At 42.3% G+C, this 72089-nt stretch overlaps 1 protein-coding gene across 1 annotated transcript; it reads left to right on the forward strand.

Moving 5' to 3' along the window:
* The first annotated feature begins 29046 nt into the window (after window positions 1-29046).
* LOC147429588 (PI-PLC X domain-containing protein At5g67130-like) lies at window positions 29047-43011 on the forward strand. Its single transcript, XM_086495840.1, has 8 exons — window positions 29047-29459; window positions 29854-29976; window positions 38978-39115; window positions 39199-39297; window positions 39764-40067; window positions 41557-41780; window positions 42543-42629; window positions 42765-43011. The coding sequence occupies exons 1-8, from the start codon at window positions 29376-29378 to the stop codon at window positions 42816-42818; spliced, it is 1113 nt and encodes a 370-aa protein (XP_086351966.1). The 5' UTR covers window positions 29047-29375; the 3' UTR covers window positions 42819-43011.
* Window positions 43012-72089: the final 29078 nt, after the last annotated feature.

The raw sequence follows: 72089 nt of genomic DNA on the forward strand, positions 1-72089 counted from the left end.
CTTGCAAAGTGATATGCATCCTTGAGCAACAATAGCCACCACAAGCCAACTTGCATGATCTTTTTCCCTGTTATTTCTCCAGAAAAACGTCCTCCTACTATTCCATAATGGGCTTCCTGTAAAACCGCTTTATGCTCCTCATTAGGCACACATCATATGATGATATGATCTAATTCCTTTCTATACAATGCTCCAACAATCATCAGAAATGGTCTACTCCTCAATGCAAACTTCTTCCTTTGATCTGATGACATATTAGAAGGCAACACTCCATTTGTCAGAAACTGCAACATTTGGTCATACCAATTGTCAAAATGCTGCCCCTGTACAGAAAACAAATCCGCATCTGGCAACTGATCTAACAATCCCGGTGTCTCCTCAAAATGCTCCAATCTGCTAAGATAATCTGCCACTGCATGCTGATTCCCTGGTGTACGCAACACTGTATAATCAAACTCCTGCAAAACAAAAGCATCCATCTGGCAAGTCTACCCTCCAGCTTCGGCTTCTTAACTAAGAAGATAAGTGCTTGATGGTCCACATGGAAAACCACTTTATTCCCCAACCAGTAATGTCAAAATGTCTCCAAGGCAAATTGAATCCCTAAAGCCTCACGCTCCGTAACAATATAGTTCTTCTCAGCCGGTTTCAACATCCGACTTGCATAATATACTGGCCTGAACCATCTGCGGATCTTCTCTTGCATCAGCACCACTCCGACCGCAATATCTGATGCATCCACAAACACATGGAAACGAAATTGCCAATCTGGAGGTTGAATAATAGGTGACACCACTAACATCTTTTTCAAACACTGAAAAGCCTTTTCCTGAGCATCTCCCCAGATAAAATCAACATCCTTCTTTGTCAAATGAGTCAAAGGTGCACTAACATCTGCCAAATACCTCAAATTCCAATTATGCCACTTAATCTGTCCCATGAACCTGGAAATCTCCTTCACATTAACAGGTGCTGTTGCCTTCTGAATTGCACTGATCTTGTCTGAATCGATGGAAATCCCTTCTTTAGATATGATATTCCCTAACAATTTCCTTCTTTGGACTGCAATTGCACACTTATATGGATTCAAAGACATCCGAAACAATCGGCATCTTTCCAGACATTTCCTCAAATATTCCAAATGGTTAATCTTCTCACCAAATACCAAAAAATCATCCATAAAAATCCTCATGAACTTTATCAAATAAGGTTCAAATGTTTTAAATGCTTCTTTGGAGTAAGAAGGGGATCCATTCTTCAATCCAAAACTCATCACTGTGTATGCAAAAGCTCCCCACTCAGTAATAAATGTTGTCTTAGCTACATCCTCATCTGCCATCCGAATCTGATTATACTCTGAAAATCCATCAAGAAAACTGTAGATCTCATGTCCTGATGCATCATCCAAGATTGAATCCACAAATGGCAATGGGAATGGATCTGCAATGGTTGCTGCATTCAACTTCTTGTAATCCACACAAACACGGATCTTCCCTGACTTCTTGGGAAACACCACTATAGGTGACAACCATTGAGCTTGATCAATTGGAACTATATCCCACTTGGAGAAGCTTGTCCAACTCCTCTTTAACCTGCTTAGCATAATTGGGGTTCATTCTATATCTCTGTTGAATCATTGGAACTGCATCCTCCCTCAAATTGATTTTGTGCTTATACACAGCTGGATCCATGCCCTTCAAATCAGAAAAATCCAAAGCAAAAACATCAATAAACTCTGTCAACAACTGCTTCCTTAAATGCATAATCCAAATGAACACTTATTTTGACAACTTTAGGGCTCCCTTGAGATCCCAAATCAAGATCCTGCAATTCATCCTCTTTGACTCTGGAAACCTTCTCCATCAATTTATCATAAAGAAACTCTGCTCTGAGGATTGCCTCCTTTGGTGCAATATCCCCTTCTTAATTATCTTGATCCTTTTCTACACTACTGTGACCAATTTGTGACTTCTTCTCCGAGTTCTTGCCTGACTTCAGATCGGCATCTGTTGCTTCTAACTTATTAGTTGACTTCTACAACTCTCCTTGATTCACATACTTCTCAACAATCTTGACAACATCCACTTCAAACACTGGAACCACTGTAGGATTAGCCACTATAAAACACGATTCCTCATCATCTTCAACTTCCTCAGCTAAATTTATAGTCTGAGCCAACATTGGTTTCATCGATGTCAACAATTGCTTCTTGGAACTCATCGAAATCCTCATTGACTTTTTACCCTTCTTCAAAATGACCTCATTCTTTTCCCAATCCTGTTTAAGCTTTGCTGACTTAAACCATGGTCTACCCAACAACATAGAATAAGCATTACCAGCATCTTGCATCTTCAGCACCACAAAATTTGCAGTAAAAGACAATCCATGCACTTTAAGAGTTTGACATCTCAACATTCCAATAGGTTGTACTTTCCGTTAGTCCGCCATCCACACTTGAAATGGTGCAGGCTCCAGCTTCACATTTGTCATCTTCTGAAATTCAGTTTCCGACAGAATATTCACCCCGGATCCACCATCCAACATAACTTCTAGAAACACACGGCCATCAAACTCGAGCCGCACAATTGGTATAGTGAAATCCACATCATCTGGATTAATTTGATAACTTCCAATTGATTTCTCCAATGCATTGGAAGTCATGGGGACTTTTGTCATCCTGGTTGCAGAATAAAATATATCTCGGAAAATTGGTACCAACGAAAGCAACTGATCCAATGTAAAGTTCATAGGAGTATTTAGTATTTCTTCAAACAATGTTGCGGATGGTAATTCAGAATTGACCACTTTCTGCATCTTCTTTTGCATCTTTTTAGAAATTGTCTCATTAGGACCCAACTTCTGAAATTCCTCAACTGCTTCATCTCTTTGCTCCTCCCAATCCAAAGGTGGTTTAAGACTGCTTTTGAACGTGTTACTGCCAAACTATCCAAATCTTCCCACATATCATTTGAAGGACTACATTTGAAAGGACAATCTACCGAAACCGTATTCACTTCGTGATCAGGAAAAACCTCAACACCAACTAAATTTCTCTAAGCCTCTTCCTTTGTTGCTGCCTATTGTGCGGGTGGTGCAGGCATTTGTGGTACCTGCGCATTCTCTATTTGCGGATTCCACCCTTGTGGATTCAAATTTTGTAGTTGTTGCCACCCCTGTGGCTACTGCCACTTTTGCTGTTGATTCCAATTTCCTCCCCATGGCCTAAAATTCTGATATCCTCCAAACCTTGGTCAAAATCCTTGATTGAAATTTCCCCGAAATGTTTGATTCTGATTAAAAGGTGGTCTCGACCCCGAGAATGGCTGCTGATTTCTCTGCCATCCCATATTATTAAATACCTTCTGTTGTCCACCTGTATCCAGACAGACTCCACTTGCTTGTGCCAAATTTTGCTGAATCTTTTGTTGAATCCTCTCTGGGATTGGTCCTCTAAAATTCGGATTATACCAACAATTAGGTGTAACATGACCATATTTTCCACATATGTCACAATGGAGCTTCCTGGTAGATGACTTCGGCTTGACACCCAACTCTTTCAATTTCTTCTCAACCGTCATTTCCACTGTACTACTCTTAGACTTTCCGTTGGCCTTCTTCTTACCCTTCTTCTTATGCTTCCTCTTCTTGTCCTCCTTCTCTGAATCAAAATCTGAGTCTGAACTCTCATCGGAGTCTGAATTGCTGCCAGAATCTAAATCTGAATCTGTGTCTGTATCCGTTATCCAAATCTGAATCGGAATCTGACTCATCCTCACTACTGTCATATGTTGATCTCTTCTTCCTTTTACCCTTTTTCTCCTTCTTTTTGGACTTCTTTTTAGAGGAACCTGGGTTAACAACTCCAAACCTCTTTTCGGCCCTTGTGGCAGTTGCTTCCAAATTATCCAATCCTGCTCCAACATCAACACCTGCAAAACTGCATTCCACAATTCTTTCCGCAACCCATTCATTTAATATCCGGCTAACATTTCATCCGTAGGCCTCTCTGCATAGGTAAGCCTATTCAGGTACTGATTAAACCTCTGAGTATAATCCTCAACAAACATTTTCTTCTGCTTAATGCCATTCACTTTATTAAGCACATTATTTGGTGTCTTGTCCTTTCGAAATCTATTCAGAAATGAATTTCTCAATGCATCATAATCCACAAAATGCCCCACATTGAACTTACTCAACCACTGCATGGCTTTCCCCTCCAATGTCGCTTGGAATTGTCGCATTTTGGCTGCTGCATCATATACTCCGTCAAATCCTCTGGCCTGACATCTTGTCTCAAATTGAGCTACGTTGCAATCAGGGTCCTATTTGGATTTCCCTGAGAAGGTCCCAAACTTGACGCGTAAATTTGCTCTAGCCGCTGCCGCCATATTCCTTTGCCGATTTGGAGATGACTAACTTGCTAAGGATGATGATGATGATCCCGGTATTAATGGTTTCCGTGGAATATTTCCGCCAATGCCCAGAGGATCATATTCTAATCTTGTCCAAGTTAGAAACAATTGCTGCAACACTTCACCTCCAACATATCCTGGGTCTAATAGCCTATTCTCCTCAGCCTCATTGAAAATTCCCCCATATTGCTCATTGTCCTCTAAATCCTTCATACTTGGCTCTGATGCTTCCTCCCAAATGTCAACTTGGATACCTTTGTCTTCATGATTCTCTTGTCCCGCTTCACGCTCTTCCTCCTGTTGTTGCAACTCCCGCTGCCTCACAGCCAACCTTGTCAAATAAGAATGTGATGGCTGTGGTAAATTATCCAGAACTGATTACCCAATGGCACTTGACCTCTTCAAAACCAAACTTTCATAATAACTGCCGATGCCTTTTCGATTCCACCTCATCCTGGCACTCCACCTTCTCACAGAAGAGAGTAACTTCATCCATGAACACACGTCACCAACACCATGATCGCCAGTGTATTATTGCCCTTAACTCTCCCATTTAAACATCATTCTACTCTCACAAACAATCTGACAAACACTATGACATTCATAGAATTCCGCCATGGCTACAAACTTCAGTACAGACTTGCAGACATACTCTGAAAAGACTTGATGCTTCCATTACACATTCGGAATACTACATTGATGAGAATACAGAAAGAGAAAGAAGACCACAGTGTTGACAAAACATTCTGCACTTTCTTGATACCGCAGGAATCCACCATCACATCTTCTTCATCATTGTAACTGAAAAACTGCCTATTGCCGAACACACCTTGACATAAATAAACATCCCTACACTTAAGATCCCAAAAGACACACCCCATATTAAGGTTCATTACATAGTCACCTTTAAATTCAAAATCCTACTCCACCGAGGTGTAGCATTAACAGTTGGTTTGCATGGTTTAGAGCTTCCTATTGGGGGAGATGCGAGCTGCTAGACACTGAGTTTACTGATGATTCAAGCATGCACAAAGAGAGCTAGGAGGCCAATTTTCATAGGTGTGAGAAGGATCTTGAGGTGTTTTATTGTGCATCAAGAGCACTGGTCAATTGGAGGAAGACAATGGCTTTCTAGGTTGGCAGTGCTCCTACACCCAATCGGTCACTTGAAGAGGGATTCAAGTGGATCCCACCAGGGACTCTTGTACGTTACTTGGGCGATCAGGCTATTTTAGATCTTCCTCAAGAGCATCATATTTCTTCTCTACTCCTTTCCATTAGGAGGAAACTACTACATTGGAGCTCGACACGACTCTCTTTGCGTGGCAGGGTTGTAGTGGCCAACCAAGTACTTTGGGCTACTATGTGGTACATCACATCTTGTTGGATCTTCCTGAGCTCTTGAATTAGCCAACTGAAGAGGATGATTAGAGGCTTTTTGTGGTTAGGGTGCAACACCTAATTGGCCACGGCCAAAGTGTCTTGGCCGGTCATCACTTTACTATGCTCTCAGGGGGGCTGGGGATTATTGACCCAGCATGGCAAATCAGATCCCTCCTTGGGAGGCTTGTGGTCATAGGGTTTCTTTCAAGGGAGGATCATTGGAAAGAGTTGTTGCTACACCAGATTTGTGCCCAAGTCCCTCATACAGAGATGCGTAGAGTTAGCTTGAGTAGGAGTTTGAGGACCGCTTTACTATTGCAAGCCTGCGTAGGTCCTAAGAGTAGCTACAAAGTGTCCTTGAGTAGCACCAGTCCACATGCATAGAGGAGCATTTGAGGTAGCCTCTTGTTTGGAACTGTAAGTGTGAGCTTTTTCCTAAAGTGTGGGTCAAGGAGAGAAGAGTGGAGTTATCCCACATGCTGTGGTGCAAGGCTGTAGAGCTAATTAAAGCTCATTTCATGAATGAATATATAAAACTCTATTTTGCATTACATCTCCCTTGTTTATGATGAGCTTGTGATGGCTTAGCAAATACTTAAGGCCGTGTTATGAGTCCAAGTTAATTGATCTTAGAACCTAATTTGCTTGAATGATAATCTAGCCAACACACACTCACTTGTGTGCACGATGTTTATCTTTCATCCACCCTAGCTAGCCGATCCCATTCCTATCAAGTGGTATCAGAGCACGTGTATGCTAGCTTGGTTTGCTATTAGGAATTTGCATGTTTGTACAATTAGCATTCATTAATCATCATTAGCTAGATCCATTAGGTTTGCTCTTTTATTGCATAATGCATGCCTAATTAGTATTCCATTGGCTAGCATGAGCATGTTCTTGAGCTAAAGACTCTTGGGCCACTACTCACTGGCTAATTGGAAGCTTATTTAGCATTGAAATTCATTAATTTTCCATTATAAACTTGCATTTGCATTCAATAGTTTCTCCTTTATTTAGCAAAATTGGAAATTTCAATTGGTGTGTGTGCGTAACCCGTCTCAAGAGCTTCCCATCAAGCCTATCCCCATACTCAAATTGCCCTTCATTTGCACAATATAGAGCTTGATTGGTTTTGCTCTCTTGCACACCCTCCCTCTTTGGAAATGTTGTAGGAGAGGCTTCTGTGTGTGTGTGTGTGTGTGTGTGTGTGTGTGTGTGTGTGTGTGTGTGTGTGTGTGTGTGTGTGTGTGTGTGTGTGTGTGTGTGTGTGCATGCATGTGCATGTGCGCCTAAAGGTGCATTCAATGTTCACCAAGATTTTCCCTACAAGTCTTCAAAAGACAACCTCACCGTGGTGGGACTACCCTCTTAAAGGGAGTCAAACCTCAAAAGGGAAGGTGTTCTCACACTTGAAGGCATTCTCACACTCGCTGCCCTGCACCCTGCCCGCTGCCCAGCCATGTGCCCACTATCCTAGAAAGAAATTTTGGGGCTAGGGCCAAAAGAAGTAAAGTTAGTCTCAAAAGACAACTTTACAAGATCATTATGACTGAAGGGGAGGACATTGCTAGCCTAGTAAATAGGCTTAAGAGCATTGTCACGCAGCTCACTTACATCCAAGTCAAAGTACCAGAAGACGACAAAGTGGCGGTACTATTAAGTGCATTCCACCTTCATATGACCACTTAGTCACAATTCTTGAAGAAAAAGAACTGGCTCCAACTTTCCAAGATGTCATCAACTCAATCCCAGTAGAAGAAAGAAAGTAGAAAGATTCATTAACTTCATCATGAGGGGCTTTGGTCACGACATCCTCATGGGGAAGATATTCACCATCATTATCTACTTTTAAGACTAGATACAATTTTTTAGGCCTTCCCTGAGGAGATTCAAAGCATTCATCTCCTACAAGGCATGAGGGGTGTAACATCTAATCGCCTAGTAACTTGTGTGTAGCGGAAAATATCATGAACATAGTGAGCATTTCATTAGAATAGATTTCTAATGAGATTAACAAGAGTGCTTGGGTGGAGAGAGCAACAAAAAGCATAACACCTAGTTACATAGCATGAACAATACTGCAAAAGAGAGAGAAATTAAGCAATTGACAACAGTTGAGGACCGGATTTGCATGGAGCCGGTCCCCCCTCCAAAAGGCTTTGTATTATGGTTTCTCCCATCAAGAGAGACATTTTACAATACAATTTCTTGTGTTCCTTCAATACTAGCTAGTGCAATGAAAATGGAAACTTCATGCACTACGCAAGACACTTATCAAACACAACATCAATTCCCTCACGGTCTCAGCCCCAAGACCTCACCACCTTCGAAGATGGTGAGAGCTAGCGGGGTATGAGAGTAGATTGAGAGGAAGGAGTATTCTTACGAGAAAGATGTACATCTCCTCACATAATCACTCATATTAGCATAGATTAGCTTAGTAATTAGCATGGTAGAGGAGATGAGCATGCATTGAAGTTTGGATCTTGGTTGGAAAATCAGCCCCCTCTCTCTCTTGGTTGACCCCCCTTGCTAATTACTCATGCTAGCATCCTATTGGACCTCCCTAGGCTTAGCCAATGACAATTAAGCAGCATAAGTGATAGCCTTATGACATGTGTCCCCCTTCCCCTTTTGTGAGAGCTTTAGGTAATTTAATAATTCAACTAAACTCTCATTGGACCCCTTTGCCTCCTAGCCAATAGGAATCAGGCAAGCCATTGGGCTACTGAATGCTCATTGGTCCCCTTGGGAGACTGTCCAATAGTCTTCTAGAGAGCTTAATTCTTATTGTTTCTTTTATTAGGTGTTTTTAAATTAATAAAACTAGATTTACTCTAGCCTAATTCTCATTGGTCCACCTCCAAGGCCATCCAATAGGATTTGAGTACACCTTGTGGGCATCTGGGCTAGGGAGCTGACATGTGTCCCTCTTTCCCAAAGGGAGCTTGTGTGTGTGTGTGTGTGTGTGTGTGATTTTCTCTCTCATCCCCTACTTCTTGGGCTCGCCCCCTCCTATGTAGGGCTTGAAAAAGACTTTTGGGACACACACAAAGCATCCAATTTTCCCTAAAGTTGACCTTTGGACACAACCTTTGAATTTTGGAACCTTAGCATTTTGGAAGTCTTAATGGGCTGAACCTTAAGGTCTTTTAAGCCCATTGTTGCACATAGCTCTTTTGTAGATGGACCCCCCTTTGGATCCCTATTTTCCCTCCTTTGGATCCCTACTGTGGCCGGTCTGCTAACTTAACCAATATTCTAGCTTTTTCTCCCTTGGCACTTCCCCATATTAAATGATCAATTTAACATGAGAAAATCATTTAGGAGAATTAGATATTGATTATTATGACATTACCTCTCTCTTGAAATCATAGTCGTCCTCGACTATGGTGTAGAGAAGATAAAGCATATTCATGAGTCCTTTTTCTTAGCGGGTAGAGGATCCCTATGTTACTCTACGACATCGTTCCAGAATGGATGACTAGTCCATTTGGTGCTTGAGAGCCTAAGGCTGCCACAACCATGTCTACACATTAGTCCTATCAATCTTCCATAGTAGAGTGACAAGCTCTACTTGGTGTTCGAGAGACGTCGTCTCCGCAAACTTGATCTAAGCATGCATACTACTTCATTTTTGTGCACAATAAAGAAAAAGAGAGTCTTATAAGACAAAAACTTTGTTTATTTTTAACATTTGTACATTTGCTTACTCTTGGGAAGCAATGTAAGCATTGACAAGTTTTAGGTTATCCTTTAATTGTATGCCTTGCATCCATCTAGCATCTTCAAAAGGATAATTCTTAAACTTAATAAGATATCGTCGGATAGACTTACCGCCTCTTAGTACCTTGTCTTCATGTCAGAGAATGGACTCGGGGCTGCAGCACCTCTTCTTGGTCCTCGATCTTCGGTGGGTCTTCAATAGTTGGTTCTTGAGGTGGCTCTCCTTTGTAAGGCTTTAGTAGGCTCACATGGAAAGCATTGTGTATGAGCCAATGGTTGGGCAACTTGAGTTGACAGGCCATCTCATTGATTGGCCTAAGAATCTGGAAGGGACCATGGTACCTTTTCGCTAACTTAGCATAGTAACTTTTGATGTCCCGTAGGATTCTTGCCCGTCGTGTGCCTTAATCAAGCCTTGGGAAATTTGAGTAAGACCCAATCATTTTCTTTAAAGGCTTGGGCTCTTCTGTGCTTGTCAGCAGCAGCCTTTTGCCTTTGCTATGAGATAGAGATAGCAAACTTAATCTTTTGGAAAGATTCTTGTAGGTCTCGGCTATACTCATCAGCAGCGAAGATCTTTCCGTGTACCTTAAGTAGCAAGGGACTTTTTGATCTTCCCTCAATTACCTCAAAAGGTGCTTTTCCCGTGGAAGTATGTACAGTGTTATTGTAGGCATACTCCACTAAGGGTACATACTTCTCCCATTGGGATCTTTGATCTACTTCCATTACATAGGCTTTTAGTAGATCGAGAATTGTTAGGTTAGCTATTTCACTTTGGCCATCCGTTTGCGGGTGATAGGCCGAAGGGAAGTTTAGCCTTGTTCCTAGTTCTCAAAGAGACCCTTCCAGAAATTACTGGTCATTCTAGGATCTCTATCCGACACTATGGACATTGGCAAGCCATGGTACTTGAAAATTTGTGAAATGAAGAGGGTTGCCATTTGATGGGCTTTGATAGTCTTTTTGACAGGAATAAAATGAGGTTGTTTACTGAACTTGTCTACTATCGTCCATATTCTCGTATTCCCATGGATAGACTTAGGCAATCCAAAGATAAAATCCATGGATATGCTCTCCCATGGTGAAATAGGGATTGGCAAGGGTTGAAGCAATCCAGCCTGCTTCCCTTTATCAAATTTTTTCTTTTGGCATACCACACATTTAGAAACATACTCTTGTATGTTTGCTTTCATGGTAGGCCAATAGAAATATGTTTCAATTCCCTTTATGGTAGACTGAATCCCTCTATGCCCCACATAAGGAGGAGCATGAGATTCATACATTACTTTCTCACATAGTGAGCTAGTAACACATAGTCTATTGCCGTAGAGAAGATAACCATCTTGTAAAGTAAATGGTTCCTCTTTCTTCCCTAGTGCAAGGGCTGAAATCACATCTCTAAAATCGGGATCAATGACATACTCATCTATCATAGGAGATGTACATTCTTACGAGAAAGATGTACATCTCCGCACATAATCACTCATATTAGCATAGCTTAGATTAGTAATTAGCATGGTAGAGGAGATGAGCATGCATTGAAGCTTGGCTCTTGGTTGGATTTGCATCACAAAGCCAAGGGTTGTTGGTGTAGGCCTTCCTTCTCACAAGCTTGGAGTAGGTGATAAGCTTTCCATTAAAGCTTGAGAAGGAGAGAGAGTCTTCTTTACTTCACACATGAGATAGTGTGAGTGTGTGTGTCAATAATGCCTTGCAAAAATCATCCCCCTCTCTCTCTTGGTCGATCCCCCTTGCTAATTACTCATGGTAGCGTCCTATTGGACCTCCCCAAGCTTAGCCAATGACAATTAAGCATCATAAGTGATAGCCTTCTGACATGTGTACCGCTTTCTCCTTTTGTGAGAGCTTTAGGTAATTTAATAATTCAACTAAACTCTCATTGGAACCCTTTGCCTCCTATCCAATAGGAATCAGTCAAGCCATTGGGCTACTGAATGCTCATTGGTCCCCTTTTGAGACTGTCCAATAGTCTTCTAGAGAGCTTAATTCTTATTGGTTCTTTTATTATGTGTTTTTAAATTAATTAAACTAGATTTACTCTAGTCTAATTCTCATTGGCAAGGCAATCCAATAGGATTTGAGTACACCTTGTGGGCATCTGGGCTAGGGAGTTGATATGTGTCCCTCTTTTCCCTTGTGTACAAAGGGAGCTTGTGTGTGTGTGTATGAGTTTCTCTCTCATCCCCTACTTCTTGGGATCGCCCCCTCCTATGTAGGGCTTGACAAAGACTTTTGGGACACACACAAAGCATCCAATTTTCCCTAAAGTTGACCTTTGGACACAACCTTTGAATTTTGGATCCTTAGCATTTTGGAAGTCTTAATGGGCTTAACCTTAAGGTCTTTTAATCTAATTCTTGCACATAGCTCTTTTGCAGATGGCCCCCCCTTTGGATCCCTACTGTGGCCGGTCTGCTAACTTAACCAATATTCTAGCTTTTTCTCCCTTGGCACTTCCCCATATTAAATGATCAATTTAACATGAGAAAATCATTTAGGAGAATTAGATATTTGTTATTATGACAAGGGGCGTGCAGAGCATGTGTCAGGATATTATAGACGCTATACTTGCTGAGTGGCATACCTCTCTTGAGACAGTAGCTCGTAGTTGGATGGGGGCTTTCACGCTATTTGAGGTCCTCATTGCACTTAGGGTTTGGTCAAAGTCAGGGCCCTACATGTTTTTTGAAGTTCAAGGAGAGGATCATCTTCATAGAGTCTCAATAGAGACACTACATTTTGCAGAGTGTTGTTTTTAGAGGATCGGAGTTGTGGGCATGTGCGGGAGTACTTGTGTCTTAGATCTCAACCCGACATATCTTGAGTAAGGACATTGGTGGCTTTGAGCTTAGGAGAGCCGCCCTTTGACGCGATTGCAATGGGACCCGGGAGAGTGGTTTTGGTGAGATCCTTTCTCTTCAACTGATCACTCGAGGATCCTTTCTTCCAGTACATAGCTTGTTTGGGACTCCACTACTGGTGGTAGCACGGGGAAAGGCTTGCGTTGCTATATCACTTCACTAGCAAGAGGAGGGTCTCACAGTCGAGTTCTTGTTAGGATCCTCGGAGCGTTTATGGGACAACACCCAATCGAGGAGAGCTACCATGTTTCAGTGGTTAGTTACAAATTGAGCTACTACAGTTGGGAGCTGGTTGGCACAACGGCTTCTTGGCAGCATGTGTAGCTTGTGGCCACTCATTGGAGACTTAGCATCACTATCTGTGGGACTGACCCATGGCACAGTAGATTTGGCTTTCGATTATTTGGATGATGCCAACACTTTCCATAGCCCACCAATACACTTGGGTGATCAGCCTGGTCCACACTTACGTGCCCAACCCTCCCATTTGAGATGGCTTCCATCAGCAAGATAATAGTGATTCAGGGGGGTCAGACTTCACTCTTGCTTGCCATAGAGCTTATCCCCCAAGAGTGATGTCGTGATAGAGAGTGGTTTTGGGAGCTCATATGTGGCATGACACTCTGGTTCATTTGGTGAGCCCGCTACTTTTGCATCTTTGAGGCTCTTCCTATTCCATCGGTAAAGACTATTTGTGACATTTGGCTCGAGCTAATTCATACACTTAGAGGCCATTTTGAAAGACTTCACGGCAGCTCCAACCGCATGCGGGTGTTAGGAGTTTATATTCCCAACAGATATTCAATGCAAACTACATATAGAATATAGGGAATTGACTACTGGTGATTGCACATTACACCATGAAAATTGCAAACTGTATGAACACAAGAGACCATGGCTAAGCAAGAGAAAGTATTGCACTACCCTGTATTCATCATCAACGTCCAACTATAGGCCCAAAACAGTAGTACAGCTGCAGGAAGACTTCAGTCTGCAAATTTCAAATTGCTGGGTGGTTACATCCAAAAATTGCTCCATGCCATATGACCATTCGGGTATTCAAAAATACCTAGGCATTAGGCACTTGTGTAAACATGCCTCTAAGGCTTAAATCTAAGACCTTAGTTAAAGTCTAGAAAGATAAGTACCCTGACACATCAGACACTAACACCTGGCACACTCATTGGGCAATGTTTCTTAAACATTGTGAGGACCCACAATTCCTTGATCAGAAACTTCAACATCAAGATGATCTTTATCTTTATGCTACTTTGAGCTTGCCCCTTCTATTGTTGTTTCCTTACCATCTTTACCAAATCTTGCATCCACTTCAACTTCAATTTCTTTCACGCAACCTCAACGTCTTCTCCAGTGAGTATCTCATCCACAATAGACAATACTGGATCTTTAAAATGTTTTTGTCCACCTGCAACACCTGCTTCTTCATCTGCAACTGCAATTGGAACTCTGACAGCACCTGGTGTTAACTATTCTTGAACTTCAATTTCAGCTTTATCTAACATTATAGTATCACTTTGAGTATGCAACTTTTCAAGTTGATGATGTTTCTGCTGCTCCAACTACTTTTGCAACTCTTCATGCTGATGCTTCAGTTCATCATACTGCTTTTGCAATAACAAATTCTCTTCCTTTTCTTCTTCCTCTACGTCAATACTTACTTCCATCTCAATTGCAACCTCATCCATTGTATCTTGTTCAATGTTCTTACCCAACACTTCCCCAACATGAAAATGCTCTGCCTCATTCTCATGTCCTATGACTGTATATTCAATTAAATACTCTTGAACTTCCTGCTCTGCATTATCCATCAATTTCCCTTGACATTCAATACCCTCTGGTTCAAGATCGTCTTGAACCTGTTGTTCCCCCTTATACTTCAAGTGTATAAAATGATCTTTCATTTCAGTGAACTTATTCTACAACAATAGATTTTCTTCCTTAGCCTCTTCTTCAGCAAAGGCTTGGTAGGTGTCCTACAACAGTTGTGCAGTCTATTACTCCATATAAAGCATCGCATGATAGAAAGCCTTCTATTGAGCACATGCGTGTTTTTGGCTGTTTGGCATATGATTTGGTGCCACAAACACAACACAAAAAATTGGATGATAAGACTATCAAATGTATTTTTGTTGGTTACAGTGCTGAAATCAAAGGTTATAGGTTGTATCATCCACAAACAAAGTGCACTCTAGTTTCACAGGATGTTGTGTTTGTGGAAGATTCTGTCCATTCCTTGCTATCATGTACTAGAGACAGTAATGTAAGCTCACGGGACATTTATGACACTTTGTTGCCCCTTTTTAGTGGTGGAAGTACGAATGTAAATTCCAATGAGGAAAATGTACAAGCTATGGGGGTTTTTGAAAATGTTATAGATCAACCTATCATTGATGTCGATGTACATGATGTACTTGATAAGGAAATGGATGAGAATGAGAAACCTAGAGGTATGCCTAAATGGTTGGTGCATACTTTGCGTGACAGTAAATTGGATGCACCTTTGTCTAGTCGTACTCGTTTGGGGTCTCACCATGTATCTTATGCATCACATTGTTATGCTTTGGCTGTGTCTAGCTTACATGATGTTGAGGAACCTCTGTCTTTTGATGAAGCACAAAATTCAAAAAAATGGATTGCTACCATGCAATTAGAATATGATGCACTTATAGAAAATGACACATGGACTTTATGTGATTCACCTCTTGCCAAAAAGTCCATTGGTACAAAATGGATTTACAAGTTGAAACGCAAGCTAGATGGTGAGATTGATTGCTATTAGGATTGACTTGTTGCAAAGGGTTATGCACAACAAAAAGGCTTAGATTTTGAAAAGACTTTTGCTCCCACTTGTCGTATGACTATTGTCTGTTTTCTATGTGCATTGGCAACTCATTATGGTTGGGATGTACATCAGTCAGACATTGTTACTGCTTCCTTGAATGGTGACATATTTGAGGAAGTTTATGTAATGCAGTCTCACGGCTTTGTCAAGAAAGGACAAGAGGATACGGTGTGCAAATTTAACAAAGCTTTGTATGGGTTGAAGCAATCTCCTCGTGCTTGGTATGAGAAGGCTGACACTCATTTGGTCAAACAAGGCTTTTGTAACAAACCAACAGAAAGCACATTGTATGTAAAGCATGAGGGTGATGTACTTCTCATTGTGGTTATTTATGTAGATGACTTGCTGATCACTAGACCAAATGAGAGACATAATGCTGAATTTAAGGCTGATTTGAATGCTACTTTCAAGATGAAATATTTGGGGTCGTTGCATCATTACTTGGGTATACAGTTTAAGCAGTGTGATGGTGGTATTGCCTCGTGTCAAAAAAATTACATAGAGACATTGCTATGTAAGTTTGGACTTGAGGATTGCAAACCAATTGCCACTCCCATGGAAACAGATTTTAAATTGAGTCTTCATGATGCCGGTGATCATATAGATGTCACTCTTTACCAAGGATGCCTCATTTATGTATGCAGCACGAGGCCAAATATTCAGTTTTCACTCTCACAGGTCAGTAAATTTATGCATAGCCCAGGGTCTAAGCATTGGCACTCTATCAAGAGTATTTTTTGCTACTTGAGTGGCACTTTACATCTTGGATTGTTTTATCCCAAGGGGAGATCATTGCCTTCAGACTTACATGCTTTTTCGGACTCAGATTGGGCTGGTTGTTTTGAGACACGAGTCTCCACAAGTGGTTTTTGTTTCATTCTTGGCAGCTCATGTATATCATGGTTGAGCAAGAAGCAACCTACTATGGCCACTTCTTGTTGTGAGGCTGAGTACAGGCCAATCTTCACAGCTATGGTTGAGTGTGTATGGCTCAGACTCCTTATGGCTGATTTGGGTGTTGGATAGGACACTGCCAACACTATCTACACTGACAGTTAGAGCGCATTGGTAGTTGCAAGGAACCCATTTTTTTCTCGCACAAAGCACATTGAGGTGCATTACCACTATGTCAGGGAGATGCTCTCAGTAGGAGAGATCATCTTGGCTTATGTGTCAACACATGACAACCTTGCATATCTTTTCACAAAGGCATTGTCTCGTGAGAAGTTCGAAGCTTTCCACAAAGCTTTAGGCTTACTCCCCTTTGTGGACTGATCATGTCCTCAGGGCATGGCACTTCCCTTTACGCATGTGCCAGCTCTTGTTCACCGCATCACTCCAGGGGGGATTTTCTACCATATACGTGCGGTAGTGATGTGTGTGGACACACTTAGGACCACCAAGGCATTTTTTCCCTCACTAGGAGGTTTTTTCCCCGTGCATTATATATACGCCAATCATTCTAGGGCTCTCCATCTTTCCATTGTACACTAAGTAATATACTCTATGTTTTGTGCCTTGAGCTTCCTTCATCTTCTCCAAGACGTGTGTGTTTTCTTGCAACCCTAATTCCAACAATTGTAATCAAGAGAGTAGAAGATCCAGCCAATTAAGCTTCCCACAATTGGCTCAGCATCCAAGGCTACCAGCTACATAGAGCAAGCTATGTAGGAGAATAGCATGGTATTACCAAGACATTTTAATACCTTAGAGAAGCCAACTGTCTACAACATGCAGACCTCCAGGTATAGGCGAGAGTATTCGCAGGACTACCCCTAGACGAGCCACCAGAATCAAAGAAAGGTATTAGACATAGAGGGAGCGAGGAGATTGCAATGTCAAGACTTCTCATAGAGTGCACGGGTATGAGGCGTGAAGGAGTGGGCACGCAGTATAGTAAGAGAGTAATACTCTAGATTGGGAGTAGGGAATGACTTTAAAATCCATAGTACCCTTTAAGGTTTATGTAGAAAATTACTACCCAGTTTTACCAAGGCTTTAGGGCATGTGCCCATAGGGTGGTACAATTACATAGCACAAGTGCATATTTCAAGTGAGAGGGGATTGGGGTGAGGGGGGTGGGTGTATGTAGTCTAGGGTGGGGTGGGTTAGGTAGGGGGGATTTTTTATAAACCATTTTTGGATTGTTGGAGAAGGGTTTTATTTCAATCTAGACCAGAGATTTTTTGAGTTGCATATTGTAGCTAAAATAGTGCAAGTTTTTAGTTGGTCAAAATTGCAATATGTAGTAAAAAATGTGAAATTTAAGGTATTCACCCCTAAGATTTAGTAACTATCAACAACATTTGTAAGTGCCAGCTAGTGTAATCTTGATGCATCACTTCCAGGCAGTATAGCAAAGTATAGATTTCAAGGCTCCCATCCATAAGACAGGATACATACTTGCTACAACAGTAACCTAAGTGTTTGTTGTGTAGCAGGATAAAGCATTTATAGTTAGATGACGTGACCATGTGTGTGTGTGTGTGTGTGTGTGGTTAACCTTGTGAGGGTGAGCATAACAACTTCATATTCAGAGGCTTCCTCACAAACCACTCACATGGTGACCTGGTTTGGGGCATACTAAATAGGACCTTGTGGCCTCAAGGGGTTGTGGGTTCAACGAGTCTCTTATTTTGGTGTGGAGCCCATGGAAAATCGCACCAAGGTGCCAACACAAAATTGATTCCAAATTTTGGGTGCACTGGGTAGAAGTCATGCGCTAAAAAAGTATTTTGAAAAGGCTTCATCTAGATACCATTGCGCCCTTAAGATTGGCATATTTGCCTCATTGAAGTCTGCAGTTCCCACACCAAGGCCAAGGAAGCAATCAACAAAAAGCAAGTAATATGTCAACCAGACTGGGATGTGATTTGTCATTTACATGTGGATGTGTCTGGGATGGCAATGGGGGCTATATTGGCCCAGTCTGATAGGAAGGTAGACTATCCAGTCTATTTTTCAGTCGTAGGTTTAGTTCAGTTGAACAAGGGTATTCCACTACAAAACGAGAAGCACTGGGAATGGTTTTCAACACCACAAAGTTCATACACTACTTGTTGGGCAAACTATTTCACTTCTATGTGGATAATCATGCACTTATCATTTTTATCAATAAAGTGATCATTTAGGGTAGATTAATCAGATGGATGATATTTCTAATGGAATTTAAATTTAAGATCTTCCATAAGCCAGAAAGACACATTGTGGTAAAGATTTTTGTCAAGAAGTACAGAGGGCATCTCCACACATCACTGAGGGATAAACCAGTTGATGCTGGGCTATTTTAAGATGTAGCATTAAAAGGACCAGATCCAAAATGGCAAGACGTGTATGACTTCCTTTAGTTTGGAAGCTTTCTAGAGAGTTGGTCCTAGGCAAATAAAAAGGCAATGATCATAAAGAGTTTGAAGTTCACCATCATTGGCGGAGCTCTATACAGACTGGGTAATGATGGAGTACTTAGGAGATGCATGCCTATGCAAGGGAGAATGCAGGTTATCACAGAGACTCATAGTGGAGATGCAGGTGGGCACTTCTCCACTGATATTACTTACAAGAAAATCCTACAAGCCAGCGTTTGGTGTCAAAGCATGATGGCCGATTATTTGTCAGCAGATGGGAAGACCAATAGTAGATGACATGACACACTTGACTCCAATATAGCCACTGGGAGAAGTGGGGACTAGACTTCATCGATCCATTCAAGAAGATCGCTCCTAGGAAGAATAGGTACATCATAATGGCTACTTGCTATGTGAGTAAATGAGTCGACGCAAAGGCATTGCCATATATTTGTCAGCAGATGGGAAGACCGATAGTAGATGACATGACACATTTGACTCTAGTATAGCCACTGGGAGTGTTCATGCAGTGGGGATTGGACTTCATGGGTCCATTCAAGAAGACCACTCCTAGGAAGAACATGTATCATAATGGCTACTTGCTATGTGAGTAAATGGGTCGAAGCCAAGGAATTGCCAGATAACATTGCAAAATTCATAGCAATATTCTTGTATATGAGAACATCATTTGCAGATATGGATGTCCTATCAAGAAAATATCAAATCACACTTCATAAAGGAAACAATTTAGATACTGAATGAGATGTGTTTAGTTAAGCACCAAAAATCCACGCCATACCTTCCTAGGTGCAATTTCTAGGCAGAGAGCAGTACAAAAATGATCAAGACAATCCTGACAAAGATAGTCCAGAAAGAGCCACATTAGTGGTATGCAAAGCTTCAGACAACATTATTGGCTTGTAGAACTGCCTACAAGGTCACTAATAGCATAACACCTTTCAGAATGGTCTATGGTACAGGGCATCGGTTCCGATGGAGTTTGCAATCCCAAGTCTCAGGCTAGCAGTAAAACATGGCATGGACTTCAACACAAATCTCAAGAAACACTTAGATGGAATGAGATTTGACAACGTGCCATGCTGGAACAAGAAGTATTTCAACAACAAGGAAATTACTGGCATGACAACAAGATCAAGGTTAGGGAGCTCAGACAAGGGGACTTAGTGTTGTTGTACCAATCTAAGCTAGGCCCGAAGAAACCCAATCTAAAAATAGCTTGGTCACGACCTTATGAGGTTATTGGGTCTTCTTGAATGGCCAATATGATTGAAGGATCTATCAGGGTTACTGTTGCCAGGGGTCTACAATGGCGTTAAGATCAAATTGTATCATCCTAGGACAAAGGCAGCCCCAACAACACCACTTTCAAAGATCACTGCAAAATATGAAGAAGAACCTTTGAATTTGTTTCAAATTGTCAAATATCAGCCATTCAAAATTTTAAAAATATTCCAAAATCCAAAGAAAGGGGGGGAGACCCGAAGGATTCACTCTATATACAAAACAGGATGCCACCTGCGAGGAGCGGATCACTTTGATAAAACCCCTATATATGGCTCATATTAGGGAATATGACCCCCCTTTCTACGCTTATACAACAATCAATGTAGAAAACTATCATGCCCCTATCTTACATATAAAATTTAGGTCTCACATGATCTAACTGAGTAAAGCTAGTCAAACACAGCGTGTAGCATAGTGGCCGGCAACGTTCTAAGGAACCACAAATGTTGATAACTAGATGTACCCTCAATGTGTTTTAGTTTGACTTTCAAACTATATGCCCGTTCAGCTTGCACTCTAGCTACTCGTCCAGTTCTGACCCATCTAAATTACAAAAAAAACATGGTTTTAAAGTTGTGCTCAGTTCTCCTTGTAAATTTCCATATGTACAAACTCTTTATAGCTTTCATCCTTCAACAAATAAACTATAATCACAAAACAAGCAATTAATACAAAGCAGTGTTAGTTCTTGCATGTATCTTTGTAGCTATTGACTCAAGTTCGAGGACAGACTCTTTTTGGAAGCCGTAATTTTGAAACACAAAGACTTCCTCTCATTTTCCCCTTTTCTCAATTCTCTCTCTCTCTCTCTCTCTCTCTCTCTCTCTCTCTCTCTCTCTCTCTCTCTCTCTCCAATAAATATGATACCCCTCCCTTATTTTTAAGCTTGGGAGATAATTATTGGGGGCCTTCCCCTAACTTATATGCTTATGTAACTTGTAAAAAACCCCCCTCCCTTGCACTTACGTGGTGCGGTAAGTTTCCATGGTGAATCCCCCGGGGGGGAAAACAATGTACATGGTGGGAGCATTCCCTAGGTTGGATTTTGACCGACAATTGAACTGGTAATTATTGAGCCAATTATTGTAACAACTGCATAGTGGACAATCAGTTAGAGACCCAGTCTATTACCTGTAAATATGATCCATTACTTCATTTGACGAAGGATGTCTTGGGATTCCTTGGAGAGGATTTGGGGAGTGACACACTATTGTATTGTGCTATTGCACTCTTTTTCCTATAAGCTTAGAGCAATCCTTTGTCTCATACTGTACTTTGTTTCAATTGTACTAATCTGAATATAGTCCAGTTCCAGTTCCAGTTCTAGTCTATGTGTCATTTCCATTTCAGTTACTATTTCCATTTCCATTTTAATATCAATGTCTTTGTTTCATCTATTGTCTAAAGTCTGCATGTCTAAACTGACTTAACTAAGTCTCAACCCAAATGGAATAGTTATCTAAAGAGACCATCTCATTCTAGAGTTTAGAGAGAGAATGTCAAAATTTTTCTTTTATGGCAAGTAGAGGGTGAAAAGTGCTTCCTTTAATAACATCCAAGTGTGAAGGAGAGTGGTGTCAACTTAAGAGAGAGAGAGGCCTGAGGGGTGGGAAAAAGATAATTTAAAATTCTAAAACGTATATTTTAAAGTTAACTTATCCACCTCTCTTTTTGGTAAAAATTGCCTATTTTAAAAGCCAAAATATAGAAAAACCTTTTTTTTTAATAAGCCCAACATAGACCTTTGTCCGAGTCTTCTAGGTGACTTGGTCAAATCTAGCTCAAGCCTTAAGAATTTCCTTAAAATGCCAAATAAAGAGGCCCTTCTATATCCCATTCAATTCCTAATGGTTATGTGTTTGAGAAGCAAGCGAGACCTTTAAGGTATTTGACCAAGTCTGAGTAAAACAAGACAAGTTTTCTTATTTCCTTCAGATCCAGTTCTTCTCTCTCAAGCCAAGGGCTTTTTAAATGCTTGAATTGACAAAAACTGTTTGTTTTGACATCTTTTATAAAGATAATTGCACTAATTTTCTTGCGAATCATAATTTTGCAGCACGACCTTTTTGTTATGTTTATGGAACACGATATGCCACAATATCATCGGCTTGATTTTGAAGATCCTCCACCACCGAGACCAGATGTATCTACATTGGATGTGCGAGCATTAAAGAATGATGTTTTGCAAACTAAGCACGGTTTAGTTATCATGCAAAACTTCAACACACTCTTACAAAAAACTCAACACTTTGAGACTAGTTTGGTCGTCATAAATACAAACTTAATTTCACTAGTTAACCATTTTATGGTACAGATGGCCAAGGAGCGGGAACATATTCTAGTGGTGGTCACTCTAGGAGCCCACAAGGGACCACCACCATCATAATCTCTCATTGTAGGGTACAATAACCCAAGAGCTTCATCATGGATGAAGGATCTAAAGCCATCAATCTACAAAGGTGAACGTCAAGAACAAAATAGAGATACATACAATACATTTTTGAATGAATTGTTATAAGTTCACCATTTGTGTTCAACACTAGATGTTGTATGTCCTCAAGAGACTAGTCTAGCTTTCTAAGGCAAGGCATACAAGTGGTGGATGGCTATTCCACCATCACAAAAACCCAAGGCGTGGGTGCAATTTTGACATATCTTTAAAAAACAATTTTTGCCCAGCAATGAAGTAGAGAAGGATTGGAAGGCATGGGACAACTGCTACATGCACAATTCTTCTATAACCAATTATATCGCCCACTATTGAGAGATTATCCGTAGGCAAGATGGGTTAGAAAATTTCCGTAAGGTTCAAGGGTTTCTTCATGGTAACCATCCTAATATCAAGGCTTTACTTACTCATCTGCATCCAAACACATTAGAAGATGAAATCGCAAAAGCGTTGGTATAAAATATAGATGAGAAAGGATTGCAATAGACACAACCAATCTCAGACATTGAATCTCCCAAGAGAGGCATGCACTCTACATATTTTCTATATGTTGTTGATTTTACACCAACAAAGAGAAAATTTGTGCTTTTGTTGTTTGTCGGACTCACATACCCAAAGAGAATGATATGTACTCTGGCAACAAAACAAAGCTATATGAAGCTTAGAGCTGTGATCATGGGTAGATCACTAACTAGAATCTCCATAGCCATGAGATATTTCACAAGTTGGATAGTTGACCTGGATCAATTTTGGCTATCAGATGCAAATAAGATATATACAATTTATTTGTAGAGTTTGGCTAGATAACCTTTTGTCAGATGTATCTCTTTAGAAAAATATACAATCATCCTTTTACATTGAGAGTGTGTAGTAGATGTGTTTCCAATTTATTTTTTACATCAATATTTCTTTTGCAGAATATTATATTGCATAAATGGCTACAAGAAATTGCAAATTGTGTTGCTAAGTTTGAGTGTTTAGCATTTATCTATGTCACATCTAAGGTCACCTTTGGCTATTCAAACTAGATGTATTGTGCAATAGTATGAGTATGATTCCTTGGAGATGTGACAACCAAGATCCATCTTCCCTATATTAGAACACTACAAATGTGCAGTTTGAAGTCATCCTTGATCTACAATCATGTTTGGCTAATCAAGTTACAAGCAATGTGTAGATGTAAGGACACCCACTTTTAAGCATAAGGATGTAGGTTCAATTCTTGTGCATCCATGATTGGGCACATTGCAACATCCAGCAGATTGTGGAGTTAACAAGTATTAGGGATCCTGTTATGTTAAGTAGAGATACTTCATAGAAGGCTCTTCTTCCTTTAATAAGAACGACACTAGTTTTGGTATTACTCCATGTGGACATCACCACAAGGTGCCAACCTTTTGTTATGTGTTTCAGGCAAGTCCAAACGCTAATCAATCAAGTGAGTGATTTGCATTAGTAGAAAGAATTCTAGTTTTGGAAGGAATTGCTTGAGGAGAGAGAGAAATAGATTTTGCTCAATTAGAGCGTCTTGTTTCCCTTGTTCTCTTTCTTGCCATCTTTATCCTTTTGCTTTTGCTTTTGCTTTTGCTTATTCTTCTCTTCTTTCCACTTAAGTCTCTTCTTCTTTGTATGACCCTTCTTATCCTAGTGAAATCATTCAAAGTCGTTATCTAGAGGCTTACTGCCACGTCCACAAGATTTACAGCATTCAAGGGGACTTTCCCCTAAATTTTTTTCTCACTCTATCAACATTGAGCATGGCACTTTGATCCACACACTTTCATGATATCTCCTCAAAATTCAAGCTACTAATTACATCATCACTTGATATATTGTCTACTCATTGTTTATGGGTGTCATGATTTGAGATTTATGCAAAAATGCTTTAGAAATTTGATCAGCTTTTTGACCACTTTTCTACTTGGTTTATGTGTCTCTCTATTGCGGTCCAAAATATTGCTAAAGTTTGCTAGATTTTCTTGCCATAGTTTTGACTATTGATTTATGCATTTTCTCTAACAATTTTGGTTGAGATATTGCTCATTTACTGCCAAAACTCTTTCAAATTTTCTTCATGAGTTTTCCATAATCTTGCAATTTATTTTGGCAGCTTTTGCATCAAGAAAAGAACTTTATAATATACATAAATTTGATGGTAGCCATTTATGTTTATACAAAGAGTAAATCCAAGATGTTCCAAAAGAAGCAACTAAGGTTGTTGTTTGCCATGCCATATAAGCCTACTACCATGTTTGACAAGCATTGACTAGAGTTAGATGCATTGGTGAAGTCTGCGATGATGAGACTTCATGTGGAAATTTATGTTTATTTCATTGTGATTAATGAGAAAACCAGTACGTCCTTATGGACAAAGCTTTGTAGAACTTATGAGAAGGAAACTACTACAAATAAGGTCTATTGTATGAAGACCCTCTTCAACTTGAGGATGGTAGAAGGCAACATTAGTTGCATCAAAGAGATGCTCTTCCCTCCCTCTTTGAACTTCTTGAGCTTGGATGACCTTTTCCACGCGGCATAGGATTTCCTATGGCCTCTTCTTTTTGATGGTTCAAATGTTGCACCATCACTTTCTTCAGAAGATGAAGAATTTGAGGAAGATGGAGAAGAGGGTGACCTCTTTCTTGCCTTTCTCTTGCCTTGATCTTTGTTGTCTTGACCATCACTTTCATAAGAGGAAGAGGATGAAGAAGATGGAGAAGAGGGTGTCCTCTTTCTCGCCTTTTTCTTCTCTTGCTTTTTGTCATCACTCTTTGAAGTATGGTGTCGAGAAGTATGCGACGGTCTCCTCCGTTTTGGAGGTGATGGAGAGTGTTTAGCCCGCCGTCTTCGTGGAGCCATCTTCGTCGAGGTGGTGGGAGACTCACTTCTTTCTCGTTCCTTCAGTGGAAGCTCTTGAGTTCTCCTTTGAGAAGGAGATGCATCATCAAGGAGCAAATCTCTGAGCCCTTCATAGGGATCCTCTTCTTCTTTCCAAATTGGAGAGAGACCTCTTCTAGAAGTCTCGCAAGGAGGCTTCCTAGGTGCTCTCTCATCATGGTGGGGAGCTTGGAGAATCCCATGAGCACGGAGCTGCCATTGCACTTCACTTTGGAGGGATGGATTTCCCATGGCTTGTTGAAGCCTAGAAACAAGATAGTTAACAAGCATCGGGGCATCATTAGTAGCTTGCTCATTAGCAGAATCAAAGCTATCAACATTAATTTCATTCTCTTGACTATTATTGTCAGCCATTCTAACAACTTTTAGGTGTAAACTTCTTTAGGTGTAGTTTGGCACTTCAAGCCCTAGTTGCTACTCCTCTTTACCCCTTTAGAAAAAGCACCCAAGCTACTGTACCCGTGGCTCGAATACCATTAATTGCAAGGAATAGAAGAGAGGGTTGTTCAACACCAAAACAACACTGGCTCCTGTCAAGCTTCTAATAGCTCAATAGTGGTTAAGCCGTAGGCGCTTGAAGCCCCTTAGGACTCCACTATTAAGACCATAGCTCTCGACGGTGATGCCCCGTTAACTGCACAAAGGCAGGCACACTGCAAGGCTGAAAATTCCCTATTGTACTTACTCATATGCAATTAATAGTACCAACCATTTATAGCTAGCTTGAGGACCTCCCTTCTTGAGCAAGAAAAGAGAAACCTTGTGCTCTGATACCAATGTAACATTTAATGGCCTAGTAACTTGTGTATAGCGGAAAATATCATGAACATAGTGAGCATTTCATTAGAATAGATTCCTAATGAGATTAACAAGAGTGCTTGGGTGGAGAGAGCAACAAAAAGCATAACACCTAGTTAGATAGCATGAACAATACTTCAAAAGAGAGAGAAATTAAGCAATTGACAACAGTTGAGGATCAGATTTGCATGGAGCCGGTCCCCCCTCCAAAAGGCTTTGTATTATGGTTTCTCCCATCAAGAGAGACATTTTACAATACAATTTCTTGTGTTTCTTCAATAATAGCTAGTGCAATGAAGATGGAAACTTCATGCACTATACAAAACACTTATCAAACACAACATCAATTCCCTTACGGTCTCAGACCCAAGACCTCACACACCTTTGAAGATGGTGAGAGCTAGCGGGGTATGAGAGTAGATTGAGAGGAAGAAGGAGTATTCTTACGAGAGAGATGTACATCTCCTCACATAATCACTCATATTAGCATAGCTTAGCTTAGTAATTAGCATGGTAGAGGAGATGAGCATGCATTGAAGCTTGGCTCTTGGTTGGATTTGCATCACAAAGACAAGAGTTGTTGGTGTAGGCCTCCCTTCTCACAAGCTTGGAGTAGGTGATAAGCTTTTCATTCAAGCTTGAGAAGGAGAGAGAATCTTCTTTTCTTCACACATGAGATTGTGTGAGTGTGTGTGTGATAATGCCTTGCAAAAATCAGCCCCCTCTCTCTCTTGGTCGACCCCCCTTTCAAATTGCTCTTGCTACAATCCTATTATACCTCCCCAAGCTTAGCCAATGGGAATTAAGCAGTATAAGTGATAGCCTTGTGACATGTGTCCCCCTTTCCCCTTTTGTGAGAAATTTAGGTAATTATTTAATTCAACTAAAATCTCATTGGACCCCTTTGCCTCCTGGCCAATAGGAATCACGCAAGCCATTGGGCTGCTGAATGCTCATTGGTCTCCTTGGGAGATTGTCCAATAGTCTTCTAGAGAGCTTAATTCTTATTGGTTCTTTTATTAAGTGTTTTTAAATTAATTAAACTAGATTTATTCTAGCCTAATTCTCATTGGTCCACCTCCAAGGCCATCCAATAGGAATTGGGTACACCTTGTGGGCATCTGGGCTAGGGAGCTGACATGTGTCCCTCATTCCCTTTGTGTAAAGGGAGCTTGTGTGTGTGTGTGTGTGTGTGTGTGTGAGTTTCTCTCTCATCCCCTACTTGCAAGGCTCGCCCCCTCCTATGTAGGGATTGCTAAAGACTTTTGGGACACACACAAAGTATCCAATTCCCCCAATGTTTGACCTTTGGACACAACCTTTGAATTTTGGAACCTTAGCATTTTGAAAGTCTTAATGGGCGGAACCTTAGGGTCTTTTAAGCCCATTGTTGCACATGGCGCTTTTACAGATGCCCCCCCCTTTGGATCCCTATTTTCCCTCCTTTGGATCCCTACTGTGGCCGGTCTGCCAGCTTAACCAATATTCTAGCTTTTTCTCCCCTAGCACTTCCCCATATTAAATGATCAGTTTAACATGAGAAAATCATTTAGGAGAATTAGATATTGATTATTATGACACATTGTACCCCGGGTTTTTCCTAACAATAGATTGAACAAATAACACATTTTCCCAACAACGAGAAACTTTGACCGACTAAAATTGGTGTATTTGTGTTGATTGACTAAAATTGGTGAATGGGTGCACACAAAAATTGATTAGGGCCTTTCTTATATTAGAGTGGGATCATCTTCATAGAGGTGATTTTATCATCTCTATGTGCATGTGCTCTTATCCTTGAAATCAATACATATACATCGCTTTAGAATCTAGATATAAGCCCATTGCCATCATGCAATGTGTAGTATTGAGTGAAACTCTTTGCATATATTCAATATATTCTTCTTTTGTAGTGCTCTATTCTTTTTTTTTTCCTGCAAAACTCACAATTGTGAGTGGATAGTATTAAGAACACCAGAAATATTCACCAACATCAAGCTCAGACCGAGCCTTGAGGGTCATAAGATTACAAGTTTTCTGCTTGACAGAGAGACCACAACTACTCCTAGGCTTTACTTATTACCACTGCAAAGTGCTCTATTCTTAAAACTTGGAAAACCTTCACTAATGGTGATGTCTGACTATTGCCTAAATTTGTAATTTTGCTTTCATTTTCTCCCCCCTATGTTCCTTTTTCTTGGGATGCCTCTCTCCCTACCTGTGAGGAAAAGTTGTAAGCTTTTCTTCGTTTATTAATACAATTCTTGTTTTGTCAAAAATTTAAAAAATGAATTTTTTTAAGAGATAAATTTAGGTGCTCAGTAGGCCAAAAATTGATGGTTGCTTTTCTTGTCAAGGGGCCATTTTATCTGTCAAAACAAGTGTTGGGAAAAACTAAATTATGTGTTGTTTTTTCGTGTGCATATACACATACATATGGTAAAATATGTGTACACTATGTAGGCATAACATGTAAAACAAAGCACATGATGTGAAAAAAATTTAGTATACCTGTGAACTTTAGGCCTTGGTGCTCACTCTAAGGTAATGTAAAGAATCACATGAAATTCGATTTCAAATTTAGGGATTTTGTAGGTGGAGACAAGTTCTGTAAAGAATCACATGCAAAGTTGAGATTCAAATTCAAAATTTGGGGTACATTTCAACTTTTGTGGGTGGGTTGTACAATAAGGCTGGGTTCAGATGCTGCGGTGGAAACCTTGCACACAGGGGTGTCGAAATTGCGTTGCAGGTGAAGCTTCTCTTCCTCCCGGTCCTCCTTTTCTGTGCCCCCCCCCTCTCCTCTTGGAACTGCTGCTAGCCTCTCTCAACTACTCTCTCTTTTTTGCTTTTCCTCCAACATTGTTCAGACGAGGCGGCAGTAGACCTGCGGCAACCTGTTCCTCCGGCCTCGTGTGAATCCAGCCTAAGTTGTAACTTGTTTGGGCAAACGATAGATAAAACTATAAAGTGTTCTCAAGAAGAGAATGTTGTTATGGCGAGTAGTAGTGATGTCGGGCCTCGGCATTGCCAAAGCTTTTGTGGCACTGGCGACAAAGAAATCCAGATTACTAGATCAAATTTGTGCTCGCAGCAGCAATACAGCATTGATTACACTCGTTATTCGCAGTGATTAGCACTGCTAAGAGTCGCTAATCACGCTTCTTCAGTGGCGAGCATCAAGCTCGAGCTTAGAATGCTTCTTGGGCTCTGTTTTTCTGTGGTGGGGACGCAAATCACCAAGCTCTCCTGCTATTTTTGCGGAGCTTCCATCCTTAAATCGCCATTGTAGCGACAGCTTCACTCGCAGAAATGCGCTTCCTAGCAGCTGCACTGCTACTCGCGCTTTGCTGCCTCCACACTTCGCAGGCTCTTTGCTTCAATGGGCAGTGCCAGGTAAAGCAACCCACATCTTCCTTTTTCTCTTTGTTGCAGGTTCTTGGCCGCAATACGTCTGACTTATGCATTGATACGAGGTGAGTTATCGCATTCTTGCATTTGGTCAGTAATCCCAACAATGAACTCTGCATTAAGCTCTTGACTAAGTGTTCAACAAGAAGTGGCCGGATGTCAGAGCATTGGAAATCTGCAATTAATCAGTTCTTGATCATGAAAGATTTCTGTCAAGAAAAGGGTGGGAATTTGGTTTGATAACTTCTTTTTCATTGATTATCTTCTTGCAAGACCATAAAATTATGTTTGTTCCTGCAATTTGTGCATACACTTCCCGCATGTTCATTTCGGATTTGAATAATGGTGTATTTTTGCTTGGATTTTGTATCACTTTCAGCTAAGGCAAATCTGCTTGCGAAGTGCGGATTGTGCCACAGGACTCTTCTGCTCAACTTGCGTTGCAAATGGTGACCTTCTCCCCCGATGTCACCGCTACACGGCAACGAATGTCACTGATGTTGTAAGCTTACATTCTTCTGCTTTTGGAACGGATGCAAGGATTTCTATTAATACATGTTTTAAGTGTGAATAATTAGGGAATGCCACAAAACACTATACTAAACACGAGAGAGAGAGAGAGAGAGAGAGAGAGAGAGAGAGAGAGAGAGAGAGAGAGAGAGAGAGATGAATTGTTATATTAAACATCTTCAAAAGGCCAAAATGACCTATGAGACCAAATTGATACAATCCTTGTGGATCTAATCCAATGTCTGGGTACAAAAATGAAATGAAGTAAAGTGAAAGCATAAAACTAAAAGACTCAAATCATCAGCTTGAAAATCATCATCATCATCGTCCATGCCTGGCATCAGGCATTGTCCGAGAAAGTATTGCATGAGTCGCTGAAGAGCTTCATCAATGTACGCCTCTGTAAATAATCGTATTGGGCGTCTCCCATGTCGTGCTAGAATAGTCCTGATTCTCTGGTGGAGTCTCCGTCGATGTCGTGGTTGCCCCCGTAGACGTGGGCGTCTAGCTCTCCCGAGCTCAATGGCTCTGCCCACTAGTATACCTCCGATAGAAGTGGGCTCTGAAGTCTGTTGCGAAGCACACTCATCCAGCTGCAGAGTCCCTGCTCTAAAGAAGTTAGTGATCTCCCTTTGTGAATGTCTCCCACGACCTGGTCTCCTCAAGAGACTTTCCTTGTGTCTGCGCAACTCTAGCAAAAACAGCCCGAGGCATCTCTGATCCTGATATCTCATGACTCTAATAGACAGTGAAAGCGGTCTCGTATCTCATAGTATTACCGGACAATCACAAATGTGATGTAACTTTGTCTCTGGTTCTATATGACATAACCGGCATATCCTGGCTTATGTTGGTACTCTCCTAAATCTGACAGTCTCAATCTCTAGCTGATGACATGATGTGCGCATCTGACCAACAACACATCGTATCCCATAGGATAAATGAGTGTCCATACAAGCCGGTCTGATCACATATCCATCCTCTGTTAGTTGGAGGAAATGCTCTCTATAGAAAGCCATCTTCGTGCCCAACTCTTGTACCAGCTGCATCCATGAAGTTGAATCAAATCTTGATGTATAAGTCTAGTGGTCTCCATCTGTGTGAGAGAAAGGGAGGGTGCATCCAAGGAGTACTGGAATGGAGGCAGTCTATCCATGTTGAAGCCGTGTGACTGAAACCTTAATGTCATCTGCCCATACAAACATGCTGTGTACCCTTGTAGCGCTAGCTGTCGAGATGACTCAAGTGCTAGTGAGCATATCTATCTCTGTGAAGGTCCCATAAATTATGCATGAAGGAAATTGATTTAGTAAGGGCCTCATTTACGAGAGGAGAGGCAACTAGCTCAGCCCGAATAATCTCATGTGGCACTGAGGCCTTAGCTCGAATCATCCGAGAGATCATAGAGACTAGAGGCCTCTCCATACATCTCCATCCATCAGTGCTACCAAATCTGCCCTGGTGGTCTTTTGAGGGCCCCCAAATCTAAACCCCATAGAGCATAGTTGAAGCCACTAGAGTGTTAGAAAGCCACAGCTTTGTCTGAGGTTCCTGAAACTGAACCTGCGAACACATCTTCTCCAAACCTCCTAAGGTTGCATAAGCACTGGTCAATCTACGTCTCTGCTGCTCTCCTCAATGAAAATGCCGATTCACTGAAGACTACCCCAAGATAGGTATATGCATCTGTATACTCCACTGTCTCTTGGCCATATGTAAAAGTAGGTGCTGATCTCCTGACCCACTATGGTGTGGTGTTAAATTGTTAGGTGCTACGGAATGATTGTTTGCGCTTTGCTCAAGATGAGTGCTCCGAATTGTGCTCAAGGTTCCTTTTAATTCTTATGGAAGGGAGAGCCTTCCGTTCTTTATGGAGAGTGCTGTGATCACGAACAAAGTGAGTGGATATTGTGCGTGCAAGTGAATGAGATTGAGAGATAGAGAGAGAAGAGAGATAGGACACCAGAGACGTAAAACCCTCCTCCGAAGGCCCACTCTCGTCGGCGAGAGTGGTCTACTTATGATTGCACAAAGTGGTACAATGCGTATGCAATGGACTGATGCAACTTGGACTATGCCGATGACGAGGACGGTGACGACGAAGACGACTTGATGGTGGCTGAAATCTGAGATCTTCTAATTGCTGAATTTCGGTGGCTGAAAATGACTGTTTTGGCTGCGTTTTTATGGGCTGAAATTGGGGGAATTTCTGCAACCAATTGGGGCTGATCTGCTGCTGTTGAGGCTTGCTGAGAACGCTGTGGATCTGCTGCAGTTTGGGGCTGAAAATCACTAACGCTGATCTGATCTGCTACAGAGGGGTTGCAAAGCAAAAACGCTGATGCATCTTCTGCTCCATATGGCTGAAAATGAAAAACGCTACTGCCCTTTCCTAGCGTTACTAAATTCCTAATGGTCTAGAGTGCTGGTGATGAAAGGCATCCACAAACGCTAGGGACTGGGAGTGGCTGGCGATCATGCAAGGTGGAAACTCCAAGGATCTGAAAATGCCCGGCGAGGATGGGGATCCAAAACGTTAGGGTGTTGAGGGGTTACTGCTGAGAAGTTGCCTGTTGAGCGGAAAGCTCCTGCTGCCTCTTCTGCCATTGAGTGCTAACTTGGGTTTGCTTATATATTAACTTAGCAAAATTGCCCTACCTACTTTTGTTGGAAAGTCGCTTAAAAATAATAAGTGAAAATACCAAAAATAGGGAAAATAGGCTAATTGCACTAGAAAATTCCCCTGACTGAATCTGATGGATTCTGAAGGGAATACTGATGATCATGCTGTGTGCAACCAGAGGATATGCATCTATGCTAAGTGACTGGGCATGCACGGTCTACGAATAGACTCACAAAAGTGCCAGATTACTGCTAATCTAGACGTGACTGGACTGACTGAGCCCTGTTATGCTGTAGCTTGTCCACGGACACATAGGGTTGGGATGTGTCACGTGACATCCCCTCCTTTTCAAAGTGAGGTACTGGTACCGAACTGTATGGCGTCGAGGGAGATCGCCAATAGCATCCGGAATCCTGGAATGGATTCTTCGCCGGCCTACTCTGATGTGTGGGTCGTGCGGTACTTGAACTTCATAAAGGTCTGCAATGCTTGCTTCTTTGGGCCGCACCGAAAGCGACACAAAGTCTTCTGTGGCTCCTTCGATGCTTCAACTTTGTCGAGAGTCCTGCTTCTTTCGTCTTCAAGATTCTCCATGGCTGAAAATTCCTGAAACCATTTCCAACACAAAACCATGAACATACTTATTCCATGTAAAGTGAGTGGAAAAAATCTTGTCTTTGCTAAAGACTGTGTATGCAATGTAGATGAACATAGAGACGGAGCGACAACCTGTTCATCAAACACATGCAAACAATGAGATCGAATCTTGTGTTTCTGATCTAAATCAATCAACTGTGGCAAAACACAATGGAAATGCCCATGCTTGGTGCTCATACTTTCATGTGCTCGTTCGGAAACTGTCATGCCAAGGAAGAGACATACAATGTGACTTCCTTATATACATACTTTTCAGCTTTTCATGAACAATCCGCATACATTCGTGCTCATCCATGAGTGAAACGTGCTCAATATACAACATGTCATGCCTAGGAAAAGGGATCACATAACGATGTTGACTAAAATACAGGAAACGATCACGAATGAAACATTCGAACAATGTGTGCGTATCAATTATGCGAACACATAATACTTCCTGTGAGGGTTCTTTAGACCTAGGCTCGAGAGCCAAGATCGATCCTTCTTGAATGATCGAATCGTCCTGTGGGGGTTCTTTGGACCTTGACTCGAAAGCCAAGATTGGATCTTCGTGATTGATCGAATCTACAACGAGGTTAGCTTCGCTAGAAAAAGCGTCCACTAATACATCATCCTTGTGAACAATCACAACTTCTTCATGCAAATCATCATGCTTGTGAGAAATCACATCTTGATCATGCAAATCATCATGCTCATCATTATCATCCAGATCATCATGTAAATCATTATCATTCAAATCATTATCATTCAAATCATCATGCTGCTCATAATCATGTAAATTCTGTGTGTCATGCTGTGAAGAAAAAAAAGACTCAGAGAGTCTCCTTCTCCCGAATCCTTTCACTCTTGTCCTGTATATTAGCAATGAGAGATGGAGAATGAGCAATGTCCTCTCCATGAATGACAATAGGAGAATCACTTGTGGCATTGAGAGTTATAGTGTTAGTCTTAAAATCCATGAGAGCGTCATTATTACGAAACCATCGAATGTCCAAAATCATATCACATCCTGAGAGAGGAGAAACAACAAATCTTCTAGTGAAGGCTGTCTATTTAATTGCAAATAACACATCAAGGCACTCTTCCGTGATGAGAGCGTCCATACCGGGACGAAAGCCAGAGACCTCGATAGGAGATCTCGGACTAACTTCGAGGCGGGCTCTCTCAACAAGAGAGGAACTGATCACATCATGCATACTACCTGGTCAAACAAGATGACAAAACGATGCTCCGACGTACGACCATAACATTTAATGAGAGAATCATCAATGGGAGGGTCCTGAGAAACTTGGGGCACACTCGTGTTATCATTCATTGCATTGACAGAGGAAGTGGGTGTTGTGGGTTCTTTAGATTCATTCGATTCAAGCTTAGGACATGTTCTTTTTATGTGACCCTTAATGTGACAATGAAAACAACGACCTTCCTTAGAATAAGTGCTTTGTTCTTCCGACGTGATATATCCTCCTACAATTCCTTGTGCTACCTTTTCATATGGAGTAAGCTTAGGTTTAGCAATTGTGTTAGCCTTATCCTTAGATTCATTGGAAGAATTCTTTGATGAGAGACTGTTGGAAGATTGGTTAGAAGAGTTATCATTCTTACCGTTCTGAGGGTTGTGAGAAGTCTGCGAGGTACTTGTGGAAGTCTTGTTCTCCTTAGACTTTCCCTTGTTGTGCTTCATCTCCTGTGCGAGAGCAATTGCTACCGCCTTGTTGAGATCGATTGGATCGAGTACCTCGACATCGTACTTGATATACTCGTCCAATCCAAAGAGAAAAGCCTCTTTGCGTAATTGAGTGACTAGCTGCAAAACACGGTTAGAAAAAGACATAACCGGCATACCATTTTGCTTGAGAGAGCGCCAATCGTCCTTCAATCGTGCGAGGTACTGAGGTGGCATAAACCGTGCCTTGAGCTTGTCTTGGAAATCAGCCCAATTGAAAGAAAGAGGCGTGAATCCGTCGGCTGCCTCTAGGTGCGAGGTTAGTTGTGCCTCTTGCCATGCGTGGTACCAATTGATGGCATCACCGGCAAGGTACATAGCTGCCGTCAAAACTTTGCTATTTCCTGTTTTCTTAGTTGTCGCAAAATAAGCATTAACTTGATGCAACCAAGAATGAATACCCGTAGCATCCATCTTACCGTCATACTTATTGAAAGTCAACTTCTCTGTGATTGGATGGTTGGAATCCGCATCGTGGCTCGCGCCACTTGATGAACTCCCACGATCTTTGGGTGGTTCGGTTTTCAAAGCTAGCACTCGGGAAATAAATTCTTGAGTGCGTAGCTCCCTTTGAGCTTTACGCTCGGCCTCCAAGGCCGCGCTTCGTGCTGCCGCTTCCTCCTTTCTTAGTTCTTTTCTTTCTTTCCTTGCGTCTTGTTCGCGTTCTAAAGCAAGGCGCTTGTCTTCCTGTTGTGCGGCAAGTCTGGCGTTTCTTTCGTCGCGCTCGCGGTCCTTGGCTTCTTGTTCTGTGGCAAGTCTTGCAATTCTGTCGTCACGCTCACGGTCCCTAGCTTCTTGTTGTTCCGCTTTGCTTGCGAGTTGTGCCAGTGCAACTCGATTCGTTTCTTGTTGTTGGGCCATCATGTCCAACATTGACTTGACCATTATCTCTATAGGAGTTAGTACAACTCGTGGCGTAGATGGCGAAGGGGGAGGGTCGAAAAAGTCTCCTGGTGGGGAAAAATCTTCGCCGCCTCTCTCATGCTCATCAGCTGTATGCGAAGTATCCATTCCGCTTCAGGTGACGACCATGCACTAGGATCTTTGGTTCTTAAGTTCATGAGGAACTTGGGGTCTTGAGGGTCTTGGTTCTTGGGTTCTTGAGGATCTTGAGGTGTTCTTTCGCTTGCAAATCGCGTTGGAGAAGGATCTTCTCTTCACCCGAGTTCTACTCCTTTCTGCGAGCGCACCCCTTGGCGGCCTTGCGCTCACACCAAGGTTGCTTTTTCCCACCTCACGTCGATTGGCCGGTCGCTAAGTGCACGGCCCGCTCTCAATGAGTGAAAAGAGACACAAGGGGGGTTGGACAAGCCCTTCTTTCTTGGGATTCCTGTCACTCTTCAACAAAACACGATTAGGAATCGACACGCCCAAGCAAACTTGGGTTCGTGCGACCTCAACAAGCAAAAAAAATTCTTGTGGTTCTTGTGGTTCTTTCCTTGAGTGATACAGAACACTGCCAAAGCTCTGATACCAATGTTAGGTGCTGCGGAATGATTGTTTGCGCTTTGCTCAAGATGAGTGCTCCGAACTGTGCTCAAGGTTCCTTTTAGTTCTTATGGAAGGGAGAGCCTTCCGTTCTTTATGGAGAGTGCTGTGATCACGAACAAAGTGAGTGGATATTGTGCGTGCAAGTGAATGAGACTGAGAGATAGAGAGAGAAGAGAGATACGACACCAGAGACGTTGTAAAACCCTCCTCCGAAGGCCCACTCTCGTCGGCGAGAGTGGTCTACTTATGATTGCACAAAGTGGTACAATGCGTATGCAATGGACTGATGCAACTTGGACTATGCCGATGACGACGACGGTGATGACGACGACGACTTGATGGCTGAAATCCGAGATCTTCTAACTGCTGAATTTTGGGACTGTTTCGGTGGCTGAAAATGACTGTTTTGACTGCGTTTTTATGGGCTGAAATTGGGGGAACTTCTGCAACCAATTGGGACTGATCTGCTGCTGCCGAGGCTTGCTGAAAACGCTGTGGATCTGCTGCAGTTTGGGGCTGAAAATCACTAACGCCGATCTGATCTGCCACAGAGGGGTTGCAAAGCAAAAACGCTGATGCATCTTCTGCTCCATATGGCTGAAAATGAGAAACGCTACTGCCCTTTCCTAGCGTTACTAAATTCCTGATGGTCTGGAGTGCTGGCGATGAAAGGCATCCACAAACGCTAGGGACTGGGAGAGGCTGGCGATCATGCAAGGTGGAAACGCCAAGGATCTGAAAATGCCCGGCGAGGATGGGGATCCAAAACGTTAGGGTGTTGAGGGGTTACTGCTGAGAAGTTGCTTGTTGAGCGGAAAGCTCCTGCTGCCTCTTCTGCCATTGAGTGCTAACTTAGGTTTGCTTATATATTAACTTAGCAAAATTGCCCTACCTACTTTTGTTGGAAAGTCGCTTAAAAATAATAAGTGAAAATACCAAAAATAGGGAAAATAGGCTAAATGCACTGGAAAATTCCCCTGACTGAATCTGATGGATTCTGAAGGGAATACTGATGATCATGCTGTGTGCAACCAGAGGATATGCATCTATGCTAAATGATTGAGCATGCACGGTCTACGAATAGACTCACAAAAGTGCCAGGTCACTGCTAATCTAGACGTGACTGGACTGACTGAACCCTGTTATGTTGTAGCTTGTCCACGAACACATAGGGTTGGGATGTGTCACGTGACATAAACACCATAACCTTGGTTTTCCCGAGGTAAATAGACAATCCACTATCATGGGCAAATGTGTACAAAGCATCTAAATGATGCTGCAACCCCTGCGGGGAGTTGGAAATCAACACAATATCATCAACATATAACAGTGGTGGGATCCATGTCCCTACCAACTGTGCTCCTCTATCACCATCCGTCTCAATGTAGTAAGCAACCTCATCCGCATACATGCCAAATAGTGTAGGAGATAGTAGGCAGCCCTGTTTCACCCGAATTGTGGAGGGAACCAAATTAGAAATCCCCTCTGGAGTGCGTACATACCCCACTACTGACTTGTATAGAGCCATGATCCCCCAAATCAACTCTTTTGGAACCCCCATCTCTTTCAGTTTGCGCATCAATCTAGCTATGGGCATTGTATCAAAGGCTTTGCGGAAATCCAGAAAGCAACAATAGAGCCGTCTCCTACGGGATCTCTCCTCCTCAATAATGGCTCTGAGTGTCAGAATATGATCAAGACTAGAGAAACCTCTCCTGAAACCCACTTGTCCTACTGCCCGTACACCCTCTCTTGCTACCCATCTACTCAACTGCAGCTGTGTACAACTGTGCCAATGTGTGTCCAATCATGATAGTGTGGTAGTTCCCAGGCTCCATAGGGTCCCCTGACATGAAGATAGGTACAATCGTGAACAGACTCCAAGTATCAGGTAGGCCCTCACACATGGCACGGTTGAACATCACTGCTAGAAGCTCTGCAAACAAATCTTTGGCATGTATAAAATGCTCTGCTACTAGGCCATCGTGATCATATGCTCTCCTAGTCTTCATCCTGTCAATGGCTTTCTTTCCCATCTCGGCAGTAAAGAAAGCACTTGTGTATGGGCATGGCTCTGGCGGATCGGGAAGAGGTGGCTGCCCCGAGACGGTGTAGAGAGATGATGCATACTGACCCCAGAGAGAGAGAGAGAGAGTCACCTAAAAACTGTAGGTGTATCACATGAGTTCATGAGGAGGGATATATTAAAGTGACAAAGTTATATGATTACAAATATCAGAGGGGTTTTTGAAACCAATTTGGAAAAAATCCGTAGGATTCTTAAGAAAAAGGGGTTGTTTATTTATAAAAGTATCTATGTGTTTTGAACAAAGTTTTTCAAAATACCCCTTGAACACACGTGGTATACAAAATTTGCACACACACACACACACACACTTACACAGAGGGGGGGGGGAGAGAGAGTCTTTATAAGTGTTAGTACTTTCGGATTGTTGCAATAGTTTGGAACCTAATATTGACATATATGGTGTATAGAGAGGAGGCCTACCATTCAACAAGTATGCCTGGCTAACGACTCACAATTCCTTTGCAATAGTGGGAGCGCCCTCTCACACGGGGGAGCCGATAGTCACCTTTGAGAACCAAGAAGACAGCATCATGGATCAACTCAATGTAATGTGCTCTATTGAATTTGCATGTTAGACATAATTTTTTTGTTTTGCTTCAATTTACAGGTTCAAAATGGGGTGTTGCAGAATGGAGTAAGAGGTTTGATGCTCGATATGTATGATTTCCTCGGCGATGTGTGGCTATGCCACTCTTTTGGAGGCATTTGCTACAACTTCACAGCCTTTGTAATATCCTCATCTTTCCTAGTTCGATTACTGTAAATTTGCTGTGTCAGGATCATCACAAACTTTGTTGAATTAGGAAGCACTTCTGCGCACACAGAGACGCTCGATGTTGCTTGAAAATATATTTTTCTCAAAACTTAGAAAACTCACATATGGAAATTTTTGAAGGTAAATTGACTATATATAAAGGTTTTTTGCACTAATTTTCTCCAAATTTTGCAAGTTTCCTTACCTTCTAAGTTAAAATTTAGAGGTAATTTCAATTTGTCAGTGGAATTATGCTAAACCTAGGTTTTTAAAAAGCACCGACGCATGTGACACACTCTATTTAATATTTTTATTAGCTTGTTGGCTTCAAGGTTTGACGGTTGTAATTGTATGGTGAGTTACATCATGGAACTTTTTGTAGATGTTTGAATTTTACATCTTAAAGCAAGAGCTTGTTGATTGCTTCATTGTAACACAGGAGCCAGTCATCAACACTCTGAAGGGCATTGAAGGGTTTCTGTCTGCAAATCCCACAGAAATTGTCACGATTTTCATTGAAGACTATGTGAGGAGTCCAAATGGCCTAACAAAGGTGTTCACAGATGCAGGATTGAAAAAGTATTGGTTCCCTGTTTCGATGATGCCCAAAAATGGCGAGGACTGGCCGACCATAACCGAGATGGTTGCAAAGAATTACCGACTGCTTGTGTTTACGTCCGACATGACCAAGGAAGCAAGTGAAGGCATTGCCTACAATTGGAGATATGTCAACGAGAATCAATGTGAGTAGCTTCTTTCATTCTACACAAACAATAGCTCAAATTAGTGAATGTCCTTGGCAAATGGGTAAGTTTAGAGCTCTAATGCCTACGTGACACTAGCAAATGTCCTTGATTTTTACAGATCTCAAATGTTTAGGGCATTTGTGGCACTAGCCGCTTGAGAATTATCACCAACTGCTTGTCTCAGTTGCATGGAAAGCATATTACCAGGAACGGAAAACAGGAACAAGACTGGCAAGGCCATCAAAGACGGGAACGGCTTGCCCATTTTATTGGAACGGTTTAGAAACGGCTTTTTATAGGTAACAGAGTTCCATGGTAACCATGCTGGAAAGAATTTAGTCTGATTTGCTTGACGAGATTGATGGAGCATCAATGGATTCGGTTTAAATTCCTCAAATCTAGCTTACCTGAAAATTTGGGTGCCCTAGGAAAAGGCTGAAGTTTGTCTTTATGCTTGACTGCATTGTAATGGATGCCTTTCCATGTGCTCAAGCCCTAGAAGGTTAGCTGGTTTCAGGAGCTTAAAAGGCACAACAATGGGCATAGTTACAGGAAGAGTGATTGTGAGAGTGAGGTCAAAGAGGTGCAAGATCTTTCATTCTCTTTTCTTCGGTCATGGAAATGTACCCACCTGAATGATGAAGGTGTGGCCCTATTTTTCACTTTGATTGTGCTTGGGTTAATCTGGTTTTTCCTGAATTATCTAGGAATATATTTCTTGCATAGAGCCGACATTAACGAGCCATAGATAAATAGTGCTTGTACATGAGCCTCAGATCGATAGAAGTCAGGTGGCACAGAAAAAATAGGATTTGTTTGTTTAAGGGTCTTCAAACCCTAAAAAAGAGTAGCCCAAAATTTCCAAAATTTGATATGAAGATTTGAAGCTAAGGGGAGACTACTTCCTTCACTACTTTTACATGGCAGAGTCGCGGGAAGAAAGACTGCCGAGATAACACTTTTCCGTTTCGACCAACAGTGCCTTGAATAATCTCAGATGATGGGGCTGTTTCTGACATTGGATGAACTATGAATGACTGCAGTATCGGTCACACATGAAATTCATATGCATCTCAGAGCAAACAATGCATTGCAACATGGCGGCTACATGGAAACTCATATGCATCTCACCAAAAACAATGCCTCGCAATATGGCAGGCACTACTGTGCTAGCATCTCCTCTGCTCGTGTGTGCGTGCTTGGAAGCCAGCATGTGCTGTTTGCATGCACACATACATCTTTGCCTCCACTTAGGGTGTTCTGACATAAACTGGTACATGGAAGTCTTATGCATTATAGCGGCTGTATCCCAACTTGGAAATCCATATGCATCTCAAATTGAACAATGCATTGTTATTGCAACATGGCAGGCAATTCTGTTTTGGGCATCTCCTCTGTTTGTGCGGGCGCGTGCAGCCGCGTTGCATGAACACATGCATTGTTGCCTCCGCTTAGGGTATTCTGACATTAACTGGTAAGATTGCAGATGGGAATGGAGGTATGAAAACAGGGCAATGCCCAAACAGAGGAGAGTCGGCGGCAATGAATGCAAAGAGCAGGTCGCTGGTGCTGATGAACTTCTTCAGGGACAATCCCGTGCAATTGGAGGCCTGCAAATACAACTCGGCGCCATTGCAGGCCATGTTGCCCGTCTGTTATGCAGCCGCTGGCAACCGCTGGCCTAACTTCCTGGCCGTCGACTTCTACAAGGTATTTCTATGTGTTTTATGCCTTTGTGTGTGTGTGTGTGTGTGTGTGTGTGTGAGAGAGAGAGAGAGAGAGAGAGAGAGAGAGAGAGAGAGGAGAGAGAATTTTTAACCTTGAACTGAAGAGGTTTTACCTAGTTAAATATCGGGCCTAGGCCCAACCGGTTGCCCGTCAATTTCGACCGGCAAGAAGGCGTTGACCAAAAGGTTCACTTCATGCGGCTTGAACCCAGCACCGCCCCTGGATTAAGCAAGTCATGCTCTAACCACCGTGCCTGTGTGCACTTGTGTAGGTAACATAACCTTTGTCTTGTTCTTTGAGAAGGCCAGTCCTACTAAAAAGGTGTGGTGACAGCCTAAGCCGGTCAGTGTCACCGATACGATAGCATTTTAGCTGAAATTTAACAATTGCCCTTCAGGGGGAAATCGGATAAACAATCTACTACGCTTGAGAGAACGAAAATTAAGCTTTATTAACCTCTTCTAGAGGCCGAAGTCGGCCTACGAGACAATGAGAGAGAGAGAGAGAGAGAGAGAGAGAGAGAGTGTTTGAGAGTTTTACACTATTTTTCTCTATTTTGAGACGGAATTTCTCCTTTTCCCCTTGCTGTCAACTGACATTTTTGAAATTGAAAACGACAAGATATTAAGCTGAGACTGAACACTGCTAAGGATCCTCATAAACTATCTTGTGAAAATATTGTGCATTTATACTTCTGAAATCATTTAAAACATTGCCAATTTACGTATATTTCTTTGTGTGCAGAGGAGCGATGGTGGGGGTACCTTTAATGCTCTAGATACCCTCAATGCAGGGCTCCTGTGTGGTTGCTCAGACATCAATGTGTGCAAGGTAGGCATCATAAAGACAACTTATGCTTCTGATACAGACTTTGCCAGAGTTTTGTCTAGTATTAGTGCTTAAAATGCTCGATAATGGAACTTTCTCTATGTTTTCTAACACGAATTCTACGTCTTTTTTGACTAGCTCAACTTACCTTTTGGAGTATGTAATACCAGCTCATCCACTAAGCCTCCTTAAGAATTCTGACTTGAGTGCAACATCCCAAGCAAATCACAATTTAAGTTGCCCATAATATGGCTTAACAATGATTTATGTTAGCCTAAAGACTTGAGAAACTTTCATTCAAATTATTGTATAGACACTATTATATTATTGACATACAATTTGCTCAGAGCTTTGCAATATGAATGGAATTTATAAATTATATTTACTTTGTCTTGCATAGCATTACATGAAGTAATCTCAAAGCAAAGATCTTTAACACAATGAAATAATATGAATGTCTCAAAAAAAGACTCCATTTCAACAAGAAAATGGTGCATTGAAGTGAGTATAGCAATTTTTTCCTTTGCAACAATGGTGTCAAAGCTTGTGAGGGTCATGGTCTATACACTTCTTTGTGTGTGTGTGTGTGTGTGTGTGTGTGTGTGTCATAGACCTTGGAAAAGATGCTTAATGTAGAGTTGGAGGATAGAAAGGGGAGGCATGAGTTGCCACCCCCCCCCCCCCCCCCCAAACACACACACACACACACACACACACACAATCTCCAAATTTCCACTATTTGGGATTAAAAATAAATAGGGGCCCCTAACTTGTATAATTGCTATTGAGGAATTTATGAGCTCTCTCTTTTGAGTACGAAATAAAATTCTAATTAATAAGCGAGATGAGACAATGCTCGACAATAGAAAGTAAAAACATCTTTTAAGTTACTAAACATTGCCCTAATGAATTGGAATTCCTAGCGACTATTTACCATTTTGCAAGATCATATTAACAATTTGGTGCAAATTGTTAAATGGATGTGAGGTCAAATATGTTGGGTATAAAGGTCAGTGTGGCAAGGACACATAACTAAACTATATCAACTCTATACTACACGCAATTCTCGTCTTACTGGAAGAATACTTGCATGCATGCTCTCTGCTAATGGAGGGAGACTCTCTCTCTCTCTCTCTTTCTCTCTCACACACACACACACACACACACACACACACACACACATTCATTCTCATTCATTAGAAATATGGTGGCAAGAATGCGCACAAAAATGGAGAAGATGAAGGAGAAGCTCAAGTTGCTCACCAATGAGACTATATAATGAGCATTCTGCCTCGTAATGCATACATAAATTAGGCATTGGACAATGTGTTAATAGAGTGATATCAAAGTAATCTTCATCGACCAAGCTTCTAATCGATCTCCTTAGGAGTAGCAATAGGGCTTGGAGTCCTTAAGGCCAAACAATTGTAGTGTAATGCCTATAGCTCCGCAATGGAGCAATAAGCACTACGGGAATGGATACCCTCACACTTCCTTACATTATATGAACAACAAAGTATATGAAGACAGAATAGAAGACAATACATAGGAACTGAACACCGTCTTCTTCATTGATATGTATTAACACATAATTACATGAGAATGATATATTGATTGCATGAGAGATATGCACAAAGATTGGTATGCCCCCCCAAATACACCCGTTGCTCCAGCGCAAATCGGGAACGGTGCAAAACCCGGTTCTGTCCCATGATATCCCATGAAGAACTGTCCCAAAGCCGCATGAACTCCTAGTCCGCAATGTTTGGACATCCGCAGGACCGCAATGTGCGGCTTATGCCGTAACACCTGGTACACACGGTGGATTGCACGAATCCACAGCTTTAGCCTCTCCGTCGAAGGCTCCGGTCGTTGCTCCTCTTCACGCTCTTGGTGACGAGGAAATGTTGATGTAGACAAATCCCCAAAAATCTTGCCGATGGGCCTTGTAAACCTCCGTCAGCAACTGTGGATCTATCTCAGGCTGCTCTGGCCAAGGATCCCTTGGAATGAATTGCGTTGGCAAGGAAACAGATGGAGGGGCCTGTGGTAAAGGGGCAAGAGGAGTATGAATAGGGTAATACCGAGCCAAATATCTATTTAGAGCAGGCCAAAAAGGTGGACATGGCGGGAGACTGAGTGAAAAAGAATGAGCCAGTGTCTCCACCCAAAAACAGACTCTGCGCTGCTCCCTACGAAGACGGCGAATCACTCGCTCTGTCATTAGTTGGCAGCTCAGGCTAGCTCACCACGAGTTGTTGGGCTGGTTGCTGTGTTACCTCCTCATTGGATAGCCTTGACCTCCAGCTCTGCATTTGACCCTTCAAAAAAGTGTGCAGGTCCTCCTGCATTCCACTGCTAGGACATCAAGATCATTCATATTGATCATCCCATCACTAGGATGTGATGCTAAATAATTTTCCAGGCTATTCTGCGTTCGCAATCAAAGAAGTTCTTCTTGGTATTCGTTGGGGTACTGCATCCCATCCGCCCCACCACTCATTGACATTCTGCTAGCAATCGGTCTCTGACGATCGCTGCCCAAGCCACTGGCCCAAAGTTGGCTGAATGCAATACATTACGCGCTTTAGCAGAAATGGTGTAGGTTTTGGCTTGCAACCAAATTTGCTTCCAAGAACTAGCGATACACATCTCTTATCGCTGCATCAGTGAGCCCTGACAACTTGTATTCGCCCTTCACTTTCAATCCGAACTTCAGCTCTGCCTCTGCAGCAGGAATAACGTGTGAAGAGCACACAACACCATCGCTAGGCAGACAACAACACCTTGAAATTCTTTTAGCTGTTAACTGAATCTGTAGATTGTTGACATGCACCATATCACCCAGAGCTAACTACTCGATCAAAGCCGTAGCCTGTGGGTGGACAAGGATACTCTACCAATCGAGGTTGGCAAAGACATGCAGCCACAAATCCTGCAACCATGTGTCCATCTGTCTGAGAGCCAGCTGCTGCACATGAGTAAATGGAATGCACTGTAGCAAAGATGCCGTCATGGTGGCAAAGGCACATAGGAGAAAAGAAGAATCAGAAGTGCAGCCTTGCGAAAGCCCTGCAAATAGCGCGAACAAAGTATAAGGTATCTACTGCATGCACGAAACCACTCACAAAAAGTTCTCAAAAGAGAGCGTGCCACGGTGTCACAACCATCATAGCCCTTTTCCCGCTTTTTGCGATTGCATATTAAAGAATCCACAATCATGATTAAGGTGGCTTCCGGCTCTTGTACCACAGCAAAGGGGCACTTAATCGAGGTAGGTGAAAAATAATGGTGCTGTCAGAACCCATTCACCGGAACAAAAATCACCTCCGCCCGTAAATCAGCCAAATAAAAGGAGGTAGGCCCACATGACTTAAAAATCCACAACAGCCCAGACCACCGTAATTTTAGCTTCCCGAGCATCTTCCCAAGGCGGGAATTAAATACAAGAACCAACTGGCCCCGCAAAAATTGTCGTGCTTTAGGACGATTCAACCATTTCTTCCGCCGGGATTTTAGATCTTGCAACACCGCAAAACTATGCAATCATTCTTCATCTAATTCCTACAAAACATCCAAACGACAAACAACGGAATCTTCCGAAAGAAGCCTATCCGCAATCAGCATCCGCAAGCTCGGAACCACATGCTCCACTGGGGTAATTGCCTCCATTCCAAATGCCAATTTGAAAGGAGTTAGTCATGTTGTCACTTTATATGCTGTACAATAGGCCCATAATGTGGAAGGAAGTTTGACATCCCAATCCGTTCTATGCAAATTAACTAGCTTTGTCAAGATACGAACCAATTGCTTATTAGTTGATTCTGCATGCCTATTCGCCTGAGGGTAATATGGAGAAGATTTCCTGTGTAACACAAAATAAAATTGTAACATTCTCTCCATCACCTTATTCAAGAAATTGCTACCCCGATCACTAACCAACTCAATAGGATAGCCATATCTGGAAAAAATATCCTTATATAAGCACCCAGCAACAGAAACCGCTGTATTATCTTTCAAAGTCCATGCTTCCACCCATTTAGTCGCATAATCCGTGGCCATCAAAATATACCTATTACCAGTGTTAGCTACGATTGGCTTAAAAGACCCAATAAAATCCAATCCCCATTTCTAAAAAGGCTCCAAGGGTAATACTGGCTGTAAAGGCATTCTGGACATTTTAGTAGGTTGCCCCAACCACTGACACACATCACAATGTTGTACAAAATCCCTCACATCTTGAAACAATGTTGGACACCATAATCCAAATTGTAGCACTTTCCGTGCCGTAATCAAAGCTGCGAAGTTACCCCCTGCAATGCCTGTATGAACCTCCTCCAGAACAAATCCTTGTTCCTGTGGTAGAACACATCTTAGGAGGACATCCGCTATTGTGCGATAATACAACTTCCCCATGACAATCTCAAAATTTCGGCTTCGAATAGCCATCCGGCGACATTGATGTTTGGACAAGAATGAAGGCATTTCTCCATTATCGAGAAAATGGAACATCTCCTCATACCAGGTCCAGGGAATGCTAGGAATCATCTGGGATGATTGCGTAACTGGAAAGAGAGAGGCGCATTCGGAAATTCATCAGCAACGTTCGTTGATGGCTCGCCAGAATCTACCCGGGACATGTAATCAACAACCGCATGTTGGGCTCCAAGACGATGTATTACCTCAAAAATCAAATTCTTGTAACAAGAGCACCCATCTGGCTAATCTTCCTGTCAAATTTTGTTGGCGCACCAGGTATAAAAGAGCCGAATGATCCACATGAAAGAAAAACCGTCGGCCCAACAGATAATGACGGAACTTCTTCACCGAGTAAATCATCCATAAACATTCTCTTTCAATTACTGAATATTATTTTTCTACGGATGATAATCATCTGCTGGCATAATAGACAGGTCAAAATCATCCTTGAGTTTGTTCCTGCATCAACACACTCAAATTCCTCCCATGCCAACGAGCTTGGCCCATAAATACTGCACACTGCTTTGAATTCATCGGTGGAGGTGCTTCCATAATTGTTGCTATTTTATTCGGATCCACTGAAATGTCGTCCTCAGAAATTACATGACCCAATAATCTCCCACTTCGCACTGTGAATGCACATTTTAGAGGATTTAAACTAAATTTCACCTCTCTACATTTCATAAAACATAGCCGCAATTGCTTCAAATGCTCTAATTGCGCTCCAAAGACACTGAGATAATCCAGAAAGATTCACATAAAATCTGTCAAGTAGGGACCAAAAATTTGAAACATATCCCTTTGAAAAGTTGAGGGCGCATTCCGTAATCCAAACCACATTATTGTGTGCGAAAACGCCCCATACTATAATGAAAGCTGTTTTAGCCCGATCACCTTCAGCCATCCGAATTTGGTTATATCCACTAAACGCATCCAGAAAAGAATACATCTCATGCCCTGTCACATCATTCAAAATAGAATCCAAAAATGGAAGTGGAAAAGGGCCTGGAATAGTAGCTGCATTCACCTTCCTATAATCCACACAAATTCGAATTTACTTGTTTTTCTTTGGTACCACCACAATAGGAGAAAGACATTCTGGATTGTCAATAGGGATAATAAAACCCACCTGCAATAGGCGATCAATTTCCACCTTAACTTGCTTCGCCACATTCGGATTCATCCTATATGAATACTGCTTCAACGGCACTACATCCAGTTTTAAATGCATTGTATGCTGATAAAACTTTGGATCCAATCCTTTCATATCCGCATACTCCCATGCAAAAACATCTTTGAATTCGGTCAACAGATTAATCAAGTCTCCTCGAAAAATTGCCTCAAGCTGCTTACTAATATGAATTGGCCGAGACTCCTCTTGAGCTCCTAGAAAGACCACCATCTCCAGTTCATCCTCCTTTACCCTTGTTACTTTACGCATCTGTGCTTCAAACTCACGTTCTTGCCTAATAATCTCCTCCAATGGTTTGGGAATAGGCAAGACTTTTTCTTGCCCCCCTGGCTCTGCTATTCCTTGATCCCCTAATGACTTCCCCTCCAAAATCGTAGAAATATCTGCAAGATAGAAAGAAATTAAATCTGGGTTAGCCTTCAAGAATTGCTCCTCTTCATCCTCTTCTAATCCTTCCACCATATTCACTACCTTCGCTATCACACGCCATGCTGCATGAACTGGTTGTCTGCATGTTCCCAACATCACCCGAACTTTCCTACGACCCTTTTTAACTGTCAACATATTTGCCTCCTAATTTTGCTTTACCCTGGCTTGATGTAACCATGGTCTCCCCAAAATAATATGATAATCCTGAGTGTGATCCTCAATATTTAACACTACTAAGAAAACAACAAAAGACAAACCAGCCACATCCAGCACAATGCCTCGGAGCAATCCTACTGGCTGTACTCTTCTCTGATCCACCATGCGAACTACAAAGGGTGCAGGTTCCCAATCACTAAGACCAAAGCGCTCACAAGCCGCTTGAGTAATAATATTCACTCCCACACCTCCATTTAATAGGACTTTGTTGATATATGTGCAATGATATCTTACTGAAAGCTCCGGAATGTGTATATCCATAATCCTAGTTATCGGGCAACGAGACTGAATCATCCCGTTCACCCTCAGCTACCGCAATATCAACTTCCATCTCATTCATTGCTTTGAACTTTTGACTCAGCAAAGCGTTATGAAAATTCGGAACCAATTTCAATAATGATCCCGATCGTACTTGTAATGGTTATTCTAAAACCTCCTTCCAAACAGAATCCCAATTATCCTCTTTTATGGTATTTGCCTTGTTTCGGACTTTCCCCTCTTTCTTTTCCGAAGAGGGCACCAATGGTCCTGATGATTGCAATGGTGGTATTGAATGTAGCATCCAAGTTACAGTATTTTTACGTACATCCTCTTGAGTTGCCCAATCTGGGAGCTTAACATCGGCTGCTGGTACCACATTTTTGCAAGAATGGGTAACTAGCAAAACCACTGGGTCAGATTCATCCAACCCCTCAATCTGAACCATATCCACACTCGGTTGCTTTCCAGAAGCACGTTCCTGTTTCTTTCGATCATATTCCATAGCTTCTGAACACTCTGACTGCCAATGCCCATATCCCAAACAAAAAAGGCAGGTCTTGGGTTGATTAGGATCTCAGCCATCTCTTCCACAACCGCGACCCCCTCCTTGACCCTGTCCACTGGCTGGTCCTTGAAAAGGCGCCTCTGATGCATGAGCGTGGGCCAATGCCACCGCAGGCTCTTGTCCATGTCCTAACTATTGTGACTGCCATATAGAAGAATCCCGACTCCTACGGCCACGGCCATTGTAACATCTCATCATTGTCACTTATGGGTGTTGGCTGTGCAAATCGCACACCATTTCTGATTCATTACACACTCTTGAGCGGCATGCCTCGGATTCCGGCACTGAGTACACCACAGCTCCTTCAGACTTTTAACCACCGTAGAAGATTTCACCGATCCAGATGGAACACCTTTCCCTTGACACTGGGATTTTTTTCGAGGTGCTTCCTCCGATTCTTTCACTGAACCACTGCTGCCTAAATCTGAGGATTATGAGTATGCACTCTCTGACTCCAAACTATCACTGCCACTTACCTGAGATTTACAATGAGATTTACGATGAGATTTCTTGAGATCCTTTTTCTTTGATTTCCTTGGTGATTCCGTATCCTCTAAAGCCTCTCTTGCTACAACAGCCCTTGCAATAACATTATCTAGTGGAGTGGTTACCTTATCCACTATTTCCATAGCAGTTCTGAGATTCTTATTGAGTCCTTGCAAAAAAAATCATTCAACACCTCGGTTGCTGGCCGTTGTGCCTGAGGTACCCATTACAAAAGCATCCGAAACTTCGCAGCATAATCCTCCACTGGCAACGACTTTTGACACAACGTTCAGAGCTTTTCCAAATATTGAGGGGCCGTCTTTTCCATTCTGAATTGACACAAGAAAGCTCTGGACCCTTCGACATACATTTGAAAGTGATCATCAGGATACTCTGACATCCATTTTGCATCTTTCCTTGAAAGTGTAGATTCAAACACCGATTGTTGATGGAGAGGAACTACTGCGCCAAGATGATTCAATCCATACACTTTATTAAATTGTCACAAATGTGCATCAGGGTCTTCCTTTGAAAGACCTCAAAAGCGACTATACTTAATCTGACCACCCGCCACTGGCTGCGCCATAGCACTACCCTTGCCCAACTGTACCCCCTCCTGGAAAGAGCTGCCAAACAATAGGAGCCGGGGACTGTTGGACGGATACGCAGCGACGGACGTTAGCACAGCGAGAACTCACCTAACATGTAATGTTAGCTAAGGACGAATCTCGACCCGCAAGCGCGTGGAAGCAAGCATAAGGTGTCAACCTACACTCGACCGACTTCTAACTAATTCCTACAGAGGTCTCTACCAATTGTCTAAGTCACAGCCTTCAAGAGTGCATAAGAGGAAACTTCCAACAACGCTTTCTAGAGCCGAACACCCATCAAACAATCTCGAAACACCATAGAACTTGAAGGAGACCCTACTAATACCACTAGGTTGCTCTCCCTAAGGTCTATGAACCAAAATCCCGACCCAAAACACCTAGTGCAAAAACACGTAGGATGTCTGGCCGAAATCTGCAAGTCTTCTTTTTCGAAATCTAAAGTGCCTAACGTGTAGTTCTACTTAATGTGAACGTGTGGATATGCTACAATGCAAAATCGGACAACGTATGCTCACCCAAACACCCGATGAAGCTCGTAGAAGGAGCTCGCAAAACCGGACCGTACGAGCGCAATGTAGGTATCGGCGTGTAGCTCTCGTTGGGGGCAACACGCTGCACTTCTTTGCACTCGATTTCCGACCACCGGGGCACACGTAGCGTCAAGATGAAGCTCACACTCTCTCTCTTGTACACAGTACGCCTCACAGACTTCAAAACTTGTTTTTCAAAATGACAAAAGGTTTTTCATTAAGGTCAAAAAGTGGTAGATATACCTTACAATTTCTCAAACCCTAAAGTTCCAAAACTCAACCATCTATTCAATCTAACTATCAAAATTGGGATACAATCTGGAAACTTCTGTAAGTCCCAATAATTACAAGGTGAATAATCAGGTTTTCCTCAAGGAATGAATAATTACAAAAAGAATAATCTTCCGAATAGTTAGATGCCGTGGACTGTGTCCTGCTTCTAGCATCCCCCCCCTCCTTGCTCATGCCGTCCCCGACATGGCCTTGATCTGCTGCTTCAACGTATCATGTTTCCCGCATCTTTAGCAGTGATTCGTACCTGGCATGCAGGTTCAACATTGTTGGGCCAAAAATGTCAGTATTTATGGTGAAGAAACCTGTATAGAATGCTTCTTCAAAAGCCTGGAGGTGATAGGATGATAGAAACATTATCCTTTGATATAGCTCATGTATCACCTCCTTGGAAGGCTGACCTGACAGATCATAAGCGCATCTATATGTATCCTGGAAGAAGAAGATGCTATCGGTCACCTGGCCTGGCTTGAAGGTCTCGAACACTGCTAAGATGGTTCTGCAGATTTTCCTCATCATAATGCATGTGAGGTCAGGTGAGCCAGTGAACAACTTTATGGCGTCCGTTAGGGTTTCCACCATGTATTGGACACTTATTCTCTCACCTGCCTTCAAGCCCGGCAGCTTGGGGTAGTTCAGCCAAGTGGGTTGGCTTGTTTGTAAAATTTCCTACGCCTTCCACGTTCTAATCCTTGGTTGAGGACAGAAGCTGAGGTTGTCTCTGATATTTTTAGGTGCCTCTACCAAGTGGATTAGGTATTGTGGGTACTTTATAAGCCAGGACTTCCTCCACTTTGGCTGAGAATCCACAATAAGCTTGACCCCTTCTGGTTTTGAGGTATCTTCATTGTAGAGAGGTACAGCTGGCTCTTCTCTGATCCACTTGTTTATGGTAGTTGCCTCATATTTCAGCAATGGGTATGGGAGAGAGGGTTGAAGCCACTCGCGCCTAAGTTTGCTGGCGTTGATCTTTTGAATGGTCATAGATTTGAAGACCCTCTGCTCCCACTCCAAGGCTTCCTTTGTTGTTTCCCTGAGCTCCACCTCTATTGCTTTACACAATTTTTCTTCCTCTTATTGTGTTAGATCATGTGGCTCTTTAGAGGATCCTGCTATGGTTTCCTCTTGCATAGGCGTGTCCACAGGATCCGCCACATTTTCTAGGTCAATGCCCTCATTGGTGGATGGCCCTGTGCTCTTTGCCTCTCCTCCTTGCTGGCCTTTCAACTCCTCAATTTGCCTGAGGAGTTTTTGCTTTTCCGCTTCAGCTTCTCTGCCCATATTCACGAGAAGGTCATTAAGCTCGACGTTTATTCTTTCCGCCTCCTTGAGCTTTCTCTTCATGCTTTCTACTTCTTCTTGCAGGGCTTTTTGGCCCTCTTCCATTCTCGTTTGCATGACTATAGAACCTTCTGCCATCATCAATCTCTGCTTTTTCTTGAGAGTCAGCTCTTTCTGAAGTTCTTGCATTTGCTCTTCATAGAGTTGACTCTCAGTCATGATTTGAGTCGAGCTCGTAGCTCTGACTCTAGCAGGTGATGCTCGTAGCCTCTGGATGGTTTGATCTTTGACTTTTAGTTGGTCCTTGAGCTCAAGGACTTCATCCAGGCTTGCTTCTTGATCTATCTCTGCTCTTTCCTTGGCGTTCCTCATGGCTTCTACTTCTTTCGATTCTTCTGTCAGCTGTAGTGTCAGATTATCTCTTTCTTTCTCGGCATCTCTCAATGACTTGCTGAGCTACTGACACTCTTCTTCAACTGCTTGTATTCTTTTTGCTGCTTCCTGATTTGCTTCTTCCATTGCTTGGCAGTTTTGTAGAGCCCTTGCCAAGCTAGCCTGTAGGTCAGCTTCTCTCTCCTTTTGCCCTTGGCTTTGTGCCTGCAGAGAATCTACTTCCATTTTGATCTTTTCTTCAGTGGCCTTGAGAGTTGTCATTTCTTTCTCTGAAGCTATGGATTGTGCCCTCAATCCAGCTAGCTTTGTCATCACCACGTCCCAGTCATTGGAGGGCGGGTGCAGGTATACCGTGTCTGTAGCAATTTCTTTTAGCTCCACTAGCCTGATACCTTGCATCTGTTCTTTAGGCCCTGTCCTCGCCAAGTCGAATGCGACTGTGGCGGCTTCTTCCTTCGTATAGCCCACAGCTAGCAGGTCCAAAAATGCATAGTAAGAATCATCTAATTCTTTTTTCTCAGTTTCAGGCTTGGCCTCTTCTTTTGGCTCAGGTTCTTGTCTTTGCTCTTGATCTTCTGCTTGCCTTTCTTCTTGTTTGTCCTCAGCCTCCTTATCTTCTTGTGGGGGGCTGCTAGGAGGTGGTGAGGGCGGTGGGGATGGCTGTGGGTTGGGTTTAGGGCTGGCTGGTAAAGATGCAGGTTTGCCCTTTAAGTCCCTGTCTGCTTTTGTTTTTCTTTCTCTTTCTTGGCTCTCTTGCTCATCCAGCAGTTTCTGCCGTATTTGTTGTACTTCTTCCTCTGTGAAAGGGACATGAGGAATGTTCTCTGCTGCAGCATCAAGAATCTCAAAATTCTTGATATAATCTTCAAATCGGTCCCTTTGCACTCTTCTGGACGATCCGGACATAGACTCTAGAGATGGCTTCCAGAGTTCGCTTAAATCACCCTTGAGGGCTCTCTCCGCTCGAAAACTCTCCATCAGCCTCTCTAGTCTTGCCGCTTTCTGTGACCTTGTTTCTTTGGCCGGCACTTGAGAAAACTCCTTCTTCCCTTTCTTCTGCTCGGGCAACTCCTCTTGGACTGACTCTAGCTGTCTTTTCAATCTTGTTGCCACCTTTGGTGCCCTTTGTGGCTCATCTTCCTTGTCTTCGTTTACTCTCAGCCAATCATTCTGAGATGGGGGGTCAAGCCACCTTCGTTTTGCATGTAGTGCCCCATAAATCACCTTGGTGATCAATTCTCCTGGCACTATATAGGTTGGCTTTTTGTTGCCCATCTTTACCAAACTGTCATGTATATATGCCGCATAGTTGATTATCTTTGGGGTGCCTTTTGTCATTGCCCAAGTGAACGTTGTGGCAATTGCACCTGGCGGCATCCTGTACTTCTGTGGCCTCTTCGTGCACATGTGGAAGTACTGGTTGTATAACTGGCTCATGATTGCCACTTTGGGTTGGCAATGTCTTCAAAGGTGTAATGCGCCTTTTTCTCTTTGTACAACTTGACCTCGTCCCTTCTTTTTGTTACACTGTCCCCTTTGTTGGAGAGGTCTAGTGCATCGGCTACAACCCACTCAGTGATTATTATCTCTGTTTCTGGTCTGCCTTGTAAATCTGTTACCTTGGCCACTCCATCCTCTTTGATGCTTGTTACAAACTCCCAGACTCTTTTGATGTCCACCCCTGTCGGTATTGCTTCGAAGTAGTTGTGGAGATCAATCTTCTCCAAGTAGCCGGCCATCTTGCTTCGTACAAACTCATTGAGTTCTCTCGGCAGCATTGGCAGCTCTATAACATTGCCTTCAGTGTCTTTGAACACTCCCTGGTAGATCTTTAGGTCGTTGGACTCTAAGAGATCCTCTTGTATCCAGGTGATGGTGGGCTTCAGTGTTCCTTCTGGAATGACAAAGGGTTCCACTTCTTCCAGATAATCCTTGATGGTCATTCTTTTCCTCTTTGCCGGTGACTTCGAGGCTACCATAGATCCTGTTGCACTCAGTAGTCCGAAGTTAGCGTTTTTTCCATATTAGCTACGAAACTAATTTTTACTTATCCAAATGACTTGAAAATTGAAAATAAAGCTTAAAAGGAACTTGTGAAGCTGTGCATGTGCTCACAGTGCAAATCTGGCCAAAAATTTCCATCTAGACATCCTACGCGTAGGATGTCTTTTTCATCAGAATTGGTTCATACTTGACATGTAGGTAGTGTAAGGCTCATGGAACATGGCTATATGCTTGGATTTGAATTTGGATATCAAAAAGTGGATTTTTGGGCTGATTCAGGCTTTAGGTCACAATTTGGGTAGAATGTCCATCATATGTAGCAATTGATGTCCAAATGGGTTGAAAATTGGTATATGGGCTTATTACACCATGTTATTGGCTCCCATGATGTCTTTCTTTGCACAGAAGTCTAAATTTATGCTGGAGACATCCTACGCATAGGATGTCTTTTTCATCAAAATGACATGAAACTTGTTATGTGGGTTATCCTTGGCCTATGGAACATGGCCATGTTCTTGGATTTGAATTTGGACACGATTTGATGCTTGTAAGGCTCTGTGTGGTGTTTTTGGGCTCAAAAAAGTGTATCTTGAAGGTGTTGGCGTCAAAAGTGATTAGAATGGCTTCAAACTTGATATATGGGCTCCTGATGATGAGGTGATTGGATCTGGAATGATAAAACATCCCTTGCATGTAGGATGTCTACTTCATCATTTTTTCCCTCTGACCACACAGATTATTTGTTGATGTGTTGGTGAATGTGTTGTGCAAGTTTCATTGGATTTGGACAAGATTTGGTAGGTCTATAGCCCATTATTGCCTCTATGCCCTAACTTTGTGTTTTTTTATGTATATGAGGTCAAATTTGGTCCAAATGTGATGAAACTTGGTGGATAGCTTGTAAATGTCATTCAGAACATGTGTATGATGAAAAATATTGGAGTTTGTGCCCAAAAGTGTCCTTGAGACATCCTACGCGTAGGATGTCTCCTAGTGATTTTTTCATTGCTGGTGCTCCTAGTGCTTGCCCTTGGCCCCCCTAAGTCCCTTTTAAGCTTAATTTCAACAAAAAAGTCAAATGGATAGAGAATAACTCCTTGTGTGGACTTCAGAGCCTCCGAGCCGTTTTCTAACTTTTGGAGTGCTTTTTGGCGATGAAATTTCTTGATGTTGGTCTCCATAGCTTCCCGATCCCTCGGGGATCCTTGCCGTATGGTTTTTGTCGACTCTGGCTTCACCGGAGCTCCATTTGGCAATTTGTCGCTCTAGAAGCTCTCGTGGTTGCGTTTACATACCTTTGATGATTTGTGGTGGTCTACCACCATAGGAATTGTTGTTGATGGTCTAGGAAAGCTGCTCGTGAAGTTTGGTGGCAAACGGGAGCGGTTTGGTCGCAAGTGCGATTTGACGCTTTGTGTGTCTGATGCCTAAGCTGAAGTTTAGTGCCGCTTCGGGTCACTTTTTGGTCATGCAGGTCATATAGACTTTTCGAGCATGTCGAGATGCTCCTACCCATGAATTTTGGTAGCATTTGGTCGTCGTTTTGCCAATTTCCCATTTGGTGGCCTCTTGCAGGTTTCTGGGAATTAGGGTTTTTCCCGATGGTTTCCTACTGCCTTTGGACATCCAGGACTGGTCTTCTAGACTGGGATAAGCTGCCGATGAAGTCTTGTTGCTTTCGGGTTAGCCGTTAGGCCGCCGTCTCTACTTGTAGGTCTCTACCGTCCGCTTTGTGTGTGATCCCTAAGCTAGTTTTCGCGACATAATGACTTTTATGCGCGAAAAGCTCATGGTGGTGAGCCTACCTCTCATGTATGGAGCTCGTCGGGTAGTCGTGCGCATTGTAGAAGCTGCTGGAAGGTCGATACGCTCTAGGTGGCAGAAGCTCTCTCCACAAAGTCAATAGTGAGAATGAGCTAAAAATGGGGTGAAAATTTCTTATAATGGAGGTCCCCGAACCACTTTTCATGAAATTTGACATGCGCTCCTATCCTCTTGCGAGATGCGGTTTAGGCTCAAAAATTTCTTGATTTGGACTCCATTTGCTCTGTTTACCAGAAATTTGGCATTTCGATTAAAATCTGACCAAAACACGCTTTCCGCTCCAGTCATAATTGCACCCCCACTGCACCATAGGTTGTCCTATAGTCACTGATCATCCCCATATTTTTTGTTTTTCATTACGACTGTTTTTCACCTACTTTTTGTATTTTTGAAGTTTTTTTGCCGAAAATTAGCAAAATTAAAAGGAAAATAGCAAATCAAACCCAGAAAATCTCCAAAAATCATAATAAATCACAAACATCACCGCCAATCATAATATACACTCGCATGCAATTTTTTTTATTTTATTTTTTGGCCGGATTTCTCCGTTTTACCAATATTTTGCCTGAAAAATGGCTATTTCTACTTATATACACACACTTAGGGACCTGATTTGGCGTTTGGCCCCATATACTTGTAGATTCATGTTGTATAAGGGCATATATACTTGGGTTACTCCCGAAAATTTTGCAATCAAACAACAACCCTTAAAATAGTCAAAAATCATGCCCTTTTTTGTTGTTTCTGTTATTGGTTCTGCATTTGAGAGTGCCTCTAAAATGCCTCCCCCCCCCCCCCTAGCCGGAGTCCTCCCGGACGACAAGGTATCGCCTCGGAGTATGTGCCATGCATAAGTTAAAAAATTTGTGCTAATGCCTGGCCGATTAATGTGGCCCTACTTTATTCATACTCGGTCAATGCTGTTGGGATCGTAGAGCACACACACAGAGAGCCAACACGAAGAAGGAGATAGACACAGTGTATGGCGGGGCGGTACTCACACTACAATGTGTAGTTGTAAGTATAGTTATTATGAATGAGTAAATGAATGGCTGTACATGGGCGGCTGAACAACGGGCAGCCGGGCACACGGGCCTTTAACCCAACAATCTCCCACTTAAAGGCAGTGTGCCTTTAAAGTGGCCAAAGTACAGCAAAAGAAGTCAAGCCATACCCATCAGCGATCTACAGTGTGCAAACCGCTGTGAGGCTAACGACTTCGTGAGTAGATCAGCAGGGTTATCGTCAATGTGTACCTTGACAAGCTCTATGCGCTTGTCCTCTAGCACCTCTCGTATGAAGTGATACCTCACCTCAATGTGCTTTGTCTTCGCATGGAATACAGGATTCCGTGCCAATGCTATGGCACTCTGGCTATCACAATGTAGAATCGGAGCATCACCAGCCATACCAAGATCTCCCACTAGTCGTGAGAGCCATACGGCCTCCTTGGCAGCCTCAGTGGCAGCCATATATTCAGCCTCTGTAGTGCTCAAAACCGGTCCACCTGCAACTGTGAACACATAGCCGCTAGTAGACTTCCTCGAGTCCACTGACCCTGCATAGTCTGAATCTGTATATCCGCAAACAGACATATCCTTCTCACCATAACATAGGGACAAATCTGAAGTCCCTCTCAAGTATCTGAGAATACCTCTCACTGCATCCCAATGACGCTTGCCTGGGTTAGACATGTACCTGCTAACCACACCAACTGCATGAGCAAGATCTGGACGCGTAGCCACCATGGCATACATCAAGGAACCAACAGCTGACGCATAGGGAATCTGAGACATCTCTGTAGTCTCCAAATCTGTCTGAGGGCAGTCATCATGGCTGAGTTTTACATATGGAGGCAACGGGGTACTAATGGCCTTCCCCCCTTCCATATGAAAACGCTCAAGCACCCTGTCAATGTACTCTTTCTGACTAAGAAAGAGCATCTTGCGAGAACGATCACGAGTGATACGCATACCCAAAATATGACTGGCATCCCCAAGATCCTTCATGGAAAAGGTCTCATGTAGCCTATGTTTCAAGGCATCCACATCAGAAATACACTTCCCTGCGATCAGCATGTCATCCACATACAAAACCAAAACAATAAGACTACCATCTGCAGCCTTGCGAGTATAGAGGCATGGGTCCTCATAACTGCGTACATAGCCCAATGAACTCATGAATGCATCAAACTTACGATACCATTCACGAGATGATTGCTTCAGCCCATACAAGGTCTTAAGAAGCCGGCATACCATCTTCTTTGAGCCATGAATAACAAACCCACTTGGTTGCTCCATGTACAAATCCTCGTGCAAGTCCGGATGTAAGAAAGCTGTCTTTACATCCATTTGCTTCAACTCCATGTCTTCTGTAGCTACCAAGGCAAACAACATACGCAAAGTAGACATCTTCACCACTGGGGAGAAGATCTCGTCAAAATCAATGCCCTTCTGTTGCTTGAATCCTTTAGCCACAAGCCTTGCTTTGTACCTTGGCTTTGCATCCATTGAACACAATTTTATCTTGTAAACCCACTTGCATGGTATTGCCTTCTTACCCTTTGGCAAAGGAGTAAGCTCCCACGTTTCATTTTGGATCAACGAATCCATCTCTGACTGCATAGCCTGCTCCCACTTGAGCTTGTCAACACTAGACATGGCCTCATCATAACATGATGGCTCCTTGCAATCAGTCAACAATACATAATCCATAGAAGGCACAAAACGCTGAGGCTGTCTTGCACGCCGCTCTGAATGCCTCAAAGACTGTGCAGGAGGTGCATCTGGCTGTCCCACATCTACATGATCTCCCAACAAGGGCTGATCTCCCACTTGAGGGTCAATGGGCTGCCCACGAGCAGCCATGGGACCATCATACCGATGACCATCCTCCTCAAATATCACACGCCGAACCTCAACCGTTCGCGGTGATGCTCTATACATAGAGTCCTCATGAAAAACAACATCATGGCTGCGCACAATCTTCCTGTCAATAGGATCCCACAATCGATAACCCATCTCACCAGAGCTACCATAACCCAAGAAGATACATCTCTTGCTCTTCGGATCCAATTTGCTGCGTTTTGCCTTAGGTACATGTACATAAGCTTCACAGCCAAAAACACGAAGGTGACCATACGAAGGTGTCAAACCTGTCCATACCTCTTCAGGCACTTTGAAGCCCAAAGGAACACTAGGTGAACGATTTATCAAATGCACAGAAGTGGCAACAGCTTCAGCCCAAAATCCATTTGACAAACCAGCCATAGAAAGCATACTACAGACTTTTTCCTGTATAGTCCTGTTCATGCGCTCTGCCGCACCATTTTGAGGAGGTGTATAGGGAGCACTAAGCTCGCGCCGTATACCCTTCTCAAAACATAATGTTGTGAAAGCATGAGACATAAATTCACCCCCATTGTCCGTACGTAAGCACTTCAACTTACAACCTGATTGGTTCTCGACAAGAGCCAACCATTGCTTAAATATATCAAACACCATATCCTTCTTACGAATGGGGTATGCCCATACCTTCCTGCTAGCATCATCAATGAACGTAACAAAGTACATAGCACCTCCAAGAGAAGCATTGGGCATCGGCCCACATACATCACTATGCACCAAAGCTAGCTTTTCCAAAGATCTGTGTGGAACACTTTTCTTATGAGAAGACCGAGCATGTCGACCATAAAGGCAATGCTCACAAAACTCAAAACCACCAAAATCTGAAACGGGAATGTAATCCGCACGTGCCAACAACTTCAAACCTTTTAGTGACATATGCCCCAAACGCTGATGCCATAAAGAAGCAGGAGGTTGCTCAGTGATCCCCACAATGTGATCAGCCACACTAGCTACACAAAGGGAATACAAGGTATTCCTCTTAGCACCTTTAACCAAAACAAGGCTGCCCTTAGTGAGCTTCCAACCTCCATCACCAAAAGATACATTGAAACCAAGTGAATCCAACTGACCCACACTAATCAAGATTTTTGCAAGAGCCGGCACATGACGCACATGCCGCAAGACAAACGTAGTAGAGTTTGGCACAACCAAATGAATATCCCCAATGCCATGAATCTGCATAGAACGCCCATCGGCAATCCTGACAGTACCTGTGCTCGAAGCATCATAGTCATGAAACCACGACCTATGAGGCGTAACGTGAAAAGAAGCACCACTGTCAATGACCCAATCCATAGGCATACTACGCTCATGAGTGAGAAGAAAAGCGTCATCAAAATAGGATGCAAGCAACACATCACCAAGCTCTTCACTAGTAGCACTAGTCGGAGCACATACATGGTCATCTTGAGAGCTACACTCTCCCTGTGTTGCATGTAACTCCTCAATCTTGACATTGGACTTAGGCTTGTCCTTAGCATCATGGTCTTTCTTCTTACCATCTCCATTTTCCCTTTTCCACTTGTAGCAATCCTTTTTGAAATGGCCTTTTCTACCACAATGAAAACATTCCACATCCTTTTTACTTGTGCCTGCACGGGACTTGCTTCTAGATTTACCCCTGTTGGACTTATACTTGTCCATAGTCCTGCCTCTGACAACCATTGCACTAGAAGACTTACTACCTGCATTATTCTTTTGATTAATCTCTTCCGTGAGAAGACTAGACTCCACATTAGTACTTGTCAACTCATTCGCAGGAACCGAGTTACTTATGGCTGTCCTAAATGTGTCCCATGACTCAGGCAACGTGACAAGTAAAAACATAGCTTTTACATTGTCCTCAAACGTAATTTCTTGCGTAGCAAGTTGGCTGAAAATTGTATTGAACTCATTCAAATGCGCATTCATGGAAGCACCTTCCTCCATTCGCAAATCAATAAGCTTTTTAATCCAATACACCATAGAAGCAGCTGAATGCTTATCATACATATCGCAAATCCGCTGCCATAGCTCATAAGCTCCACCCTGTGCATCTTTCACATTGTAATAAACAGACTTTGAAAGGGAAAGCCTAATGGTAGACCTGCACATCTCATCCAACTCCTCCCAATCATCCCTCTCCATGTTCTCTGGCTTAACTCCCTGCAACTTTAGAGGTCGAATCTGTTTCTTCTGCACCAAGACATCCCAAATCTGATCTTTCCAATATGAGAAATTAGCACCATCCAATTTCTCAATATTGAAAACTGTGTCCTCTTTAGTGCCCATTACAACAAGAATGCAACAATGAGAAACCTGTAACCAACCAACAAACTGCCACAACAAAGTAGTGTTGCAAATCTGACAACACCTGCTGCTCAATCAAAGAGCAAACGCATAGAGTATAAATCAGCCCATAATATGGTCAAAAAACGTACGTAGAAATCCACAAACAAATGCATAAACCCGTGACACCTGTAACTCAACCGGCCTAGGCAAACCGTGCCACAAAATGCATCAACAATGAGCTGTCATAGAGGCATAAACATACTCCATGTCTGAATAACCACAATAGAGACATAAGCTGACCAAGCTTACACAAATCCGTGAGCATAAATGGATCCAAGTGAGCATATAACCAATGCACAAGCTCAACGAAGTCCAATCTCTACTGCCAACCAAGTACCTGTCCGTACTCAAACCGCAACACTGCAAGCAAGAGCAAACCCACTCTATGTATAAGTGAACCAAATCTCCACAATATCATGCATAAAGAGTGTCTGTCAAACTGCCATATCCACATCCATCAACATACATAGATGATGTAAACCTGTAGCTCAAGAACACGCATAAATAGACTGCCCAGAAGAGTAGAAGCTCCCACTCAGACCACAACCATATGCATGGCTGTCCCACAGTCAAAATATATGTTTTGTAACCACAGAAGAAACCTGTATCCAAAGCTCCCTGTAACCTGTAACCTGTACCCGTACCTGTACCTGTACCTGCACCTGTAGTCGAAGAAGACAATGTCGCCAAACTCCCACTCTATCTGTGTGTATGAGGCCACTCCAAGAAGAGGCTACACACTCTCAAATGAGCTGTGGGCTCACGTAAGTGGAAGACACTACAACAATGGCACCTGTAATGGCTATGGAAGCTCTGGCAGCAGAAAACTACCAAAGAGAGATGAAAAAACGTAGCTCCTAGTCTGTAGCTCGGATGGGATTTCTGATGGCACGAATGGCTCCGAAAGGTGGGTTAAACTCCAGGTGGGTTAAACTCCAGGACGCCTGGTGAAAATACTCGCAGAGTGCTGAACCTTCCAATGCCAAGCTCAGAAAAACCTTCTGCTCTTTGGAAATGCGCGCGTGTGCGAAACCAAAAAACAGCAATGAAACAGCAGCAAGTTTCAACACACTCAACAATGATGATGAAGCTCTCAATGCTCTCACTACCAAGCTCTGATACCACTTGTTGGGATCGTAGAGCACACACACAGAGAGCCAACACGAAGAAGGAGATAGACACAGTGTATGGCGGGGCGGTACTCACACTACAATGTGTAGTTGTAAGTATAGTTATTATGAATGAGTAAATGAATGGCTGTACATGGGCGGCTGAACAACGGGCAGCCGGGCACACGGGCAGCCGGGCACACGGGCCTTTAACCCAACAAATGCATGGAAAAATTAATGTTGTGCAAGAGAAGGGAATAAGCACGATGCTTATTGGCATTCTCCGTCGAGGTTTCGTGCTTTCTTTGCAAGTAACAACTGTAATTCTACTGTTCTCTGTTTAATTGTCTTTTTTGCAAAAGGCAGTTGCTTTGCCAAAACTGTTGATGGAGCCATGGCTGTGACTAAGGAGAGAATTGGCTGGGCCGCAATGATTATGGGCCATATTGCCTTTGCTTTCCATTGGTATTTAGTTGCTGCTAGATTTTGTAGATGGTTTGGCACTTTCTTGTTTGCCATTTGTTTGTTGTTGATTGGCATCCACATAAAGCGGTTTTCTGTATTGAAATGCAGTTGTCTGCCTTCCGTTGCTGCTTGAACTGAAGGGAGTTCCTTTTGCTTTTGCTTTGGTATCCAAATGTGAGTGACATTTGGGTTATGGCGAAGCATTTTCTTTGGTATCCATATCTGTTTTATGCCCTTGGTTTGTGGTTGAACCATCTGCTTTGTTGGAATTTTGTTTTTGCATTGTTGTTTGTCCGCCATGGCATTTCTATCCTTCCACATCCATACTTGTTTTCCTTGTGTTGGTAACCGAGATCTTTGCATTGCAGCCAGTGACTTCATATGTCTGTAATTAGCATGGTTGTCTTTTACCTGATTGTTGGTCTTGGGTATCATGTTGTTATTTAATGGCATTTGTGCTTTTGGCTTTGTTTCCAGTGATTGTATGGCTCCCAGTTGATCATGCTAGTATTTCTGAGCGAAGTCTATCATCTGTTGTTCATGTGCATGCTGAATTTTGACTGCCTTTGCTTTCCAATCTATCTGCACATTGTACTCTTTTTGCCAAGGTTGCCCCAGCATCATTGTGTGTTGTGTGCTTTCATCTGTTACCACATAGAATTTATGTGGGTAAAGATATTGATGTATCTGTACATGCAATATAGTCCATCCCAATGTTTTCAACAGGTGTGATGTGCTACTTTCCAGCACTTGAGGAGTAGGATGAAGTTGACCTGTGACTTTGAGCTGTTGGTATAATCTGTAAGAGATCAAATTTGCTTGAGCTCCTGAATCAAGCAAGGCTGTTGATTCAACTTGATTGCTGCCCACTTTGACCTCAATTATTGGCTCCATTGTTCCTTCCTCCAACTTTGTTAGTCGAATGGCATTGATTCGCAATGGTGGTCCACTTTGTTGTTGTTGTCGCAGAAACCGTCTTTTTGCGATGCGTTCTTGTGCTTCGGCTTGAGCTTCTTCTCATACTCTCTGTTTTTCCTTCATTCTTTGTTTTCCTTGATGAATTTGTTGGAGCATCTCTTGTGTGAGTGGTAGATGATACCTCTTCAGTCAACATCCACTAATCCAGTTTGACATTTCTTCACCTGCTAATATAGCAAGCTTGACAGCTCCACTTTGTGATAGATCACTAATAACAAATGGTCCCATCCCTCACTTTTTAAGTTTCTTGGCATGTTGCTTCAAGGTATAAACAAGTACGTAATCACCAGTTTTGAACTCTTTTGGTACGCACATGTTTTTCAAAAAATTATTTTTGTCTTCTCTTTTTAGCATACATTGAAGCGACAGCTCGTAAGCGGAGTTCATCTAGCTTTTCAAGATCATCAATTCTTGAAGAGAGCTCATGCCCTATCCATTCTAAGCTTTTTGCTACTCGTAGAGTGGGAATTGAGAACTCTATGGGTAGTATAGCATTTAGGCCAAACACCATGTTGTATGGTGTTGTTCCTATTGATGTTTTATAAGCTACCCTGTATGCCCATAGTGTTGAGTGTAGCTACTGATCCCAATGTGTTCTTGATTCTGACACTATTTTAGTGAGAATCGTGCATAGTGTTTTATTTGTGGCCTCAGCTTGCCCATTGGCATGTGGATGGTATGGTGCAGATTTCCTATGTATGACCATGAACTCCTCTAGCAGATATTCAATGACTTCATTGAGAAAATGTGTTCCACGATCACTGACAATTTCTATTGGTAACCCGTAACGTACAAAAACATTCTCATAAAAAAATTGTGCAGTGGTGCGTGCATCAGCTTTTTGTGTTGCTTTGGCTTCGACCCATTTTGTGAGATAGTCCGTAGCCAGTATGATATATTGGGTATGGGTGCGATATGCAGGGGGTGATATAGGTCCCACAAAATCAATGCCCCATTTTGCAAATGCTCTTGCTCCCATCATTGGCCGTAATGGCATCTCATCTCTTTTTTTGGCACCTTGGTGCGTTGACATGCGTCACAACGCTTCACAAACTCTTCAGCATCCATGTGCAATGTAGGCCACCAAATTCCTGTGGTTAAGATAATTTTTGCCGTCTTATCGCCCGAAAAATGGCCTCCACTTATTCCACTATGTGCATGTTCTAGAATCAGCAGGTATTCGCTTTCACTTGCACATATTCTAAGTTGATTGTCCTTTCCCCGCTTATAGAGTTGGTTCCCAATTAACTGAAAGTCACGAGCTTCCAGCTCTTTATCTTTTTTCCGTGCTCTTGTGATGTTCTCAGGGAACATCCTAGCGGTTAAGAAGTCAATGATGTATTGACTCCATGTAGGTGCTATGTTTACCTGAAACAAATTTGCGTGATCCACTGGTCGTTTGGCACTACATATAGTACAATTGGTAACATAAGAATGTGTGTCCGCATACATAGTGAGGCGGTCCGGGGCGGGCAACAAGAGAGGCGACCTCTAAACACCCCTCAAGGCTCCCGTGCTGCTCAATTGGAGCTGGGGCAACCACAAGCACAACAAAACAGCAAACCCACAGCCAAACCCAAACAAGATAGGGGCACCACCTAGTTATGGTATGCGAACTAGGACGCAAGAGAGATTTTAGCACAACCAAGAAGATGCACCACACAACACACACAAGCAACCTCACACCAAGACACACACAAAATGGACCAGAGAGACCTAGAGAAAAGGGAAGAGAGAGAGAAAAGGATCTTGCGTAATACCTTATTTGTGACTTGCAAATGGAGATGGTTTGTTATGATGCTATCTTAGAGCTTGTACAAAACTCACTCAATGCTTAGTGATTGCTAAACATTGCCAAAACACACACACACTGTCTTAGGGTGTGGGAGACCTCTCACCACAATACCCTCTTACAATGGACACAAAACTGGCAATGAAAAACACACTAAAACACTTTCTAAAATCAAGATCAACCGATAAAAACGCAAATACACAAGTCACCTTGAATTCACCAAACCGTATTGCACAAATGGAAGGACGAAGATTTGAACGTCGAATCACGCCTTTGATGCACCAAACCTCAATTTATTGATGATGAAGGAGCATATACAATAGTGGTTTTGAGATTTGAGGAACTCACGCTCTCTCACTTGCAATGTGTAGCTTGAAGGCTTCTCTCACACCAAGAGTGAAGCTCACAAGTGGTTGCTACACCTAAGTCTCTCCTCACGCATAGAGTGTTGGGGTGCTATGTGAGATGTTGGAGGTTGTTTTACAAGAAGGAGAGGGGCCTATTTATAGGTTGAAGACCCCTCATTAAAATTATTGGAAATCCTAATTTACAAGCTAACAAGTTAGGATTATGATTTTTTTGAATATCAAAACATTGCGGGCCTTCTTTGTCTGCTTGAGTCATGGGTGTGGGCTCAAAAGAGAGCATTATTGATGGTAGATAAGGTGAAAGTAAGTAAGGAGAGAGAGAGAGAGAGAGAGAGAGAGAGAGAGAGAGTTACTATACACATGTCTTAAGGTGAGGTGTTTTTTATGGTTAGGTCAATGCTATTTTGTGTTAGTATGTTAGTCGTTAGTAATCACTAGAAAGTTAATGATATATTTACAATGGGTAGAATGGGGTGGATGGTTGAAGTAAGATGGTTGAATGAAGTGAGCAAATCCTTGTGATGGTGAAGCTTAAAGAAGTTTTGGACTTACTTGTGTAGGTTCTCAAAATGACTATCGATCTTCTTCTTCGTCTTCTCTTCTTTACGCCACCGCCGCCAAGGTTGATTATCACGATGAAAATGGTAATTCCATTGATGAGATCTCTTGATTTGCAGAGGTTAAGCATGGTACACATGCTGAATTTATGTATATATATAAGGGTTAAGATGGAATTGTACTTTGGAGATAATAGAGAGAGGCATAGAGATGGTGTATGTACATGGAGAGCTCATATGAGAGCTATGGAAGTAAGAGGGGAGGTTAATGGTGAAGAAGGTGAGAGAAACCATTGAAGGTGCAGGTTTGAGTGAGGGATTGAGAGGAATGTGTGTGTGTGTGTGTGTGTGTGTGTGTGTGTAGAAGTGTGGAAAGAGGTGAGAGAAGACTATGGGCTACTTGTGAGAAAAGTGGGCAGACTGGGGTCCACTCAAAAAATCATATCTCACCGCTGGTAGCTCCAAAAATCATGAAAAAATTTGAGATGATTATTCAGAGCGTGGGCTACATTTTCTCTTTTGACCACCACTCCAAATTCGGAGTGGAGATAGGTGCCAAAATTCTCACCAAAAAGCCTGTTTTTATGCCTGCAAAAGTCTTTTAGTGGCCCCCTCCTTTGTTGAATTTGTACAATGCATCCGAGAGTGAGCCCCTCCTTTGTCATATCATAATACAAAGCATCCAAGTTTCCCTTGACCCATGCATGGAGGAGGATTATTGGTGAATAAAGAAATATATACATGGTGGGACTAGTGTATGGACTATTAGCTCAATGAGCACATGGTGTTAGAATAATGAGTAAAAATAACAATAAAAATATGGAGGAGTTATGGATATGGAAAGATATTGGAATCATATGATATGGTCTCTCTTTGAATTATTTTGGGTGAAAGAGGAAAAGGTATGCAAGTAAATAATATAATAAACGTGACCAATGAGTAGAAATCAATTTTTTGTTTTCACGAGGGTGAGGGTGAAAATGTGGGAGTGATTTATATAAAGGAAAAATATAAGGTTAGAGTATGTACATATTGGCAAAAAATATACTTATGGTGTAAGAGGATGAAAGAAGGTGTATATAGGTTTAATAAAACACACACCTAAGTAGAAATATTTAAATAAAATACCAAAATAATTATAAAAATCCCTATATTTAGGCCATATATATAATGCAATATTTACACACAAATGGGTCATAATATTTTTTATTTTTTTTATTTTTTTGGCTCAACTAGCCCAGTGACTAGTTAGCTGAGGGTTTTTAAGGAGATATGGGAAAAGTCCCGTAACTCATACACGCCTATGTACAGTGAAATGGTAGGGATAGCCATAGTGTTTGGGTGAATTTGGTAGGGTGAGGTATCTTACTATGGAAATTACGGAGAGCCGAAAAACGGCTATCAATAGTTGGCCAATAAACCCCTAAATGTTTTAGTCTCTGGTGTGTCTTCAATGTTGAACAATGAAATGCACAAACCTGGACATGTACCTCTTCAAGGTAGCACTCGAATTCTTCCGGATTTATACATAATCGTAGGATTAGGTCTGATCCAAGATGATACAGCCGTCCTGCTATCAACTGGAAGTTTTTTGTTTGTCGAATTGTTTGATGTTTGGATTTGCATTCCGTATTATCAAACCCAGTTCCAAAGGAAAGAATGCTAACAATTTCCTGAGACCATTTGGGTACCATTTCAATGTTGAAAAGATAAGCATCTGGTATGTCATCATCTACTCCTTCAGGAGCTTCCCTGTTGTGTATCCTTGAAATATGATCCGCTCGTAGATGGGTTTTACCCTTTTTGACCACCACTATGAAGTCAAATTCTAGCAATATAATAAACCAGCGTACGATTCTCCCTGTGTTGCAAGGTTTATTTACCAGGTACAAAAGAGCTTGATGATCTGTGAAGAACAAAAATTTATTTGTGAGCAAATAATGCCGAAATTTCTTTACAGCATAAATCATTCCTAACCCTTCCCGCTCAGTGGTGGTGTAGTTCTTTTCTGCACTGTTTAATTGTCGACTCACATAGCAAACCGGAAAATCCATTGTTTCGTCTCTAGGTTGAGCTAGAATATTGCCAATGGCATATGCTGAAGCATCAATGTGGACATGGAATATCTTTCCCAATCTGGTGCCTTTAGTACATGTGCTGATATAAGGTTTTCCTTCAGCTTTTTGAATGAAGTTTCACACTCCTCGGTCTACTCAAAATTGACTAGCAAATGATACAGAGGTTGTGCGATAACCGCATACATGTATATGAATCTTCGATAATATCCGCAGTGTCCCATGAAGGATTGCACTTGTTTTGCATTAGTAGGCCTGGGTAGGTCTACAATGACTTTGACTTTGTCTAGGTCAGTGGTTATGCCATTCCTTGAGACAAGGTGTCCTAAGATTCGGCCTTGCTTAACCATGAATACACACTTTTCCGGGTTAAGACAGATTCGATATGTCCTGCACTTTTCAAAGACCTTTTGCAAATGGTCAATATGTTCCTCTCGTAGAAGAGAGTGTACACACAGGTCATCCATGTAAATTTCTAAGAATATTCTTAGGTATTCCTTGAATGCGTGAGTCATTAACCTTTGGAAATTGGCTGGGACATTAGTTAAGCCAAATGGCATAACTCGATACGCATAAATCCCCCATTCTGTGACAAACGCTGTTTTGTGTTGATCCTCCCTTGCTATTGCCAGTTGGTTGTATCTTGAAAACCCATCCAGAAAGGAATAAGCCCGTTTCCCGGCCACTCGCTCAAGTACATGTTCTGTGATTGGCAAGGGATAATTATCCCTTATGGTTGCTACATTCACCTTCTTGAGGTTTACACACACTCGCAGTTTTCCATTCTTTTTGGGAACTACCACAATGGGTGACACTCAATCTGTATGTTCGATTTCATAGATGAATTCAGCTTCCATCAGTTTATCAATCTCTTCTTTGATTCGTTTAGCAAATGTGTCATTATATGTATAAGGACGTTGTTTGCTAGGTTTTGCATCCGATTTCAAAGGAATTGTATGTTGGCATATCGATGGATCAACTCCTTTGAGGTCTTTATAGGATCAAGCAAACACATCTTTGTACTTCTTGAGAAGTTATGTTAGCTGTTCTTCCTCCTCAGGCTCTAAATTGTTAGCTATATAGACCGGCTGAGGCTTTTCACCTGGTTCTGCGAGGTCTATCTTTTTTGCATTTTCAGGCCCATCGTAAGATTCTTGGTTGGTTCTTTCCCTGACTGGTGGTGTCATGATGATTTTTCTGTCCTCGATAGTAAATTTCCGATAGTGTGATGGTACGTTCATGTTCCCTTTTTTTGACTCCCCTTTATCATCACTATCTTCTTCAGTAGTCCATATCTCTCTCAAAGACCGTTTCAGTTCTTAGTATTTCTGTTTACGCTCCAGTTTGGTCCACTCTTGGTCTTTTGTCGTTTCTTTTTTTTATTTTTGAGATTTTTGTGATTATGTTTTGGTTTTAGCTTTTCGTACCTGTTTTATTTCTTCTCGCGTTCTTTCTTTTCGATTTTTTGAGAATCTTCCTGATATTTGATCTTTTACACAATCCTCTGCTTTTACAAGCATTAAATAGTGAGTTTTACCTTTTATCTTGGGCATCAGGTTCTCTCTTGCTTTATTTCCTGCTCATTTCCTCCTATAGCATTTAGGGTGTTGATTAGCAAAATCATAAAACTTGATATTCTCAGTTTCATTTCCACGCTCACTTGAGGTGTCTGAACACTCATTATCTGCATCATCATTTACTTCCAAATGTTCAGAGGAGTTGTAAAACTCTTCTTGTTTTGGTGGTTCTACTGTCTCTTTTTCTGGTATAACGCTTACCATGTAATAGGGTAACACATCATAGCCATCCTTATCGCAAAATTTTGTCGTTGGACTGTCGGTAATGGTACAGACATCCAATGTTGCTAGTATGTGCTCCCATTCTAGAGGTTCCAAGGCATCTTCAGGGAAAGGATATACTCCTTGTCCTCAATTGCTCTTTCTAAGACGCATTCCTCTCTTCTTAAGCTTCCACAATGTGAAGCTCCGCACATCCATAGCTCTTTTGGTTGCCCTAACCATGCTGGGAGTTCTGATCCTGCTACTGTAGCCGAATCAAACTCTTCCACAGGTGTTTGGTTCACATCTTTGTAACTATGGTCTTTCAAGTGTATTTTAGTTGTTGTTTTGCCATGTCTAAGGTATATGTTCCCAATCTTGGACCATCTTCAATTGTCACATGAATGGTCGTCCCAAGATGATCTCATAATTATTTTTTTTGTCAAAATCGACTATTGCAAATGTATGCTCTTAAACGATTCCGCAAGAAGTGACAATCACCTTTTCTAAGAGTCCCAGAGGCTTCTCCATGAACCCATCTG

The sequence above is a fragment of the Adiantum capillus-veneris genome, chromosome 22, assembly GCF_014529385.1.
Source record: "Adiantum capillus-veneris isolate H3 chromosome 22, ASM1452938v2, whole genome shotgun sequence".
Lineage (NCBI taxonomy): Eukaryota > Viridiplantae > Streptophyta > Polypodiopsida > Polypodiales > Pteridaceae > Adiantum > Adiantum capillus-veneris.

What these genes read in the sequence shown, in the direction of transcription:
- LOC147429588 (XM_086495840.1), top strand. Translation starts at nt 29,376, where the DNA reads ATGCGCTTCCTAGCAGCTGCACTGCTACTCGCGCTTTGCTGCCTCCAC. An exon ending in CAACGAATGTCACTGATGTT is followed by an intron (nt 29,977 to 38,977) that starts GTAAGCTTACAT and finishes TATGGTGTATAG; the next exon opens with AGAGGAGGCCTACCATTCAA. An exon ending in GCTACAACTTCACAGCCTTT is followed by an intron (nt 39,298 to 39,763) that starts GTAATATCCTCA and finishes ATTGTAACACAG; the next exon opens with GAGCCAGTCATCAACACTCT.